Consider the following 72,089-nt stretch of genomic DNA (forward strand, 5'->3'; position numbering starts at 1 on the left):
GTGGCAAGCGAGGTTGACGTGAGTGTCTCCGCTCATTGCCGTGGTCTCAGACAGCCCTTTCCTGGTAGGCATGGCCGTAATTTCTGTTTCTTCCTCAGAGGGAAATGGTTGGAGGTTTGGTCGCTGATCTGCTGGGATAGGACAGCGGCTGGGGTGAATCGGAAGTGGACGGGAGGTAACCATCGTTTGTAAGGTAAGTTCATCTGTGTGCGTCTGTCCTGTTCCCCGCAGGCGTTACATGTGCACTACTGTTAGGTGCAGGCAGCTCTGCCTTCACACGCAGTACAGCGTGAAGTGGGACATACCTCCCAACTGTCCTTGTAGTCGGACCAAATCTCACTAAACGAGACAGTCACCAAAATTCGGGACTTCCCCACCAGATTCAAGACAGTTGGCAGACAGTCATGCTCTCTCCTACCTGTTCTTGTCCCTATCACCACCTGTGGCTGCTGGTGTCTTTAGTTGCTGCTTGTCTGGATCCTCGAATGCTGGAGGCCCTATTTGGAAAAAAATGGGTACATGTAATTTAGAAAACTCCAACTAGCCCTGGTGTTTAATCAATGCAACCCATGTTTTATAATTAGGCCTCCCTCCAGCCTCAACATTAAAATACTAGGATTCACTTTTAATAAATAAACCTATTTACCTCCCTCCAAACATCCCCAGCAATAAATTAAATAGTATTTACATTTAAGAAATATACTTATTTTCCGCAACCATCACTGTCTTTAAATAATTACTATTTACATTTAATAAATAAACCTTATTTTTTTACCAAACAGCCCCACTTTCAATTAATAGCCCCTTAATCATATTATGCCACAATAGTGCCCCAGTTTATATAATAGTGCCCCCAAATGATATTATACAACAATACTGCCCCCAGTTGATATTATGCCCCAACAGGGCCCCCAAATCATATGCCACAGAGTGAACCCCCCCTGTGTTGCATCCTCTCTTTGCCCCCCCCCCCCCCCCCCCCCTGTGTGGCATCCTGTCTCTTCTCCCCCCGTTTTCTGTGTGGCAACCTTTCCCGTTTTCTGTGTGGCACCCTTCCCCCTTTCCCCGTTTTCTGTGTGGTGTCCAATACCCCCCCCCCCTGTTTTAGTGTACTTACCTTTTCATCTTCTTTTCTCTTCTTGCTGTCTTCTGTTTCTTCTTCTGTTGTCTGCTCCTCGATTTGACAGTGCAGGCTGGCAGTCCAATTTTGTATATATATTAATATATACAAAATTGGAGAATATTAATTAATACATAAAACACACCTCATTCTGCTCTTCATCTCCTACCTGATCTTGCAGTGTAGACTACCTGATGTTCTATTTTACTTGTTCTTGGAGCATTGTCAGCTGGCTGGCTTCTGGAAACTTGGAGTCCTGTATTTAAAATGTGCAATTGTACTATAGCGCAAAATTTTAACAAACCCTGAATGATTCCAACACATCATTCCATTATGACCATATAAAACAACCCCCTAGTACAGACATAGACAATAATATATATGAAAATTATTTACAATCATATACTAACATCTACCAGCCCTGACTGTCTAGTATTTAGCATTCTAGTCACTGCCACACAATACAGAGATCACAAGCTATTTCCCCCTGCCAGCCACTACATCCCCCTGCCAGCCACTACATCCCCTTGGTCATTTTTATCAACCCCCACCAGAAGGTTTATGACCCCAACAATCTATTTCATCAACCACCCACTCATTTGCTCACCCCCCCAGTCAATTCATTAACACCCCACTCAGTCACTTTATTAATCCCTCCCAGTCAATTCATTAACCCCCTTCAGTCACTTCATTAACCCCCCCCCCGTTCACTTTATTAACCCCGCCTCAGTCACTTCATTAACCCCTCCCAGTCACATCATTAGACCCCCTCAGTCACTTCATTAACCCTCCCCTCAGTCACTTCATTAACACCCCCTGTCACTTTATTAAGCCCCCCAGTCACTTCATTAAACCAACCAAGTCAAATCATTAACCCCCCCAGTCACTTCATTAATGCCCCTAGTCACTTCATTAACCCCCCAATCACTTCATTAACCTGCCCCACCAGTCACTTCATTAACCCCCCCAGTCACTTCATTAACGCCCCGAGTCAAATCATTAACCCCCCCTCCCAATCACTTCATTAACCGTCCCAGTCACTTCATTAACCCCCCTCCCCCCAACCATCAAGCAGCTTCCTGTTAATCACCCCCCCAGTCATCTCACTCTTCCTCCCCCCTGATATTTAACAGATAGAACTTACCTTGAAGTCTTCTGCTCCTCTTCCCTCCAGCACTTCTGTCTTCTTGACCGGCAGCTTACAGCACATACCATGCTGTTAGCTGCCCTATCAGTGCAGCAAGTGTGGTCATGTGATCATCTCACATGACCACACTAAGCTTAGCACCGCAGCTGCACTGACAGGGCAGCTAACAGCATTAGATTTGCTGTTACTGGCTTTATCAGTGTAACTGAATACACTGACAGCGGGGACAGCCCCCTTGAGATCAGGAACAGACGATTACGGAGGAGGCTGAGCCGGACATTTTAGGTACTAAATTTTTTTTAATTTATTTTTAAATGCTTGCTAATTTTGAAGGCGCTGCGCGCCCTAGAGACCCAGTGCCCCTGACTGCAGGCTGATCAGCCTAATGGTTGATCAGGCCGTGAATTTAAGTGAGTTTTAACCTCCCCATTCATCCTTTGTATTCCAGTGCCGCTCTGATAATTCGCAGGACTAGAGGTAGTGAGGAATGGGAGACCACACGAGTACCCAGAGGGAGACTGTGGGACATAACTGTGATGAGATACGTAAGTTTTAGTGATGATGAGCCTGAGTTCTGTGAGAGAGGCTCCAGAAGCCAGCAGGAGGCAAAGATAGGTCAGTGATACTGCCAGGGCCGGATTTACCGCTAGGCAAACTAGGCACCTGCCTAGGGCCTAGCGGATCTCGGGGGGCCCAGCTGGGGGGGACAGGAGCAATTTAAAAAAATAAAATAAAATAATAATTTGGCCCCTCCCCCGACTCGGTGCTGCAAGTCGGGGGAGGGGGGTCTGGTGCTCCACGATCAAAAGCATTGGTGGTCAGTAATTAGCAACAGGCAGCCAATCGCTAGGCTGCCTGTTGCTGTGCAGCAGACAGGAAGCAGGACGTCTTCACTTTCTGTCTGCTGATCTGAGGAGCGAGGAGCAACGCTGGCCCAACTACAGGTAAGTGAAGGGGGGAAACTGCCCTGCATATCTATAGGGAGGGGGGGGGGGGAAACTACCCTGCATAATTATAGAGAGGGGGGGAAAACTGCCCTGCATATCTATAGGGAGGGGGGGGGGGACTGCCCTGCATATCTATAGGGAGGAGGGGAAAACTGCCCTGCATATCTATAGGGAGGGGGGAAACTGCCCTGCATATCTATAGGGAGGGAGGAGGGGGAAACTGCCCTGCATATCTATAGGGAGGGGGGAAACTGCCCTGCAAATCTATAGGGAGGGGGGAAACTGCCCTGCATATCTATAGGGAGGGGAGAAACTGCGCTGCATATCTATAGGGAGGGGGGGGGGGAACTGCCCTGCATATCTATAGGGAGGGGGGAGGGAAACTGCCCCGCATATCTATAGGGAGGGGGGGAAACTGCCCTGCATATCTATAGGGAGGGGGGAGGGAAACTGCCCCGCATATCTATAGGGAGGGAGAGGGGGGACTGTCTTGCATATCTATAGGGAGGGAGAGGGGGGACTGTCATACAAATCTATAGAGTAGGAGAGGGGGGGGGACTGCCATGAAAATCTATAGGGAGGGAGAGAGGTTGATCTGTGTGAAGGAGGGCAGAGGAGGGGGGCTGATATATGTGACTGGGGGAGTTTTGATGTGACGGGGGGATAGCTACTGTCTGTGTGCATTGTGTGTGTATATCTGTGGCCACTGTCTGTGTGTATTATGTGTGTCTGTAAGGGGCCACTGTGTGCGTGTACTATTTGTGTGTGTGTGTGAGGGGCCACTGCGTGCGTGTATTATGTGTGTGTGAGGGGCCACTGTGTGTGTGAAGGGGGGGGGGGGGCCCAAACCGATATCTTGCCTAGGGCCCCATGAGGTGTAAATCCAGCTCAGGATGCTGCTATGAATAGTGATGAGAGTTTGGAGGTGGAACCAAGCCATATGGTGTCAACCTGATTTGTCAAGGAGAGAGGAGAACAGGAGCTAGCACTGAGGTTGAAAGATTGTTAGACAGAGTGACAATTCAAAGTCGGGAGACTGTCAGCTCTGGGGCCATACTATGATGTAACATAACTGACTCATGCAACCAAGTACTGTGCAGGAGGTACAAATGGAATACAAGTGATTATTTGATTTAATTCATTCTTTGAATTAAATAATTGCACTACACTACCATACCTATGGCTCCACATTCAACTTCCCATTGTTACGAAACCTACATGTGTAGGAGCACCTGTCCGGTCACCTACCTCACCTGTCTGGTTACCAACCCACTGTATCTAGGGAGAAGTGGAGAGTGCTAGACTGAGTGGCGTATGAACATCTCCAAACAGAGGTTTCAACTTGGCTGAATCATCTATTAGGCAACCTAGGCTTCTGTCTAAGGTCCAGTGGGCACTGAGTGTCCAGGATTATTGTAACCTGTTTTATGTGTTCATTTTAGAGAAACAGTGGGTTGGAAAGGGGTCCCAACCTGTATGATGACTAGGTGCTTCATCAGGTTCTGGGTGCCCAAGCGTATGCAAGAACTCCCACCGCAAAGATGGACAGGAGGTTACATGCATAAAAGTGTCACGTGGAAAGAATTATTTCAGTACTTCATTATGGTTTTATTAATGTAAACAATTGTTTGAAAATGACATATATATTTACTGTGCAAGGGACAATACGCACATAGTTAGCAGAGTAACAAAGTCTGCCTGGTGCTTACAAATGCTGAATAGAGTTTTAACTTGAGAACATTTGGATGATTTGATGATTTAAGGTATTAATGTTTTTTCTATCCTGGGTTTTCTTATGCTATTCTCTTATTTATATTTTGTATTATTGTAGGGTTAGGTATTGCTCTTAAAGAGTTTTGTGTGAATCTTGTTTCAATAAAAAACGAGCTGAAATATTATGAAAAAAATCATTTGTAATCATCTGCTATTTTGAGATCATCACATTTCATCATCATCAACATTTATTTATATAGCGCCAGCAGATTCCGTAGAGCTTTCATTTATTAAAAGGCCTAAATAAGACAATTCCTGTTTAGTTGTGATTAAATATCAATGGACCAGCAGAATCACCCTGAAATAGATCACATGATACAGTAAGTTCATACATTTTAAATGCTGAACAACAAATTAGATATGGGCAGCAGGCGCGGGCTGGGAGAGTGATGGCCGGGGGGCACACAGACGGCCGCATCCCATGAAACTGGATGCGGACGCGTCATTGATGACGCGGCCGCATCCCCTGTCATGTGATGTGGTGAAAATTTTCTATATTGCACCCGGGGGCCGGCCGGCCGGCCTGCCCCCCTGGCCCTAATAGCGGTCTGACCGAGCGGCCCGGCCGCTGTCCCCCTGCCCCCAGGGCCAGCCCGCCCCTAATGGCCAGGCATGGCTGCAATAAACATATGTATTGAAAGAAGAACTTGGTCATGTTCGGAACAGCAGGTGACTGCTGTTTTATTTTGGCTGCTGTTGTGTTGTTGTCAGCCTGGGTGTGAACACATGATCTCCAGTCACCCGCAGCTCAATCTGACACCTGCCCAGATTGGCTAGTGCTGCTTTAAATACTTGTCAGTTTCACTAAGCCTTTGCCGGTTATAGCGCTCACACGCTTGCTTCTCTGTGCTCCTGTTCCACTTCCTGAGATTATTCCGCTCTAGTTTGATACTCGGTTTTGACCTCTGCCTGTGACCTGACCACCCCTGATTGCTGCCTGAATAGACGTTTTGCTTGTGACCCCAAGTACGTTTATTGCTGCCTAGACCGACCCTTTGCCTGTTGATAGACTCTGCCTTCCATCTGTGAGACCATCTCCCAGCTACAGGATTGTGATGCCCGCTATCTTTCCATCTGATGCACTTGTGTCAGCAGTGTTTCACCATCCAGATTGACAGCTGGATCTTGCTCCTGCTCCTTCCCTTGCACTGTGTTGTTCCCCAGCTCCATTCTCTACTCTACACTGCCAAATTGTTATACAGGTGGAGCTGGGTACTACAGCCTATGCAAATATTCTGGTCCAGGTGCATCCTGCATCCCTGTTGCCGTAGAGAGCTGCTCAGCATCCCGCTGCCAAGTCCTCTGTGGTGCCTACCTACCTGAGTTAAGTAATCACCACTCGAGTTTAAGTCCTGGGGACAATCGAGTACTGACGAACATATCTGGTTCCATGGGAAAGGGGATTGCTATAGGTGAAGCTCTCATCAACAACAGGTTCTACGAGATAACTCGTAGGGTGATTCACGACTAGTCAATACACTTTCAAGAACATCACATGTGGAATAAAGCATTTTTTTCATTCCGGAATACTTTTTAAATAAATATTTTTGATTTATTTTCACTATTTTGTTTTATTTATTTATTTTTTGACAAAGTGAAACTGGACTTTCAAGACCACTGTGCATGTTTAGGGAAGGATAGTTTAGGGTGTCATCAGCATAGAGGTGGTACTGGAGGTAAAAATAGTGGATGATGTCGCCAATGGAGGAGGTGTAGAGCAGGGGGCCAAGAACGGATCCTCTTGGGAGGAGTCAGGTGAAGAGACTAAAAAGCAGCAGTTGGTTCAGCCCATGAGTTATTGCTAGGCTGAGTAGGTACTCTCCCGCCCGCTCCGAATCCAAATCGAGGCCGAACGTCATTGTGACGTCGTCGAATCTCGGGGCTCGGTTCTCGCAATACTTCAAGATTATAAATACACGCCTCCACAGCAATCCATCGCCATTTGACAGAGGGAGAGAGCAGGGTGTAGTCACAGGCTGATTAGAGCAGGGACAGAGAATCCAATATTCTTATTCCAATTGTTGTAACAAAAAACGCTAGAGAAGAGAGGAGGATAGAGGTTTTTTTTCTTTTCAATATTTGGCACTCCCCAGTGCTTTTGGGGTGTCCCCCATAATTGTGCATAAATATTTCTGGCTGTCAAAATTACTATCTGTCAGCAGTATCTAGCAACTAATTTTTAGCACTCCCCAGTGCTTTTGGGGTGTCCCCCATAATTGTGCATAAATATTTCTGGCTGTCAAAACTACTATCTGTCAGCTGTATCTACCAACTAATTTTTAGCACTCCCCAGTGCTTTTGGGGTGTCCCCCATAATTGTGCATAAATATTTCTGTCTGTCAAAATTACTATCTGTCAGCAGTATCTTACCAAATAATTTTTAGCACTACAAGTGCTTTGAGCTGAGAATGGATTCAAAGCAGTCCACATATGAGCAGAATGAGCAACAAGGTTCTGCCACCAGTGCTTATGTTAGTGTTCCCAGTACGTCATCTGGGCAAGGCGATGTCAAACTACAGAGTGTTTCGAAATCAGTCCAAAAAACAAAAACAAATTTTTTTTTTACTGTGTTAAAGCGAAAAAGAAGTGTTACTGAGCAAAAGTTAAGTGCCGATAAAAAAAAATTGCCAACATGTAATTCTACACACGCAGTGGCAAAGAGAGAATGAGGCCTTCACCTTTGGCTATTAGTGGCAGATCCCAAAAAGTTACCAAGCCTACAATTGGTGCACAACTACTGTTACGCGTCAAAGCCGAGCTGCAAGATAACAGTAAGGCATTAGAGAATAATGTTTGCTCTGATTCACAAATGACACCAATCCCTGTGGAGAGTCCATCCAACAGTGGGATGTCTAATCGTGAGCATTCTGCAGATGTGTGCCTTAATAGCCCAAGTGTAGCCGGTGATACACAAATTGAGGATGCCACTTTGGAATTAGAAGAGGATGAGGGGGAGATTTGTGTAGGCGACGAGGGCGCTAATGAGGATGTTGATGACGATGAGGTTGTTTGTGTAAGTCCTGCACCAGTGGCAGCAGTTCTGACAAGTGACAAGAAAAAGGCCATTGTCATGTCTGAGCATAAAACAAAAAAATCCACTTCTTATGTGTGGAATTATTTCTACCCAAATCCAGACAACAATTGTATAGCCATTTGTAGTGTATGTCAAGCCACAGTCAGAGTCGAGGGAGGGACCTTTACCATCTTGGAACCTCGTCTATGTTACGCCATTTAACGAGAGTTCATGGCAAAGTGTTGGGAAAAGCTGAAAGTTCTTCCGAAAAAATTACAAGCACTCCATCATCAGCTAAGACCCTCCGCTCACCGACATCCCGACGGCTACAAAATACACCCACCACACCATCCTCATCAATATCCTCAGTAGCGCTCGGAGTTAACCCGGCATCCCACTTAAGGCTGGATAACTCCTGCACTATTATTGATTCCTCTGAAGAAAGCGTTAGTCCCACTGCTGCTGCTGGGGGTGAATCGTCATCCCAGAGGCAGGTCAAGAAAATGAGCAGTCCTACATTTCAGCAATTAACTGTGAAACAATTATTTGCGAGGGGAAGCAAATATGACAGCAGTCACCCAGTCGCCAAGCGAATCACAGACGCCATGGCTGCAATGTTAGTGTTAGAACTGTGTCCAATCTCCACAATAAACGCAGCTGGTTTTTCACAGTTAATTGAGGTTTTGTGTCCGCGTTACAGAATTCCATAGCGACACCATTTCTCCCGTAAAGCAATTCCACAACTATACCAAAAAGTGTGTAAAAATGTAGAGATTGCGCTGAAAAATGCCATTCTGCCCACTGTCCACTTAACCACAGATATGTGGACAAGTGGAAGTGGCCAAACCAAAGACTATATGACTGTGACAGCCCACTGGGTTGGTCATTCACCTTCACCAGCAGGAACAGCAGCAGCATATACACCACTACGTAACATTTGTCACAGGCAGGCCACTCTTTGTATCACCGGCTTCACTAACAGGCATACAGCTGACAATTTGTTACGCAAACTGAGAGATGTGATTGATGCATGCTTATACCACTTGGACTCTCCCCAGGGTATGTCATTTCTGATAATGCCAACAATATAGTGCGAGCATTACAGCTGGTTGATTTCCAACACATTCCCTGTTTTGCTCACATCATCAACTTGGTGGTGCAGAGCTTCCTACGAAATAACCGTGAGGTGCAGGAGATGCTTTCGGTGGCCCGTAAAATTTCAGGCCATTTCAGGAATTCAGCCACAGCATGTAGGAGATTACAGCAGCTCCAAGAGCAGTTTAACTTGCCCTGCCACCAACTTAAGCAAGAGGTGGTAAGGAGGTGGAATTCCACCTTGTACATGCGTCAGAGGATGGAGGAACAGCGCAAAGCCATCCAAGCATATTGCACAAGCCATGACATTGGGAAAGGAGGGGGATGTATTTCACTCTTGCACAGTGGGGAATCCTTTCAGTGCTGTGCAAGGTGCTGAAACTATTTGAAGTTGTGACGTGTGAGGTGAGTGCAGACTCTGCTAGTTTGAGCCAAGTCATTACTTTAATTAGACTATTGGAAAAGCAGCTTGAGAAAATGAAGGAGGAGCTGAAAGCAAGCAATTCAGCAAAGTATGTTGGCCTTGTCGATCAAGTACTTAATTCGCTTCACAATGACCTCGAGTTATTAAGATCTTGAACTCAGATCAGTACGTTTTGGGCACTGTGCTTGATCCAAGGTTTAAGACCCATATTGAGCCTTTACTTGTAAATGAGCAAGATGTGAACTTTTGCAAGGAGCTTTTGCTCAGCAAGTTGGCCGCTGAACTGGGCCTCGGCTTGACGACGTGTCCTCCTTCACTTTCTCAAGCTGCTGCTGCTCGTAAAAAATTAAATTTCCCAAAAAGAAGCAGGGAAGACGCAGGGGGCAGACCAGAACAATTTAACATCTGGGCTGGTTTGAAGAATTTTTCCAAAAAATGTGTCACTTTGCCCATAACTCCATCCAATACGAGTATAAACATGCAAAGGATGGTGGAGGATTACGTTCATGAGGTAGTTGATATGGAAATGTCAGACACTCCCTTTCCTTACTGGGAAGATAAGCAGGCCATTTGGAAACCCATGAACAAACTTGCTTTGCAATACTTAAGCTGCCCACCCTCCAGTGTGTACTCTGAACGAGTGTTCAGCACAGCAGGGAACTTAGTCAGTGATCGCCGTAGAAAGTTACTTCCCAAAAATGTGGAGAAAATGATGTTTATAAAAATTACCTACATCTTCCACGAGGAAGGCCTTCACTATCCAAGACATCCAAGCACTGACTGTTCTCTAATGGCGGATTCAAGCGGCGATGAATTGATAGTCTGTGATGATGACGTACACACTGATGAGGGTGAGGATGAAGTTGAAGATGATGACGATAACATCTTTTAAAACTTTCTATGTAAGTGTAGGGTGCAATCTACCCCCAAAGAGGACAGGAAAGGCTGCTGTTTGGGCAATTTATCCTTAAGGGTAGGGTGTCATAGACAGAGTGACCCCAAACTGGCTTTGTCCATTTCTCTTAATATTGTACAGTCTATAACGGCTGAATTTTTCTGTATTTTCGACAAGTGGAGGGGGGCCTAGAGAGCCAGAAACCAAACTGGCTTTGTCCATTTCAATTAATATTGTACAGTCTATAACGGCTGAATTTTTTTGTATTTTCGACAAGTGGAGCGGGACCTATAAAGACAGATAGCAAACAGCCTTTTTCCATTTCTTTACATATTGAACTATAAGTGTAGGGTGTAATATACATCCAAAGACGATGGCTGCATTGCCAATATGCATAGATGGAGAGGAAGACAATCTGTTTTGTGTGTAGAATAAATAAAGGCCTACCTACCAGGAATTAAACTGTTTTTTGGATGATTTATTACCTCTACAATTAGATTACTTATCTATGAAACAGTTTGAGCACTAAATTGGGTTATTTTAGGCCCAAAAACATTGATTTTCCAACAAAATAGCAAAACAAAACCAACCAAAACCAAAACGAAAACCAAAACACGCAATGGCGGTTTTGCAAAACCAAAACCAAAACCAAAACACTACGGTAATCCAGATCCAAAACCGAATCCAAAACCAAAATGCAGGGGTCAGTGACCATCTCTATTAAAAACTATACACACACAAATTGCTTTCAGCAATTGTTAGGTCTGTCTGATCACGTAACCTGAGAGGCGGGGAATTAACTTCTCCACTATTTGTTAGGTCTTTCTGATCATGTGAGCTGAGAGGCGGGGAATTCAAACTTCCCCACTATTTAGTCTTCACTCTGACACTCTCCTGTGTCAGAGCAACAAGTGTACTTAGTGTCTGCTCCTGACCCTGCATCTGCTGAATCCCTGGCAACACGCACTGGCTGACTTTCTGTGTACCAACACGGCTACAGTTCCTGACTCCTCTCGTGTTTGTCTCCTCGTGCATCTCTACTAGACAGCAAGGTACGTCTGGCTTCCTACTTCTTACAATTAAGCTGTTTAATATCCAGCTAGACGAGGCCTTTTACTGTCTTCCCCTTTTACTGTTCACCCTAATACCTCTCTACCATGCTGGTGGGCTAACCTGGGGGCAGCGACCTGCGGGCCTCCGGCAGCTAAAACCATCCTGCCTTGCGGCGGTTCTTGGAGAAGACCGGGTGGTCCGTGTCAGGTGCCGTCTCCGCGCTCTCCACAGGCGCCGGAGATGGACACCTTCTCTCCACAATCCACGTCCTGTTGCCTAGCAGCAGAACTCTATCTCTACTCACCTGTCTGCAGCCAGCATGTCTAAACCGCCTATATCTCCCTAACCCAATCAGGAGGCACCTTAGAGTACTTAAAGCAGCCTCTGGCACATGTTTAGTGCCAGAGTATTGGTTCTAACCAGCTCCAGCATTTAGTTTATATTCCTGTTCCTGACCTCCTGTGTATTTGACTCCTTGGCTGGTTTGACCTCTCTTCCGGATATCCCTTGTACTTCGCTGTCTGCACTGGTATTGACCTTTGGACCGTTCCTGACTACTCTTGCCTACTCTCCGTGGTACCTCGCTTCCTTGGTTTCGACTCGGCCTGTCTGACTACCCTCTAATCGCTGCACTGGTGACTTCCTGGGAGAACCGCAACCTGCACATCGCACGCAGCAAAGCCCAAACCTCCTTGCGGGGGTCCCTGGTGAACACCGGTGGTGTGTTAGACTCCGTGCCTCTCAGGTTAGTAGCGCTAATACCAGTCAGTGATATTTCTTTTGTAAAAGTGTGACAGTCCGTTAGACTCCGCGCCCTGGGAAGGCCAGTGCCAATACTGGTTGGTAGTTGTCTCCATTGAGACGTAACTGCAATTTACTGGTGAAACACCACTACTGGTGTATTTAGGAGCTCGGACATCACACAAAATATCCTCTGATCAGTGGGTCTACTTATTATGTTGTGAAAAGCACTAACTCTGACGAAAACTGGGGTTTCCAAAAGAGATTGGGTTTCCTCCTATCTACCAAGAGCTACTGCAAAGCCTGGGGAAGACTGTTTAATAAAGATCACACTGGCACATGTACCACAACAATCCTGTTCTCACTATCACCATCTCAGGATCTTTTAGCCAGAGGACTAGGTAGAGCAATACCTTTTTTACTTACAGTCGAAGTTGTGCAGATTGTGATAAGTGACTATAACTGTGGTGATTCTTAAACTGTTTATTATCCCTCGCAGTGGTCGAAGAGGAAATTTAGAAGTAGCGGTATGAAAATTTAGAAGTGGTGGAATGGAAAATGTAAGTGAACGTAATGTGATAGTTTTACAATGGGGCCAGTAGGAAAAGTGGAGGTATGGCATTCCACCGTACACTAGCCCACCTCCACCACTGATCCTTACTCATCATCATCACCATTTATTTATATAGCGCCACTGATTCTGCAGCGCTGTACAGAGAACTCATTCACATCAGTTCCTGCCCCATTGGAGCTTACATTCTAAATTCCCTAACATGCACACAGACAGATACAGACAGAAAGACTAGGGTCAATTTTGATAGCAGCCAATTAACTTACCAGTATGTTTTTGGACTGTGGGAAGAAACCGGAGCACCTGGAGGAAACCCACACAAACACGGGGAGAACATACAAACTCCTCACACATAAGGCCATGGTTGGGAATTGAACTCATGACCCCAGTGCTGTAAGGCAGAAGTGCTAACCACTTAGCCACCGTGTTGCCCCCGTTCCCTCCTGAGATTAAACTAGCACATTGTATTTACAGTATTGTGACTAAAAGTGTGTCTAGCCATTCTACTGCATTCTGAGTTGGTGACTGAAATGATGATCTCAATTCGGGTTAAATAAATCCCATAGGCAAATAGTGGCTGAAAGACACACCCTTATCCATAGTTGCCTGCTCTCCAAAATGTCCAGGAGACTCCTGAATTTTTGCGAGTTCTCCCGGAATCTCCCAGATCCAGCTATCTCCGTTGGTGAAGTGCTTGCATTTGGTTGAAAATGACAAAGATTGACAGGGGCGCGGCCAAACAACGCTATTCGAGGGGCCACACCCCTCAACTGACCCTTTCCCCGACAGCTTATTTGAAAAGTCGGGAAGTATGCCCTTATCACAAAATCTATGCAGACACAAATTTTGTGATATGTGCATATATGAAAAGCTTTTTTCACCGAAGATATTACGTCAGTGCAATCAATATCACTATTGGCTTAAGTTATTTTCATCACAGAACTTCACTATATTTGTATAATTTATTTTTTGGGTTTGGAACACTCATATTCATCCTTGGGAGTTGGATCCACAGAAGAATGAACTTTTTTTTCTTTTCTTTCAACTTATGTATGGAGTGATTTATTTGGCATTTAATGGATACTTTGATTTTTATTTTTTCACTGAAATGATTGTGTGAACTATAACAGTAACGTCTGTTATTGAGACTTGACCGGTAATGAGAACCGTGACAGGACAAAGTCATTATGGCTTCGATAAGAGGATTTTTAACACTTTCAAGGGCAGATGATGATTACAGAATAATTATAAATGAGTAGCGACCCTTAGCTTTAGCAGTCAAAAGATCATTAGAAACTTTAGTGCAAGCTGTTCCAGTGGACAACAGTGCACGGAAACCACATTGGCAGAAGACCAACAGAGAGCTTCAGGGAAGTTCAAGAGATTGCTTCTCTAGGATGTGCATAGTCAAACCGAGAGGGGTTTCCTAGTGCCTTGAAACCCCCCTCCAAGCCTGGGGCACTGTATGATTGAGGTGACTGGACCCTGCCCCTGCTTCACACGGCTCTGCTTGAAAAGTGAGAGCTGCGTGCACCTAACAGTACTGCACGCATCATTGCCCATGTATATTATGGGGATAGAAAATGTTGGAGATCAGCCAAGCACTGTCTAAAATTATAGCCACGCCCCATGCATGCTGGTCATGCCCACTGGCGGCATGGTGTGGAAACCCCCCCTCTAGAAATCCTGCGTTTGCCCCTGATGGGAGTAATCAAATCATGTTTCAAGGAAAAGAGAAATGCCATATGAGAAGGAGAGAAGTAAAATTAAGCTATATTTTCACTATGCTACCACACTTTGGAGTGGTTTATAAGTGATTCCTAGTGAACTGTTGCATGTCAAAGTAATTTAGGTCACAGTGGGTGTATTTGGAGTAGGGGAAGGTAAGCAAAATTTGGGTCAAGCAAAGGGTAAAAAAAATTGGCAACCCTGAGTTGTGTAAAGATGAAATAAAATTAGCGATTTGCTTCATATAATTAAGACATTATGTCCTGTATGGCTTTCCTTGCTAAGTTATTTTCCATGGTAATGACGTATTTATGGTGAATTACAAGGCAATAAAATCACCCCCTCCTCTGCAAAGGATGATTGTCTTAAAGAAACTATGCAGTTATTTTTATTTTTGTAAAAGAATTATTCATTAACACATGGTACAGTAAAGTGTTTTGCAAGCTTTAATAGGGCACGTGTCGAAGTCAGCAAATTGGATAAAGTAATTTCAATTAAAGTCGAGCAAACTTGGTTGTCTTTGTCTGAAAAGATGCGTACAAGGGCACGCTACGGCGTGGAAGGGCGTACGCAGCTACTACACGTGGCAGCAACAGTATTTGGTCTTTTACCATACATTCGCACAAACACGCATACTTGTAAAATAGTACACATTAATGGTAGTTGCAACACATAGTCATTTATGTCGAAATATAGTAGTATTTATGTTATATATTATAAGTTATATGCACATTAGTGAAATATATGGAATAGGTTAAAGGAATCATATCATATGTGGTATCATAATAAACCCCTTAACATTTGCTACTGTTTGGTTCACTCTGCGAAGGAATCGCAGAGTGCATACACAAGTTATGAATGATAGGGAATTATGAACTACTTAAGACTAAGGAATCTTGGCGGGAAGAGCAGAGCATACCCCTTGGAGAGATGACCCCCTCCTTTGGATTCTTTAGTATGAACTAGCCAATGATGACAACTTCTTGGACCTTCCTGAAACCTGGACCAATAGAAGCAAGCTATATCATCTCCATTATATTACTGTATTTCTGTGTGCATATAAGCAGCAGCTTCTCATCTAGTGTTCAGACATCTTGTCCCCAGACTTCAGGATTGAATGACTGCACACTGGATCCAGAGCGCCTGCGATAAGTAACGGCTGTATTTATTATCACTTCGCTTGAACATATTATACTACTTTTTGCGAATAAATCTTTGTGCGTTGGAAACACAAATCGAGGTTCGACAATCGTTATTGGTTAGCGACAATACGCACTTAACACACGTTTCATATATACCTATATATGTGCACATATTTTATGTATGATATAATTATTATACAGTAGCTATGAAATTATATATGTTATATGCCTTTTGGCTGAAATTAAAGTGGAATGGTGCATATGAAAAAATCTGATGTTATACACCCCAGCTACAAAAATTTGAGCTTGACCCTATAATGTGGCCGCCACTGGTCTCCTTAACACTGTGATTTCAACATGAACATAGACCATTTATTTTATATACAGTATATAGGATTAAAGTGGTGTGGTTTAATTTCTAAGAAAAGTATTCTTTTCATGTTGTGGTTTATCGGTCAGTTCAGGTGGTTAGACCTGCCTGTCTCATCGTGCTTCAAGGGGAAATTATACTAACATGATGCACTTCCAGGATTAAACGTTTACATTTCCTTAGTAAATGACCAAGATATGGAAACCTAGGCAGTGGAGGATTATTTAAATTTTAGTATTTGTGGTTTTAGTTAGGTTTTTCTGGGAGCTCATAGCAAAAAGATATATGTAATCATAAGCTAGTTGTTTAATTGACATACTATTAAGATCTCAATAATGTTCTTTGCAGCTCTCAAGAATTCCACAACTACATACTGTACAGTGTGTATGTGATCGACATTCAGAAAATTGAGAACATTATTTCGACCATTCGAATGTAGACAGTATTATTAGGTCAACAAATGAAATGTATACACTATTGTTAGGTCAGCAATTGAAATGTGCACAGTATTGTTAGTTCGACAAATTGAATGTAGACAGTATTATTCAGTCAACAATTCAAATGTAGACAGTTTTATATGGGTAGGGTTATGGATAGACTTAGGTATAGGGATATTATTGTCGACCTAATAACACTGTCTACATTTCAATTGTTGATTTAATAATACTTTCAATGTCATTATTGTCGACTTTCCAACCCTGTCAATTTTATGCTGTCAACCATATAGATTTCATCATTAACTGTCGAACATATGTATCACATACAGATTATATAAAAACCGAGAGCACTGATATGCAAAATATAACAATATTTATAAAAAAAAAATATAAAACATAATTAAAATATTAAAAACAACATTTACATATAAACATACTTCCTAGTATAAATATTGGCATAAAAATAGACAACTTTTTTTTATCAGAGGTTCAATTCTTAGAAACACAACAAATATTCAGTACTTAGGAATCCATAGTGGCTTGTAAGATGGAAAATCATCCATAGCTTCTTACAGTATCCTGATAATTATGCTAAAGCTGTTTGTTATATCATCTTTTCTTGGAGAAACAAACTTAGTATTTGCTATCAGAGAAATGGGGTTACTTAGGATGGGAAAATGCAACATGGTACAAAAGCTTTATGTACACCAGATTGCAGGGGCGCACGCAGGATTGTCAGGGGTTTCCCCCCTGACCCCCCCCCAAAAAAAAAAAACACACGAGAAAGCTGCTGCACATGCGCCCGCGCATGCGCAGCAGCTCCGTTTCGGCAGCGCTGTCCTATATAGCAGCTGCGGCGCTGTCAAAGTAGCGTCCGCGGCGGTGCTGTATACAATTCGGCACCGCCGCGGATGCATCTTTGACAGCGTTGCGGCTGCTGTATAGGACAGTGCCACTATGGTGGGCACTTATTTAGCGGAGCGGGGGTGGTTTCTGGAGACCAAGAAACCCCCCAGCGTGCGCCACTGGATCGGATGCTAAGATGTAGACATTGCATGCAGAGAACTTCACAGGATCACAGGTGGATTAAGATTAATATGTGTTAGACTTGGACATGGCTCCATCATCATCATTCATTATGAGTCCATAAATAGAAATAGTGTTACGTCAATGACTGAACTTAGTTTCTGTGACCATTTGGGACAGGGGCTTTATCATCATCAGCAGCTATTTATATAGCACCACTAATTCTGCAGCACTGTACAGAGAACTCACTCACATCAGTCCATGACCCATTGCGGCTTACAGTTTAAATTCTCTAACATACACACAGGCCGAGAGAGACTAGGGTCAATTTTAATACCAGCCAATTAACCTACAGTCATGGCCAAAAATTTTGAGAATGACACAAATATTATTTTTCACAATGTCTGCAGCCTCAGTTTTTATGATGGCAATTTGCATACACTCCAGAATGTTATGAAGAGTAATCAGATGAATTGTAATTCATTTCAAAGTCCCTCTTTGCAATGACAATGAACTTTATCCCAAAAACAGTATTTCCACTGCATTTCAGCCCTGCCACAAAAGGACCAGCTGACATCAGGTCAGTGATTCTCTCATTAACACAGGTAAGAGTGCTGATGAGGACAAGGCTGGAGATCACTCTGTCATGCTGATTGAATTAGAATAACTGGAAGCTTTAAAAGGAGGGCAGTGCTTGAAATCATTGTTCTTCCTCTGTTAACTATAGTTACCTACAAGGAAACACATGCAGTCATCATTGCTTTTCACAAAAGGGCTTCACAGGCAAGGATATTGCTGCTAGTAAGAGTGTACCCAAATTTACCATTTATCGAATCATCAAGAACTTCAAGGAGAGAGTTTCAATAGTTGTGATGAAGGTTTCAGGGCACCCAAGAACATCCAGCAAGCGCCAGGACCGTTTTCTACAGTTGATTCAGCTGCGGCATCGGGGGACCTCCAGTGCAGAGCTTGCTCAGGAATTGCAGCAGGCAGGTGTGAGTGCATCTGCACCTTTAGTGAAGCGAAGACTTTTGGAGGATGGCCTGGTGTCAAGAAGGCCAGCAAAAAAGTCACTTCTCTCCAGGAAAACATCAGGGACAGACTGATATTCAGCAAAAGCTACAGGGATTGGACTGCTGAGGACTGGGGTAAAGGCATTTTCTCTGATGAATCCCCTTTCAGATTGTTTGGGGCATCTGGAAAAATGCTTGTCCGGAGAAGAAAAGGTGAGTGCTACCATCAGTCCTGTGTCATGCCAACAGTAAAGCATCCTGAGACCATTCATGTATGGGGTTGCTTCTCAGCCAAGGGAGTGGGCTCACTCACAATTTTGCCTAAGAACACAACCATGAATAAAGAATGGTACCAAAACATCCTCCAAGAGCAACTTCTCTCAACCATCCAAGAACAGTTTGGTGACAAACAATGCCTTTTTCAGCATTATGGAGCACCTTGCCATAAGGCTAAAGTGATAAGTAAGCGGCTCGGGGATAAAAACATCGTAATTTTAGGTCCATGTTCAGGAAACTCCCCAGACCTTAATCCCATTGAGAACTTGTGGTTAGTCCTCAAGAGGGGGATGGAGAAACAAAAACCCACAAATTCTGTCAAATTCCAAGCATTGATTAGGCAAGAATGGGCGGTCATCAGTCAGTATGTGGCCCAGAAGTTGATTGACAGCATGCCAGGGCGAATTGCAGAGGTCTTCAAAAAGTAGGGTCAACACTGCAAATATAGACTTAATGCAATTGTAAATAAAAGCCTTTGACACTTATGAAATGCTTGTAATTTTACTTCAGTAAACCTGTCACTCACCGGACCGTGAGTGCCTCTTCCCGGACATTTAGGAACCGTGGCCGTCCACCATCCTGAGGGTCTGCGCATGCGCAGCCCTTTTCTATACTTCAGTGTATACTCCTTTAACTTAATTGGCAGATCAGGCAACCTCCCTATATTAAGCACCTGTGGTCACCACCACGTTGCCTGATCTTGGAGTCTCATTCCTCATGAGTCTCTGAAGGTGTTCCTGTATTACTCGTGTATTCAGCGCTGCTGATTCCTGTGGTTTCCAAACCACTTCTACTACTGTGGTTCCATACCACTTCTACCATCAACTGTATCATCATGACTGTTTGCTGATTCCTATCCGCTGCCTCCGTGCACTACAGTCTTCTATACCACTTCATCGCTATTGCATATCTTTGGGTCTGTTGCTCATTGCTATCCGCTGCCTCCGTGCACTCCAGCTTTTACCTCACTCACCTGCTTCTCATCAAGTCTGTTTGCTGATTTCTATCCGCTGCCTCCGTGCACTACAGTCTCCTGCTTGCAACTCGCCTGTGTTCAACATCGTGACTGCCAGCTGACTACTATCAGCTGCCTCTGTGCACTACAGTCTCCTGCTTGCAACTCGCCTGTGTTCAACATCGTGACTGCCAGCTGATTACTATCCGCTGCCTCCGTGCACTATAGTCTCATCTCATCTTTGCTGTGACTTCCTCGAGACTGCCGCTTTCATTACCATCTGTTACACTTCATGATCAACAGCTCCGGTCCTGCGCTGCACTCCTGTTTCCCATCGCTGTTGGTTCCTGTGGTTGCTACTGGTTACCTCCGTGTGCCGCTGAGTCCTGCTGCGGTGGTCAACGCTATCGTCCATCTCCTGCTGATCCACTCTCCACGCCTTCACGTGTTCCACTGGTCTCTACCCTTCTGTCAGCATTGGATTTGTATCTTATCTACTACCCTCTGCTGGATCATCTCCATTCTCCTGGGTCCCCTATGAGTCCAGTTCCACGTGTTGCTGACTCCTGTGGATTCGTGTCCCTGTTGGGCTACTCATCTGTGCGCTGCACCTGCTAGACCGCTGCTTCACCTATCCAGGGACTTCCTATCCAGTCGGCCTCCAGCCGCTCAGGTACCGCTGCAATCCCATCTGACTGCTACTGCTGAACCACGGTATGCATACTTCTCATTGACTGTGCTGTGTATTGCATATCTTGCTGGACTGTGTTTGGTTCTCTCTGGAGTCTGCTATCCGCTGAGTCTATTGCCATCATTGACTGTGTTATCATTGTGCTGGACTACTTCAAGAGACTTTCTAGATTGCAGACCTGATCAGTCATTTACATATATATATATCTATATTGTGCATATTACTGTGGATCGTGTATAAGGTGCCTGTGTATATCCTGTGTTGCAGTCTTCCCCCGTGCACCTCCTCACATATATATTCAGTGGTACAACTTGCTGATGTCAGACCACTGATCCCTGTTTCCGGTATCACCTGTTCCATTATCCTCTCACATAGCAGTGGTACAACTTGCTACCGCAGACCACTGACTACCTGGATACCTCCACTTGGATTCCATTCCTTCACTCAGACAGCGGTACAACTTGCTACCCGCAGACCGCTGACTCTCATCACCTCCTTGTTTCTGTTGGACATTCCTCCTCACTATAGCAGTGGTACAACTTGCTATCGCAGACCACTGACTACCTTCACGTGTCCTTGTCCATACAGTTCCTTGTGTATCATTACCTCATTATTACCAGTGTTGCTAGTCATAGACTTTCCTGAGCATCTCATCGGCCATCATTTCATGTTCCGTGATCACCCAGCTACCAGAGTACCCTATTACCATCTACATTGCTCTGGTAAGCCTACCATCTGGTGATCCCTGGGTAAAGACTCCTAGTGCCCGTGACAGTAAGATCAGGCCATGACAGACCCAGATGTGGAACCTACCGCCAAAGAGATGCTGCAACATCTGGTTAGCCGTGTGGAGCAACAGGATGCCCGTCAACAGCTGTTACTTCAGTGTTATCAGTCATTAACCTCCCAAGGAACATCTGGACAGACTGTGACAGCTACTACTGAAGCTCCTGTGCTTTCCTCCGTTTCCCCATTGCCATCCCAGGTGTCTATAGCTTCCACGCTTCACCTGCCTACTCCGTCAAAGTACGATGGAGACCCCAAAACTTGTAGGGGTTTCCTTAACCAATGTTCAGTCCATTTTGAGCTCCAACCTCAAAATTTTTCTACCCATCGTTCCAGAGTGGCCTATCTTATCTCTTTGTTTTCAGGACAAGCCCTGGCTTGGGCCTCCCCTCTGTGGGAGAGGAACGATCCAATATTACAAGATAGTGCCAAATTCATTTCTACATTCCGAAGTGTGTTCGATGAACCAGGTCGTGTGACCTCCGCTGCTTCCAGCATCCTCCGTCTGCGACAAGGATCTCATACTGTAGGCCAGTACGTCATTCAATTTAGGATCTTAGCCTCTGAACTTCAGTGGAACACTGAAGCCCTAGTTGCCGCCTTCTGGCAGGGGCTTTCCGATAAAATTAAAGATGCACTGACTACCCAAGAGCTTCCTTCGTCACTTGAAGATTTGATCTCTCTATGCCATCGTGTTGATATGAGATTTCGTGAAAGAGAGGCTGAGAAAACGACTTCTGCTAAAGCACCTTTTCGCTCTAACCCTCAATTTCGTCCAGTGTCACCCGCTGTGATTCCCATGGAGATAGGACGTTCCAAGTTATCTTCTGAGGAGAGGAAACGAAGAGTCAAGAATAGACTCTGTATCTATTGTGCTGATTCCACTCATGTCCTCAGCTCCTGCCCTAAGAGATCGGGAAATGCCAGGCCCTAACTAGTTCTGGAGAGGTGAAGTTAGGGTCCCTGGAGTCCTCTCCATCGTCTATGAAATCTAAAGTCTGCGCTTTTGATGTGACTATTTCCTTTGCTACCAAGACCTTTGAGTCACAGGCATTGATTGATTCCGGAGCAGCAGGAAATTTTATTTCCAAATCGTTAGTTAATCAATGGTCTCTACCAATGATTACCTTAAAAACTCCCATTACTGTGACGGCTATCGATGGATCACGTCTCATCAACGGTCTCATCACCCAGAGTACGTCTCCAGTAACCCTTCAGATTGGTGCTCTGCATCATGAAGAGATATCGTTTTTAATTCTTCCTGTTACGACAAGTCTGATTGTCCTAGGCCTTCCATGGCTTCAGTGTCACTCTCCCCAGATTGACTGGCGCACCCCTCAAGTCACGTCTTGGGGGCCTGAATGTCACCATCATTGCCTTTCCCAAGTCATCCCTCTCAAGGTACAGCAAGCTTCCATCTCAGCTATTTCACCGGGACTCCCTCCTCAATATGCTTCATTTACCGATGTTTTTGATAAAGCTCAGTCTGAACGTCTTCCTCCTCATCGTTCTTGGGATTGTCCGATTGATCTTCTTCCTGGCAAGACTCCTCCCAGGGGCCGGGTCTATCCACTCTCGTTACCTGAAACTCAAGCTACATCTGAATATATACGGGAGAACCTCCAGCGTGGGTTTATTCGACCTTCCACCTCGCCCGCTGGAGCTGGGTTCTTCTTTGTCAAAAAGAAGGATGGATCATTACGCCCTTGTATAGATTTTCGTGGACTCAATGCCATTACTATCAAGAATCGGTATCCCATTCCGTTGATCACTGAGCTATTTGACCGCATCAAGGGAGCCCGTATTTTTATTAAGTTGGATCTTCGTGGTGCCTACAATTTAATCAGAATCCGTTCCGGTGACGAATGGAAGACGGCGTTTAACACCAGAGACGGGCATTACGAATATCTGGTAATGCCTTTCGGGCTATGTAATGCCCCCGCTGTTTTTCAGGGCTTCATCAATGAGATTTTTCGGGACTTATTATATGTATGTGTCGTCGTCTACCTGGACGACATATTGATTTTTTCACAGGACCTGCCTTCTCACCACCAACATGTGGCAGAAGTCCTCTCCAGGCTACGGAAAAATTCATTGTTCTGTAAATTAGAAAAATGTTCATTCGAATTACCCCAGATTCCATTCTTGGGGTATATTGTTTCCGGAGTTGGTCTGAAGATGGATCCTGACAAAGTAAATGCTGTACTACATTGGCCCCAGCCAACTACTCTTCGTGCCATCCAGCGTTTTTTAGGTTTTGCCAATTACTATAGACGCTTCATTCAAGACTTTTCTTCCATTGCATCTCCTATTGTGGCCCTGACTCGAAAAGGGGCTAATCCTAAGCAATGGTCTACTGAGGCTATTCAAGCCTTTCAAACATTAAAAGAGTCCTTCTCTTCGGCTCCAATCCTTCGTCAGCCTGATGTGACACTCCCCTTTTTTCTAGAAGTAGATGCCTCTAATGTGGGCTTAGGAGCTATTCTCTCCCAACGCTCGGAACAGCAAAAATTCCACCCTTGTGCCTTCTATTCTCGGGGTCTCCTACCCGCAGAGAAGAATTATACCATCGGAGACAAGGAATTACTGGCTATCAAAGCCGCATTAGAGGAATGGAGATACTTGTTGGAGGGAGCTCGCCATCCGGTGACGATCTTCACGGATCATAAGAACTTGTCATATCTCCAGTCTGCCCAATGCTTGAACCCTCGTCAAGCAAGATGGTCTCTTTTCTTTTCCCGTTTTGAATTAATAATTACCTTCAAACCAGCTGCCAAGAACAAAAAAGCTGATGCCTTATCTAGAGCCTTTGTTACGTCCTCTGATATAGAAGAGGTTTCCAACCATACCATTCTAGACCCCAAATGTATCTCACTGGCTGCTTCATCCACCAAAACGCTACCATTTGGGAAGACCCTCGTGCCTCCTACTCTAAGGAGGAAAATCCTTTCGTGGTTCCATGCCTCTCGTTTTTCTGGACACGCCGGTGAACACAAGACTTTTGAGATCCTCTCTCGAAGTTACTGGTGGCCTTCAATGAGGAGAGACGTCAAAGAGTTCATTGCTTCCTGTGAATTATGTTCGCAATTCAAATCCTCCCGCAGAACCCCAGCAGGGTTGCTGCGACCACTACCCATTCCGTCCAAACCATGGACCCATATTAGTATGGATTTCGTTACTGACTTACCACCTAGTAAGAACCATAACACTATTTGGGTGGTAGTGGACAGATTTTCGAAGATGGCTCATTTCATCCCTCTGTCTGGTTTGCCTTCCTCGTCTATCCTGGCTGAACATTTCATTAAAGAGATCTTCCGTATCCATGGATGTCCATCTGAGATTGTGTCTGATAGAGGAGTACAATTCGTGTCCAGATTCTGGCGAGCCCTTTGTAAAACCTTGGGCATACGATTAGCACTCTCATCTTCTTACCATCCACAATCCAATGGACAAACCGAACGTGTCAATCAAGATCTTGAGACTTTTATAAGGATATTTTCATCAGCCAATCAAGACAACTGGGTAGAGTTACTCCCTTGGGCTGAGTTCGCCCATAACAACATGTACCATGAGTCATCATCCAAAACTCCATTCTTTGTGGTCTACGGTCACCATCCGTCTTTTCCGGAATTTCCTGCCCTCCCGCCCACCCAAGTTCCTGCGGTGGAAACGGTTTGTCAGACCTTTAAAAATATCTGGTCTCAGGTCAGAACCTGTTTAAAGAAGACATCTGTCAAATATAAATCTTTCGCTGATAAGAAGAGGCGGGCTATTCCACCACTAAAAATTGGAGATCGTGTCTGGTTATCCACAAAAAATATTCGTTTGAAGGTTCCATCCATGAAATTCGCCCCTCGTTTTATTGGTCCATATAGGATCATTCAAGTTATCAATCCAGTATGTGTGAAACTCCTTCTTCCTAAGAGTCTTCGGATTTCTAATGCCTTCCATGTATCTTTGCTCAAACCTCTTATTATCAACCGTTTTTCAACTCCTCCCTCAGCTCCGCAGCCAGTTCAAGTTCATCAGGAGGAGGATTTTGAGATTACCGAGGTACTAGATGCAAAAATTTCGCGAGGAGTCCTCCACTTCCTCGTTCATTGGAAGGGCTTTGGTCCTGAGGAGCGCTCTTGGATCAAAGCTGAAGATCTTAATGCTCCTGCCCTTTTGAAGAAGTTTTACTCCAAAAATCCGGACAAGCCCGGTTCCAGGCGTTCTGTGCCCACCTTTAAAAGGGGGGGTACTGTCACTCACCGGACCGTGAGTGCCTCTTCCCGGACATTTAGGAACCGTGGCCGTCCACCATCCTGAGGGTCTGCGCATGCGCAGCCCTTTTCTATACTTCAGTGTATACTCCTTTAACTTAATTGGCAGATCAGGCAACCTCCCTATATTAAGCACCTGTGGTCACCACCACGTTGCCTGATCTTGGAGTCTCATTCCTCATGAGTCTCTGAAGGTGTTCCTGTATTACTCGTGTATTCAGCGCTGCTGATTCCTGTGGTTTCCAAACCACTTCTACTACTGTGGTTCCATACCACTTCTACCATCAACTGTATCATCATGACTGTTTGCTGATTCCTATCCGCTGCCTCCGTGCACTACAGTCTTCTATACCACTTCATCGCTATTGCATATCTTTGGGTCTGTTGCTCATTGCTATCCGCTGCCTCCGTGCACTCCAGCTTTTACCTCACTCACCTGCTTCTCATCAAGTCTGTTTGCTGATTTCTATCCGCTGCCTCCGTGCACTACAGTCTCCTGCTTGCAACTCGCCTGTGTTCAACATCGTGACTGCCAGCTGACTACTATCAGCTGCCTCTGTGCACTACAGTCTCCTGCTTGCAACTCGCCTGTGTTCAACATCGTGACTGCCAGCTGATTACTATCCGCTGCCTCCGTGCACTATAGTCTCATCTCATCTTTGCTGTGACTTCCTCGAGACTGCCGCTTTCATTACCATCTGTTACACTTCGTGATCAACAGCTCCGGTCCTGCGCTGCACTCCTGTTTCCCATCGCTGTTGGTTCCTGTGGTTGCTACTGGTTACCTCCGTGTGCCGCTGAGTCCTGCTGCGGTGGTCAACGCTATCGTCCATCTCCTGCTGATCCACTCTCCACGCCTTCACGTGTTCCACTGGTCTCTACCCTTCTGTCAGCATTGGATTTGTATCTTATCTACTACCCTCTGCTGGATCATCTCCATTCTCCTGGGTCCCCTATGAGTCCAGTTCCACGTGTTGCTGACTCCTGTGGATTCGTGTCCCTGTTGGGCTACTCATCTGTGCGCTGCACCTGCTAGACCGCTGCTTCACCTATCCAGGGACTTCCTATCCAGTCGGCCTCCAGCCGCTCAGGTACCGCTGCAATCCCATCTGACTGCTACTGCTGAACCACGGTATGCATACTTCTCATTGACTGTGCTGTGTATTGCATATCTTGCTGGACTGTGTTTGGTTCTCTCTGGAGTCTGCTATCCGCTGAGTCTATTGCCATCATTGACTGTGTTATCATTGTGCTGGACTACTTCAAGAGACTTTCTAGATTGCAGACCTGATCAGTCATTTACATATATATATATCTATATTGTGCATATTACTGTGGATCGTGTATAAGGTGCCTGTGTATATCCTGTGTTGCAGTCTTCCCCCGTGCACCTCCTCACATATATATTCAGTGGTACAACTTGCTGATGTCAGACCACTGATCCCTGTTTCCGGTATCACCTGTTCCATTATCCTCTCACATAGCAGTGGTACAACTTGCTACCGCAGACCACTGACTACCTGGATACCTCCACTTGGATTCCATTCCTTCACTCAGACAGCGGTACAACTTGCTACCCGCAGACCGCTGACTCTCATCACCTCCTTGTTTCTGTTGGACATTCCTCCTCACTATAGCAGTGGTACAACTTGCTATCGCAGACCACTGACTACCTTCACGTGTCCTTGTCCATACAGTTCCTTGTGTATCATTACCTCATTATTACCAGTGTTGCTAGTCATAGACTTTCCTGAGCATCTCATCGGCCATCATTTCATGTTCCGTGATCACCCAGCTACCAGAGTACCCTATTACCATCTACATTGCTCTGGTAAGCCTACCATCTGGTGATCCCTGGGTAAAGACTCCTAGTGCCCGTGACAAAACCATAGCAACATCTGAAAAAAAGGTCCCAAAACACTGAGGCAGCAAACTTTGTGAAAACCAATACTTGTGTCATTCTCAAAACTTTTGGCCATGACTGTAATAGTATGTTTTTGGCGTTTGGTAGGAAACCCACGCATATATGGGTGAACATAAAAACTCTACACAGATAAGGCCATGGTCCGGAATAAAACTCATGACCCCAGTGCTGTGAGGTAGAAGTGCTAACCACTAGGCCACGGTGATGACCTTGTGCATTGGGTTCCTGTGGCAAAGTTGAGGTACAGACTCCATAACAAAAATCAAGACCACTTGGCCTCCTGGCTCCTGTCATGATTTGCAGGAAGCAAATTGTGATAGGAGCCAGGAGCTATGTTGGATATATATAGCCTGCAGTGCCACCATGCCACAAAAGGGGCCACTGTGGCGCTTGAACTGTTTCCCTTCCTGCTGAGCTAAGCTTGTTTCCTCTGCATGATTCACATTACTCCTTAAAAGACAGCCTCCCCCAGAAGTCTGAGCCAGATCATCAGGTCACTCTACCTGATAGGAAGCAATCATTTGACTCCTGTTCCTGGTGATTCTTACCTGTGTACCTGACTTGTGATTTTGCTGTTCATTCCAGTGCCGCAGACACAGCTTATCATTCATCCAGCTCCTGAGTTATACACCTGTGTGGATCTCTGTGCTTCTGCTCTCTGCTCATTGCTTCTCAGTGTAACCTGTTCAACTTACTTCCACCTTTACCAGCTTTCTGCTCTCAAGTGTTTTAACATTATCAGCTACTCATCTCTCCACCTTTCCAGAGGTATCCAACCCTGCAATCCCCAAGCTACTCATCTCACCACCTTCCACAGGTATCCAACCCTGCAACCCGCAGGCTACTCATCTCACCACCTTTCCAGAGGTATCCAACCCTGCAACCCGCAGGCTACTCATCTCGCCACCTTTCCAGAGGTATCCAACCCTGCAACCCGCAGGCTACTCATCTCACCACCTTTCCAGAGGTATCCAACCCTGCAACCCACAGGCTACTCATCTCACCACCTTTCCAGAGGTATCCAACCCTGCAACCCACAGGCTACCCATCTCACCAGGTTTACAGAGGTATCAAACCCTGCAACCCGCAGGCTACTCATCTCACCACCTTTCCTCAGGTATCCAACCCTGCAACCCACAGGCTACTCATCTCACCACCTTTCCAGAGGTATCCAACCCTGCAACCCACAGGCTACTCATCTCACCACCTTCCAGAGGTATCCAACCCTGCAACCCCTGCAAGCTACTCATCTCACCACCTATCCAGAGGTATCCAACCCTGCAACCCACAGGCTACTCATCTCCCCACCTTTCCAGAGGTATCCAACCCTGCAACCCACAGGCTACTCATCTCACCACCTTTTCAGAGGTATCCAACCCTGCAACCCACAGGCTACTCATCTCACCACATTTACAGAGGTATCAAACCCTGGAACCCGCAGGCTACTCATCTCACCACCTTTCCACAGGTATCCAACCCTGCAACCCACAGGCTACTCATCTCACCACCTTTCCAGAGGTATCCAGCCCTGCAACCCACAGGCTACTCATCTCACCACCTTTCCAGAGGTATCCAACCCTGCAACCCGCAAGCTACTCATCTCACCACCTTTCCAGAAGTATCCAATCCTGCAACCCGCAGGCTACTCATCTCACCACCTTATCCAACCCTGCAATCCCCAGGCCACTCATCTCACCACCTTTCCAGAGGTATCCAACCCTGCAACCCGCAGGCTACTCATCTCACCACCTTTCCAGAGGTATCCAACCCTGCAACCCACAGGCTACTCATCTCACCACCTTTCCAGAGATATCCAACCCTGCAACCCACAGGCTACTCATCTCACCACCTTATCCATCCCTGCAATCCGCAGGCTACTCATCTCACCACCTTATCCATCCCTGCAATCCGCAGGCTACTCATCTCACCAACTTATCCATCCCTGCAATCCGCAGGCTACTCATCTCACCACCTTATCCAACCCTGCAATCCGCAGGCTACCCATCTCTCCACCTTTCCAGAGGTATCTAACCCTGCAATCTTCAGGCTACTTATCTCTCCTCCTCTACCAGAGGTATCCACCCTGCAACCCGCTGGCTACTGCATCTCACCACCTTTCCAGAGGTATCCAGCCCTGCAACCTGCAGGCTACTCATCTCACCACCTCTCCAGAGGTATCCAACCCTGCAACCCGCAGGCTACTCATCTCACCACCGTATCCAACCCTGCAATCCGCAGGCTACTCATCTCACCACCGTATCCAACCCTGCAATCCGCAGGCTACTCATCTCACCACCTTATCCAACCCTACAATCCTCAGGCTAGTCATCTCTCCACTTTTCCAGAGGTATCCAACCCTGCAACCCGCAGGCTACTCATCTCACCACCGTATCCAACCCGGCAATCCGCAGGCTACTCATCTCACCACCGTATCCAACCCGGCAATCCGCAGGCTACTCATCTCACCACCGTATCCAACCCTGCAATCCGCAGGCTACTCATCTCACCACCTTATCCAACCCTACAATCCTCAGGCTACTCATCTCTCCACTTTTCCAGAGGTATCTAACCCTGCAATCCGCAGGATACTTATTTCTCCTCCTCTACCAGAGATATCCACCCTGCAACCCGCTGGCTACTGCATCTCACCATCACTTTACAGCAGTGGTTCCCAAACGTTCTCAGTTCGAGGCACCCTTAGGGTCTCCATAAATTTTTCAAGGCACCCCTAAGTCCAAATAATTACATGGTAGTCCCGATTTTTAAGTATTTGGGTCAAAATAACGTAATAAGTATTTTGGTCAGGACAGAAATACTTATTAAGTTGTTTGCAAAACTAATACACATAAATCCAATGAAAATTGTGAAAAAAAAATGTATATTTATTTTAAAAGAACAATTTACAGCACTCATTAACACTCAAACAAAATAAAACAACAATATGTACAAATATGTGTTTGGTTATTAAAGAATGTTATAAAAATACCAAACTTATTATTATTTATTAATGGGATGTGTGCGCCTGTTGTGCACTACACAACTTTTCAAACCTTGGAATCAGCTTGGACACTGCCACCCTCATTTACTGTTCAATATTAATTTTTGAACAGTATTTTCTTTTTATTACAGCAACAGCCGAAAACCCAGTTTTTCAATTATTTTTATAGCCTTTGCTTTATCTTCATGTGTTCCGGGGGGCCTGTAGATTATCGTCAGGTTAGAGATCACTGTTACATGATTTGGATATAATTGAAAGAGGTTAACGCCTTTCCATCACTGTCTCGTCCACCTTTCACACAAGTTACAGAATTGAGTGACAACATACCCCACCCACCCTAAAACCATGCTTCCACCAACTAATAATAGTTCATCTCTGTGTTTTTGGTGCAATATACAAGCTTTACAGCACACATACAATCTAGCATATCGCTATCCAGGAGGAAAAGTTAACACACTGCCAGTCAAAGGGTCTAATTACTTTAGATCAAAGACACAATTTATTAAAGAATTTAGATTTAAAATAAAAAGTACAGTACTTATACATATACTGTATAATAAAAATATATTAAAATGACACACTTATAAATATACAAACAGTTGCAAAATAAAAAGGAAGTATGACAGAACAGTAGTACTACACTGTACATTTAATTTGTTAGATACCATAAGCACATAAGCAGCATTTATAAATGTGGAATACACTTTTAACTTGATAATGTTTTTAAACTTGAATGATTTTATGATTTATTGTATTAATGAATTGTATATCCTTGTTTTTATGATGCTGGTCTCATAATTATATTTTTGATTATTGCATTGTTTATGTATTGCTCTTAAGCAATTTATTTCAATGTAAATCTCGTTTCAATAAAATTTTGTTTAAACAATATGGAGACAATCATTTTCAAAGCTGGGCTCTGCCTTCTCTCCAGTATTTCCTCCTATTTTGCCTCTGTCATTCACATTATCTATCAGTGGGGGCTGGTCTGTGGGCTAATGCCAAGTCAGTGTAATCTCATGAGGTCATTCAGAGCTAATTAGTAGCTATTGCTCTAAACATGATGACTTCCTACAGCATGCGGATGTCAAAACAAAATGTAAATCAAATTAAAGGTAGAGGGCCTGAGTCATTAAGGAAACTAAAGCAATAAAAGGAGTAAATGTTCTCCGGGACAAACCATGTTACAATGCAAGGGGTGCACATTAATTTATTATTTTGCACATATGTTAAATACTGGCTGCTTTTTCATGTAGCACATAAATACTTGATAGCTTTATTTTTACACTGAAATTTAAATTTGATCTAGGACACGCCCTATCCCAACTATAAATCTGTCCCAACATTTTAAATTTGCCTCCCCCTCCAATGCAAGATGGTTTTGCCCAGGTGCAAAGTTACTCCTTTTATATGCTTTACTCTGCTTAATGACTCAGGTTTACAGTGAATATGCTCTTATTAGTACATTTGTTCACATGAATATATTTCAATATTTCATTGCTCACAAGATGATGTCACATGCATCTATTTATATGCTGTTTATTATAGATAATGTGTATGTAATGCATTGGTGGTAATATCACTCTAAAAGTCAAAATACATCCCGCCCGTTGTATCGATTATCCACTTCAGATAGCTCGTTGTTAGCCGAGTGTAGACTCCTGGTATTTTGGGATCACCGCATTTATTATGAGGCCCAAATGAGATGATTCCTGCGTATTTATTATTACATATCAACGGACCACCGGAATCCCCCTGAAAGAGATCACATAACACAGTAAGTTCACACATGATGAGCAGAAATCAGGTATGGCTCCAATAAGCAAATGTATTGAAAGAGGAACTTGGTCAATACACCGTCATAAATAATCGCCTATCATATGCTTGTCAATGCCGATTGCATTTTCTGTTCAACAATGCTGAGCTGTCCAATTGGCTGGTCGGTAATACACTGTCTAATATACTGGCCGTTGCTGGATACAATTTGGACATTGGCCTATTGTACAGTCAGCTCGGCAATGGCCCACTTTTTGTACAGCCGATAAGTTATTGTTAGGCTATACAACATGTTATATTGTGCTGTCCATTGCATACATCCTTCTTTGTATGTACATCTCTTTAGAATGTTAGAAAGCTTTTATCCTTCAGTGCTTATAACACAAACACAAGCCGCACTCGCTTACAGTAGCAACCAGATACGTCTGATCCAGTCATACAAAGAGCTGCTGAATCACACATACACCACATACCTACATTAAAATAAAACAGGCAATATGAAGCCTTGTACACTGCTAAAACCACAGACTTATTCTCTGCAGAATCCCTTCATTGCTGGGCCTACGTACTGTAACCATGCACATAATTATGTTTCCACTTGTGATATCGTTTACACTGATTATGTGCAATCTGGAGATTTCTTTCTGGTTCTAATGTAACAGGGAAACGAAACTTACCTTTACGTTCTGTAAAACAGAGGAAGCATAGAAAGACAGATTGTAATAAGATAAGATTATAGAATACCTAGCATTTAGGGTAGAGTGCAAAATCAGAGAGGCTTTAATAATAAGGATAGAAAAAGGAGGACCGTAGTGTAAAATAATATGGGGTCACCAATATGCAATTTGAAAGAGTAAGTCAATTCACTAGCAACTTTATAACTAAATATCTTGCAAGACATTCATCATGTTTACTAATCCCTTTCTGCCACAGACGTATCTATTAAATCTGTATACTACTGCTTCCATATAGGTTCAGACACAAGAGAAGCTCCATGCATTGGTCTGTCTCCTAATCACTCATAGAACAACTGCTATTACTGGTCAGGATGAATGAACTATGAGCACCTTCCAGAAGTGAGAGGATGACCTTCATTAATCATCTGTTCACTTTCAGTAGTGAACTTGTAAGTCCAATACAGACATTTGTTCACGCTCAGGGACGCTGTTCCTGGTCCTGAATGTTTCAGCTCCAGGATGAACTTTGTAATGGGAAAATCACAACTTCTTATCATCCAATCACTCTCTCGGCCAGTAGAGGCCACTTCCTTGTCTCCCAAATGGGATAGTGGGCATATTGTGTACTACGGTGACACAAAGGTAGTCCGGGAGAAATTTAGTTCATCCTTTTGTGTGTTACACAGTGTTGGAATGTGATTTGTGTCGCCAAAAAATGTTTTTCTGTTGTTTTTATTAAAACAATATATCGTTTTTCTGCAATATATGAAGGAGCATAGTGGGAAATACAAAACCATACATTCTAATGATTAATACTTCCCAAAAATGTATGGACTGGGGAGGGGTTGGTGCAATTAATTTTAGAATCTCTAATGCTTTTATACATTTTCTTGATGTTTGGTAAACTGTGAAAATTGGCTCAATCAAATAAGGTGTAAAAAGTCAGCAGGCCTCTGACTAAGTAGCCAGGTTGTAGGTACCTAGTACATTGCTTCGGGCTCCAGTGGTGCTTACAGCCACGGGTGTTCCTATCAGGAGGTAATATGAGACAGCAGGTTTTGTGGGGCAATAAAGTAAAGGGAATTAATTAAATATACAAAATATTTTGATGCAAAATTTCAAACATTGGCTTTGACCTCTGTGGTCTCCTCGGCAATGATGAAGAGAAATTATTTGTGTTGTAAAGTGTACATTACACAAGTATAAAAGTTTAAGCTCTCTTGTGTCAGGGGCGAGAGAGGTAAGTGGCACCCCAGGTATGAGTAGAGTCTAATCTACCACATGCACACAATTACACACTAACCAGGGCTATCGTAGACCGAACCCACTTAGCTTACAGATATATCTTTGTACAGAGGCAAGATACCGAGCCACCGTGTTTTTATATACACGGTATAGTTCCGGTGCCATTGGACATGTTTTGACGTCACCGACTTGTTAAGCTATTAATGGTGGATGACCTTTAATATGAGTACTGTTATTCAGGTGGATAGGTCAAAGGAGTTGTAAACTTTGGATAACTCCTTCTTAATCAATCCTTCCCCCCGTATATAGCAAATAGGGCAGTTGTGAAATCTCCATAGGTCTCATTCTGTAAATAGTGCTTCAGTAGAGTTCTATTCACGTGCTATAGGCAGATGACTCTCCGATACATGTAACAGGCGAGTTATCGGGGGTTTAGAATAAGGGGCTATCAAAAAGTTGACCCCGTTAAGTGCATATGGACAGACAAATGGATAAGATAAGTGTAATGTACTGTATTCTAACATTGCATCTAAACATGTATATAAACATTAAACAGGCTATACTTCCTGTAAGAGATATTGGTCCTCTTTTACTATATGTCATATGACAAGTTCTGTTCCTAGTTTTAATAGTTCTGCACAATATACTAGATATCACTTTGTGGAAAATCAATAACACTTACCTGGCATGCGTCATCGTTACGTTTCTTAAGGGGTCCGGCGCACATCATGCTACTGGTTATTTGGTTTTTGTTTTTTTGTTTACTATATATTTTTTTGCATGTGCCATTGTCTACAACTGTCAGATTAGCTTCCCGAAGAACATCTGACACCGTCTGCTTTTTAAAATTAGTCACCCCCCATCCGGCGGTGCTGCACATTGTTTTAGCTTTGAAGTTTTCTTCATGTTTTGGGAGAGGAAGAACTGACACAAACTTGTTCAACTTTGCAGATTTGTCAAGCTGCAACATAAAAACACACATGTGAGCTCACTGGGAGTAAACCCTTATCAAACCTCTCAGCATTAAAGGGAACGCCGTACAAAATTCATATTTTTAAAAATCTTAATATTTATAAGTTAATTTCTGCAAAAATAAACACATACCAAAGTATATAACCTATTTACTTCTGAGCTGGAGATATCAGCTGAGATGTGTCAATAAATAGATAGCTGTCTGAGCATCTACATTCCCATGACAACATCTATTGTCAAGCTGTCAAAGCTACTGTTAGTTTATTTCACAGTGTCTCAACATTCTTGTTAACCCTTTTCAGGAAGTAAAGTTCTAAGAAGATATGGTTTAAAAGTTGCTTTTCAAGCAGCAAAATCAATACCATTCTTTGCAAAGCATATTTTTATTAATTGATGAATTAATTAAACAATACGTTCTGGGTGGACATCTCCTTTTTGGATGTACTGATATCATCCTCTGCCCGAGGCGGGAATTGAAATGACAACTCTCTCAATATTTACTTAAACTAATAATTTTTGTTAGTGATGTATACACTATAAACTATAGTTTCCACAAGCATTATTGCATCTACCAGCAGGGTGGAAACAGTCAATTCAGATTTTTGCAAACAGAAGATTAACATTTTATATATGAATATTCTACATTCGCTCGCTCTACAAAGCCACCTGCTTAAGACCCCTGGCTATCATCCACCCAGGTAAGACCTCTAATCTGCCCAGCCACATCCTAAATTTTTACCTATCACACTCCAAGGTGTTAGGCCAAGTGCCTCTTGATAATAAAAAAAATAGGGACTTTTCTGTTAAAAAAAACTGTGCAGCAAATAACATGAGAGAAAAAGCTTCTAGTAACTGTTATAAGCAGGGTATTTTTCCATGTGAGATAACAGAGCGTGATCTTATTACAGGCGTATGCTGATCACATGACCCATTCATAGACATGTTTAATGTAAAAAAATACTTGTATAATTTATGGGAGAAATTCTGTTTGGTAAGCAGTTTGGTGTTATATCTTCCTTCTATATATAATCGGACCCCTGAGCTGCACACAGTGGAGTCACCCTTGTGAGTTGGACCAATATTCTTGAGAATACAGCCTATACATTTACTAGGAAACACTGAGGTATGAGGCACTTCTTACCTCGTGCCTCAGTAATTTAAAAAGTAAATAATGAATTAATGGGTTAAACATTAGTACAGCCCAAAGATTGCTACCTTCACAGTGTGCAGGTAATGGGAGCACTCTAGCATTGGCATATCAGATATTTCTGCTCAGCGCTGTTAACACTTATATGGGAGACCACTTCATAAATGCAAAAATAAACAGAACAAGAGGTTAGTAATTTATTATAACAGTTAATTATGTCATTGTTCTTACCTGTATAAGTTGAATGTCATGGACTTTTGTGTACTTGTCAAAGCAAGGGTGCGGAATAGCACGTTTAATGCTAAATTTCTGCTGCTGCTGTTCGTTTTTTGTCAGCGAGTGTGCACCTAGTATAACCTTCGTGCCATTCCCGCTGAAAAGCCAAATAATGCAAATCAGTTCAGTTTAAACATTGTTAAATTCACAACTGGACATGAATAGGTTTTAAAGTATTTACACTTACATACAAGTCAACCTGACTCCTCAGCCCATGCTATTGTAATTGAAAACTGGTAGTACTGTGTGTGACAAGGCATCATACTGGGGGGTATGTCAAGGATGTATTTAAGAAAACCTATCCATTTAATATCTGTTTGGTCTCTAGGCTTACATATGTCATCTTTAAAAAGCTGCTTTGGAGGACTGAATGCTTTGTCCAGTTCCGTATAAGCCTTTGGCCTGAACACTACTCAATTTTTAATTGAAAGGCCTGAGAAGGGAGCTTCTAAGTATAGATATAACCTGCACAATTACAGCATACTGGCCCACTCTCCCGGAATGTCCAGGAGACTCCCGAATTCCGGGTAGGTCTCCCGAACTCCTGGGAGAGTAGGCAATTCTCCAGCATCCTGTCCATTTCCTAGTGAAGTGGGCAGGATGGGGCCCTCCATGACGGGATTCGCGGTGAAACGCGTCATTTTGGCCCTGCTGTCCGCTACAAAACAAAGTTTTTTGTGTGGGGGTGGGGCCAAAAATGATTGGCGCCGCACCCCCTTCCACCCTTCACCACACTCCCTCCTTCGGGATCTCCCGGAGCTCGAATATTTACAGTTGCCAAGAATGACTTACAGTCCAGATTCTGCAGGTTGTGATGAGTGACTCTATGTTACTCTTATTCAAAACTAGTTTTAGCCTGGCTTTCAGCTCACAGCTCAGGGAGCTGCGAGCAAAAACAGTTAAAATGGCGACATGTAAAATGTAGATAGGGTTGTAAAGTTGACATAAAGAACTATATTTACAACAGCAATACATGTAAAGCAGCTAAAAAATTGAAGAAAAAAAAACCCTGCTGTGTCCCCAGCCCCACAACAGCTTATCCAACCCTAGTGCTGCCAACCTAGGCTTGTAGTAGCAAAACTGTGGGGACAAAAATCATGGGAAATCCTCATGTTGTAAAGATGAGCAATGCCGCTAATACATGCTTGGAAAAGAATGTGTACCACACTTACAATTTACAATGAGCTGCAGTTAGCAACCAGTTTTCTTTAATTAGCGCTCCTCCACATGATGATGTTTTTCTATCCTTTGTCTCTTTAAGATAAGCCATGTACGGTCTGGAGTGTGGAGCAGCCTCATTTCCTCCAATAATATCCATACAGGCATCTGTAGATTAAAGCATACTGACAATATTATATTATAATGTAGTATAGATCACAATGAGCAACCTGAGACCTTCCAACTGCTAGGGTACATCTTATCGAGCAAAATTGTGTTAGATGAGCATCAGGAGAAAGTGTCTGTCCCAGATCATTAATCATGCTGCTAGGTTTCATGAGTTTAGGTATAACAAATAAGTAACAAAAAGGTCTGATGCAGTTTTAGGACACAGAAATGAAGTTATATCTCCAGAGCACAGGGATGCAAAGTATCTGTGTGTACAGGTCCTAAGGATGGGAGTAAGTGTGTATAAGACCAGGGGTTAAATGTATGAACCTCCGATTTCTGCAAGTCGCCGGAAATCGGTAACTTTGCAGTGAATATTTAAAGCGGCGATGGCTTTTAAAGGCAAACTTGCCTTTACAAGCCATCACCGCTTTAAATTTTCCCTGCAAAGTCGCCAATCTCCGGCGAGTTGCAGAAATCGGAGGTTCATACATTTACCCCCTGGAGTGGGTGGACCAAAATTGGGGTGTTGTTGCTTTTTTTGCAGGGGCTTACAGTCTAAATTCCCTAACACACACACAGACAGAGACAGACTAGGGTCAATTTTGTTAGCAGCCAATTAACCTACTAGTATGTTTTTGGAGTGTGGGAGGAAACTGGAGCACCCAGAGGAAACCCATGCAAACATTGGGAGAACATACAAACTCCACACATATAAGGCCATGGTCGGGAATTGAACTCATGACCCCAGTGCTGAAGGCAGAAGTGCTAACCACTTAGTCACCGTGTACTATGTCCACATACAGTATATTGCATGTATATTGCACAAACCTTCAGGACTAAACATCTATTTTACTGTATATTGCATGGTATGTGCATAGCAGAAGTGTCCCCAGAAAGTGTATTCATATGTTGGCAATCATGGTGTTGTCGTCAAATGCAGCATTCAAAGTATAACCACATTAGGAGTGTCTTGGTTTTCTTATGAGTAGCACATTTGGCAGTATGGTATAGGGAGTTCTGGTTATAGACATAATCTTCTCCATAGGAAACAGTTAAAGCCGATGCATAGAAAGAATAACTTATTGTACAACAACAACAATACAGGGACATACAATGACACAGCATCTTAGAGACCCTGACTGTCATATAGGACAGAACAGAATTAAAAATAATTCTATGCAATGGTCTTGTGTTGAGGGAGTGATGATGAAGTTGGTTACACTGAGAGAGATTTTAGGCGATGGAAGGGCAAGTACACAAGGAGCTCAGTCTTAGATTAATTATCAGGTAGAGGCTTCATGAGGAACGGATTTAGCCATTAAAAGGGTCAGAAGAATTAAAAGTGAGTAACGACCCTTGGCTTTAGCAACCAAAAGATCATTAGAAACTTTAGTGCTGTTTCAGTGGACAACAGTGCAGGGAACAAATATTAAAGGAAGTCCAACAGAGAGATGGTGGAGAGATATTGGATGGGGAAGGTATATATCAGGTGTACAAGTTATTTTGTTGTGATGGGGAAATTAAAATTGGTAGGTTGAGGGAAGTTAAAGAGATGGCTTCTCCAGGATGGGCAAAATTAATCCATGTTTTGAAGAATAAGGGAAACGTTAGATGAGAAGAAGAAGTTGCCCTTATTGCAAATAAAGCTATCTTGTCATGCTAATTCATGTTCCTTCCCATAAAAACAGGCAAAACTGCAAAATACATGGGCTAGACATCACCAAGAAAAATATGAAACTGCCTCTTTAAAATCATTCATGATCAGATGGCAATTCAGAGCTTTTCCATTAACAAATGGAAAAGTTAAGTATTTTATAAACTTTAATGGGGCAAGATCAATATATACCAAGTTGTCTGAATATATTCTGTATGGTATACTTATAAGGCAGTAGTCATGAATTGATATTTGTATTGTGGCATTTGGTAGAAATTATAGATGGAATGGTGCCTATGACAAACTTATGTTACACACCCCAGCTCCAAACACTTGAGCTTGACCATGGTGGCCGCCAGTGGTCCTCTTTGTGCATTATGACACCTCCCACCCCCATTAATAAATGCAAATAATAGTCTCTGTGCAGAATGGCATGTGCATATATTCTGATAAACATCCTAACAATTCAACATGACATTTAATCTACGTGTTAACTTACATCCACTGATGAGACAGAGGAGGGATAAGGTGGAAGGGATGAAGAGATGCTCCATTCTCAATGATCTCTCGGTGCTGTGTGAACAGACTATTACTTTATATATATATATATATATATATAGGGTTGACGTGGTGTGGTTTCACTTCTGAGAAATGTTATCTTCTTGTTTTGTGGTTTGTCAACTTCAGGTGGTTAGACCTGTGTGTGTCAACCCACTTCAAGGGAAATTCATACTAACATGATGCACTTCCAGGATTAAACGATTACATTTCCTTATTAAATTACTGTGCTATGGAAAGCAGCCCTCGGCAGCGGAGGATTATTTTCATTTTAGAATTTGTGTTTTTAGTCAGGTTTATCTGGCAGAAATTAGTATATGTGATTTTCTGTCTTTCTTCCCCCGTGTCCTTTGTTCGTTTAGTTTTCTTTTTGTTGCATGTGTCATTTTATGTTGTCTTGATGTTGAAAGAAAATGTATGCTGATTATCCAATAAAAACCACAATAAGGAGCGCCAGTCATCTTGGTTATATCAAATAAAAATTAAAAAGTAAACAGAATTGGTAGAATACATTTAGGTTCCTGATAATGATTAAAAAATATTTATTTAGCATAAAATCAATAAAATAGAGTATGTATTTAACTATATCGTTATTATCTATAAACTTATTTCACATTCAAATCACATATAAAATATGTACATCTATGTATATGATGATCGGCTTGTCCAAGATGGTAAGAACAATAATTACCTGGGGTCTGATTCATTAAGGATCTTAACTTAAAAAACTTCTTATTTCAGTCTCCTGGACAAAACCATGTTACAATGCAAGGGGTGCAAATTGGTATCCTGTTTTGCACATAAGGTAAATACTGACTGTTTTTTCATGTAGCACACAAATATCAACTTTAAATTTCAGTGTACAAATAAGCTATCAAGTATTTGTGTGCCCCAGATGATCAAATCTAATGTAAAAATCACATATATATTATATACATATTAATATCAAGTCCTATCTGTATATTTTTAGTAACTCAAACAGTACTTGGAGGGGTCGAGTGGCCAGCTCGCCCCCCCTCTAACTAAATCTCTCATTATGTGATAGACTGTCTGATATTCACGTGTCTGTAAATTCTAATATGCAGGTTCAAGTTAATTATAACTCCTTAAAACAATCCAATAGGTGTAAATAAAATGACATACAGTACTTGCCAGGACCAATCACGGTCACCTGTGTATTGCTGCACATTAGGACGCTGATGGTTTATGAAGAGCTGACTTCAGGACTGAGCGTCCCTCCGTGCAAAATAGTAGCCGGATAAAATAGATGCCTCTCACACCAGATCTCTCATTTAGCTCGTCCTTTCCAAATGCAGTAATCAATCAGGTAGGTAAAGGCTATGTAATCACTTCTCTGTATGTGAGTATATCACTCCATGAAAATGTCCACATCAATCAAGGGTTAAATATAAAAGACCACCTCAGTCTGCATTTCCCCACAATCATACATCAGTAGTACCCTCAGCCACACAGACACACTATTAGCCACACAGCCACACTATTAGCTACACTATTAGCCACATACACTATTAGCCACACAGACACACTATTAGCCACACAGACACACTATTAGCAACACAGACACACTATTTGCCACACAATAGCCACACTCACTATTTGATACACAGCCAGACTCATAGCCCCACACACACTATTTGCCACACAGACACACAGACATATTACACACACACACAAGCACAGACACTTACCTTACATCCAGCAGCAGCACTCTGCGTGCAGCCCGGCAGAAGGAGAATCAGTGACAGCCGCCTATGCGAGCAATCACATGGGACAGCACCACGTGACAGGTGCCGTCCTATGTGATTGCTCGCATAGGCGGCTGTCACTGATTCTCCGTCCGCCGAGCAGCGCACAGAGTGTTGCTGCTTGGCGAACATGCGGACCGGCCCATCTGGCCATTGGCCCTTCTGGCATTTGCCAGAAGTGCCAAATGGCCAGTCCGGCCCTGACTCCAATCTTAATTAAGAGCAGCTGGTAAGCTCATGAACCCAGCAGCAAGAATACTATATAAAATGCAACAAACATTTATATTATTAAACAACTGATTCAAAAATACATTCAATTATATCAGGAATCTGCAAGTATTAACTAAATTGAAATCTATGTGTATTACAAAAAGAAAAAAAATGAAAAAAAACCCCATAGCCTGTAGTAATCGCTGCTTCTGAAAGCACAGGGCAATAATACTAGAGGCAAGTTCTATAATATAACCATGCCATCTCCTATGCATTATAAGGTTTAGGTTGAACAATATTGGAAGTAGTTGGTACCTCCATCCATAAGGAGCTGACTCTCGCAGTTTTTTTTCTTTTTAAACCAAGCGCCTAGGAGATTTGTTTTTTTTGTTTTTTGATTATCGAGTAGGCTGATTAGGCTGAAGCCTAGGGAGCAAGGCATTTGGGGGATATGGGGGTGCAACATTTTTGGGAATACAAAATTGTGGCAGGGAGAAGTATGAACTGAAATGTATTTTAAAATATAAGAACATAGGTGTTCTCTAGAGTTAAAGTAAACCATAAAAGAAAAATGTAGTAAGGTATATATTGTTTTCTGCTTTTTATCATGCATTTCCAAAGGCTGAAGACATAGAGTCATCCTTGGGTGGGATAAGGATAAGCGTGTAGGAGAGACAAGGATGGCAAGAGGCGCAGGTATGACATCCCCCCTTAGTAGTGCTCGTTTATCTCCCTATACAGTTCTGATTGTAATGAAAATTAGAGATGTTCACTAACCCCCGTGTTCTGGTTTTGGTTTTGGTTTTGGATCTGGATTAATTTCGTGTTTTGGTTTTGGCTAAACCGCCCTTGCATTTTTGGGTTTTGGATCCCTATTTTTTCCTAAAATCTTTATTTTTTTTTCTAAAATCACATAACTTAGCTTTTTTCCCCCTACATTATTTTTAACCTCAATAACACTAATTTAAAGTCATTTGCTGTCAATTTTGACCACCTCACAGGTTACAATATTATTTTCATACAGTTTCAAACAAAGACTGCAGCGACCTTGCTGGATGCTAAGTGACAGAGCAATGACACAAACACACGGCAGTCTCTAGCACATCTAGGACACATTGCCACACAGCAGTGTCAGTAAAGAAAAGTGGTGCAAGATGTAATTGTCCTTGGCTCATGAAATCAGTTATGGTTCATTTGATCGCTCCCCCCGTTCCTTAGATAACTGTGGTAATTCTACAGCTAATACATGGCGACGAGCGCTGACCCCCCCGGAATGCGTGCTTTTAACAGACCCAGACCAATCCATGGTGCCAGTTTTAGAGAGCTGCGGTGGCCACAGGCACCGCCGCGACTCACCGCCCCCTCTCTCTGGCGTCCCGGCAGTCGCTATGACGACCGGGACTTCACTTCCGGAAGTTCAGGAGGGCTGTTGTCAGGGCAACGGCCGGACGCCGAATTAGGTTCTATGCGCCACGGCAAGTCTAGCAGCCGGGCGCATGTGCAGATCTTCAGCCTGTGGGCTGATTAACAGGGCACATTATCTATTAGCCTGCACCTGAGTTTAGGTTCAGGGCAAGCCCTGATTGGTGGATTCTAGTATTTAAGGCAGGGATGGCTTAGTCTCCCTGCCAGTTATAGCGCTTCTGACCCAGTTTGCTGACCTGATGTCTGTTGTTGGAACCTGTCCTGTGGATGCTCTGCCTGTCGGATTTTCTGTGTATGACCCCTGCCTGGACTTTGGACTCTGCCTGTTTGCCTGTGACCCTGACCCTTTGGCCTGTACCTTGGACTCCGCTACTTTGCCTGTGACCCTGACCTTTGGCGTGTTTATTGACTATTCTTGCTTGCCTGTGACCCTTGACTTCGGCTACCATCTGACTATCCACTGCCTTCTGTCCAGCCTCCTGACCTGCCGCTACGGGGCTGTATTACCAATTCACACTACGCCTGGAGGTAAGTCTTTGGGGCATCTGAGAACCGTTGAGCATATATGGGAAAGGCGGCTGCTATAGGTGTAGACCTCCGCCATCTTGTTCTGTGAGTTGGTAATCAGACCATCAGCCTAACAGCCAGACAATGCACTAAAAAGAGCCATTGTAAATCACAGCAAAAAGCAAGTTCATCACTGAGCTTCGAATCAGCCCCAATTCCCAAAAAAATCTAATATAATTAGGTACCTTTGACGTAGCGTGCATATTACAAACACTTTGTGCACTACTGATGAAATAGCAGCAAAGTGGAAGGTAATACATATACACGTCTATTTAGACATCCATTCTTATATTACTTGTGCAAGCAATGCTTTTCTTTGTTAATAAAATCTGTTGTCTTTACACTGTTCAAAAATTTTTAAATTAATCCTCCACCATTCTTTGGATGTTGATAGATGATAGTAGGATCAGGTGGAGTTACAGCAGAGGTGTCACTAATTTTGGTCAAGTCTTCTACAGTAAACAAGACCAAATGTCAAAATGTTGTGCTGAGTCATCTGCATCATCAATGGGTGTCTAAGATTTTTGCAAAGCACACAACAGTATATAGCACATGTAGATAACAGTGGCACACAGCGGTAGCTGAAAGGAAAAGTGGTGCAAGATGGAATTGTCCTTGGGTCCTTCCACCCACCCTTATGTTGGATCTTAAAAATGATATGCACACTTTAACAAACCAAGCACTTCAGCGAAAAAGGAGTGCCACTATTGAGGCTGATGTGCTTGGTTTGTTTGGGCCTCCACAAAACAAGCTAACCATGGCCTGAAGGCACCTAAGGTAACAGTGCTGTTAATGAACTCTACTGTGGCAAGATGTTGTTGTCATCATCCTCAACCTCATCCTCACCCTCATCAGTTTGTACATCAACCTCACACATTATTAATTCATCACCGTTGGAATCTACCATTACAGAAGTCACAGTATTTTGATGTAATTGGAGGGAAAGACCTTCCTCGTGGAAATTGAAGTTTATTTTTATGAACATCAACTTTTCCACATTTTGAGGAAGTAGCCTCCTATGCCGATCACTGACAAGGTTCCCGGCTTTGCTGAAATCTCTTTCCGAGTACACACTGGAGGGTGGGCAGCTTAGGAAGTGCAAAGCGAGTTGGTACATGGGTATCCAAATTCCCTTTTTTTCCTCCCAGTATGTAAAGGGACTGTCTGATGTGTCTATTTCTATGCTGTTGTCAAAATAATCCGCCACCATCCTTTGGATGTTGATCGTACGATCAGGTGGAGTTATGGCAGAGGTGTCACATTTTTTGGTCAATTCTTTTAGACCAGACCAGATGTCAAGATGTTGTGCTGAGTCATCTGCATCATCCCTGGGTCTCTTGGGAGAGCTAAGTTTTTTCCTAGCAGCAGTTGACTGAGAAACTGAAGGAGGAGAGGCCGTCCTGTCACGTAACACTTGAGCTGTTATCTTGCTCACCAGGAGTTCCTTGCATCTGTTTAGATCTAGGTCAGTTGGAAACAAAGAGAAGACCTAGCTCTTAAACCTAGGATCAAGCACAGTCGCCAAAATGTAGTGATCCAATTTCAAGATTTTGATAACTTTTGGATCCTGGCGAAGCAAATAAAGTACTTGATATACAAGTCTGACATGCTTAACGTAATTGCTTTGTTTAATCTCGTCCTTCAGTTTCTCAAGCTGCTTTTCCAAAAGTCTAATTAAGGGAATCACTTGACTCAAGCTGGCAGTGTGTGAACTCACTTCACAAGTGACTACTTTGTATGATTTCAGCACCATGCACAACACGGAAAGTATTCTCCAGTGTGCTTGACTAAAATACATCCCCCCTCCTTTCCCAATGTGGAGTAAGCATGGATGGCTTTTCACTGTTCCTTCATATACAGGGTGGAATTCCAGCTTGTCACCACCTCTTGCGTCAGTTGGTGGCAGGGCAAATTAAATTGCTCTCCTACATGCTGTTGTAGAATGCCGGAAATGTCCAGATATTTGACGGGCCACAGACAGCATCTCCTGCACGTCCCTGTCATTTTTTAAATAGCTCTGCACCACCAAGTGATTGTGTGAGCAAAACAGGGAATGTGATGGAATTCACCTAGCTGTAATCCTCTCACAATATTGTTGGCGTTATCAGAAATGATATATCCTGAGGAGAGTCCAAGCAGGATAAGCCGTGTTGGAATGACATCCCTTAGTTTTTAACATATTGTCAGCTGTATGCCTTAGTGAAGCCGGTGATACACAGAGAATCCTGCCTCTGAAAAACGTGACGTACTTGGGTACAAGTTGCTGCTTTTCCTGCTGGAGAAGGCGAATCGCCAACCCAGTGGGCTGTCACAGTCATATAATCTTTAGTTTGTCAAGTTCTGCTTGCCCATATATCTATGGTTAAGTGTATAGTGGGTAGAATGACATTTTGTAGCCCAATAATTAAATTTTTACGAACCTTCTGGCAGAGGTGAGGAATAGCTTTTCTAGTAAAATGGTGTTGTGATGGAATTTGGTAACAGGGACACAAGATCTCAAGTAACTGTCTAAAACCAGCTGCAGTAATAGTGGATATTGGACGCAATCCTAGCATAGTAGCATAGCCTAATACTAGCATAGTCGCCATGGTGTCTGTCATCCACTTGGCGACTGGGTGACAGCTTTTATACTTGCTTCCTCTTGCAAAGAATTGTTTAACAGTCAATTGTTGTAGTAGTCTTCTCCTTGGTCTGCTTCTAAGATGAAGATCCACCCGAGCAGCAGCAGCAGCAGCAGCAGTGGGACTAATGCTCAAGAATTCTTCTGAGGAATCCAGGATAGTGGAGGAGTCATCTAGCCTTACCAACTTGGATGCAGGACCAACTCCGATCGCTACTGAGGATATTGATGAGGACGGTGTTGTGGGTGTAAATAGCAGGTATTGCGATCTAGCTGAGAGAAGGGACCTAACTGATGGACTACTTGTTGTTATTTTTTTAGCATAAGTTTCTAATTTTCCCAACAGCTTGCCATGAACTCGCTTCAAATGGCGTAACATGGATGAGGTTCCTAAATGGATAAGGTCCCTACCTCTACTAACTGTGGCTTCATAAACCCTACAAATTGCTAAACAACTGTTGTCAGGATTGGGGTAAAAATAATTCCACACATAAGAGGTGGATTTTTTGGTCTTATGCCCAGGCATGACAATGGCCTTCTTCTTATCACGTCCAAGAACTACTTCCACTGGTGTAGGTCTTACACAAACAACATGATCCTCATCAACATCCTCATTAGCACGGTGGCTAAGTGGTTACAGCACTGGGGTCATGAGTTCAATTCTTGACCATGGCCTTATCTGTGAGGATTTTGTACGTTCTACCCGTGTTTGTGTGGGTTTCCTCCGGGTGCTCCGGTTTCCTCCCACACTCCAAAAACATACTGGTAGGTTAATTGGCTGCTATCAAATTGACCCTAGTCTCTCTCTCTGTGTGTGTTAGGGAATTTAGACTGTAAGCCCCAATGGGGCAGGGACTGATGTGAGTGAGTTCTCTGTACAGTGCTGCGGAATTAGTAGCGCTATATAAATAAATGATGATGATGATGATTAACACCCTCGTCAGCTACACAAATATCCCCCTCATCCTGTTGCAATTCCAAAGTGGCATTCTCAATTTGTGTATCACCGACTGCAATTTGTGTATCACCGACTGCACTTGGGCTGTTCATGCACACATCTGCAGAAATGCTGAAAAAGGCATTCTTAATGGGTACAGTATCAGAAAGGTCAGGATTACACATAGCACTCATGGATAGACTCTCCTCTGGGATTTGTGTCATTTCTGAACATACTTTTCCTCTAATGCCTTACTGTTTTCTTCCAGCTTGGCTTTTACACGTAAAAGTATTTGGACACCACTTTTGGAGTCCGAAAGATAATATCTTGCTTGGTCATGACTGGCCTTACAAGAAAATGCCTCAGTGACAGTTGCAGAATTAGCACTCATAGAGAAAGGCATAGGCCTCATTCTTTCCTTGCCACTGCGTGTGTAGAATGGCATGTTGGCAATTTTTATTTTTTTTGTAGATAACTTTGCCTGGATTACAGGTCTTTTTTTCTTGACCAAGGTAAAAGGTGTTTTTTTTACATTTTTGTTTCCCTGACTTAAAAACACTATGCACTTTAGCATTGGCTTTAGCAGATGACAGAGAGGGATTACTATCATTATGACTGGTGTCATCAGCTGCTTGATGCTCCTGGTCTTCTGTGTACTGCTGTGAATCCATTTTGATAACACAGTACAATGTGACTGCAGATTAAGAACAACACTGCCAGTCCTATTATTTGTATTTCAGCAATGACAATTAGCAATCTAGCAATGGAGCTCTCCTTTCTGTGTGTTACCTATATAACACAGTACAATGTGACTGTACATTTAGAAGACCAAGCCTGCCAGCCCTATTATTTCTATTTCAGCAATGACAATTAGCAATGGAGCTCTCCTCTCTGTGTGTTACATATATAACACAGTACAATGTGACTGCAGATTTAGAAGACCAAGCCTGCCAGCCCTATTATTTCTTTTTCAGCAATGACAATTAGCAATTGAGCTCTCCTGAATGAATTTGAAGAACACTGCTACCCCTCCTCTTTCTTTTCTACCTATGACGCAGCCCAACTGCACTAGAGACTGCCAAGGAGGGCGGTACTTATAGAATCCAAAACTCAAGAGATCCGACAACATAACAATGACGTTTTGTTTTTCAATTCCGTGGGCACATAAAAGTACCGAGCTGGCTGGGCTCGATACTCGGATCTGCAAATTTCGGATGTGTTCAGTTCTCGGGGAACTGAGCCTGAGCATCTCTAATGAAAATGAAATGAGTGACAAAGTGGAGCTGGGTTTTGAAAACATGAGAACATAAACATTAGGGGTGGGGAGTGATGGAAGCCAGAATTTAAATTAAGGACCTGTTAATCTTTACCTGCCATGTGAAAGGCAAGGGGGGTGGGGGGGGGGGGGTGCTACAGGTGTATTAGCTTAGGGCAGCCTGAACCTTTACTCAAGCTGTGTCCTAATCAAAATTAATTTGACCAGAGTGTGAATAGCGATGACTTTATTGTACTAGTTTACTGTATGATATATATTTGCTTTTATGTTTGCTCTTCTGAGTACATGTCGGACCTGCACCTGCTCAGAGGAGCCCTCGTTATGCTCTTTTGGAAGCAGTGTGGGGGCCTTGGAGACTACAGCAGCATTGCTGCACCCTTTCCCAAATGTTGCTATGGAGCCCAGCAATGCAATGTTATGCCCATAAATGTGGCTATTTGAAAACATACTCTATGTCCTAAGGTAAATCTCATTGACGTCTTTCACATAATTCAATGCTATGTAACAAATATACCCAATTCTAGAGTTATGTCAAAAATATTGTGTGTCACTCAAATGTGTGTTAGGTCCTGTTACTTACCACCCCGCTGTCTTTCTCAGTTGTCCCTGCGGTCCATAGGCTCTGCTGCTCTCAGAGCTCTCTACAGGATGCTGCCCAGTCTGTCTCTACTACAGAGATCCCTCCAAAACCAGTGCATGGGCACTGCCATCTTTGATTCGGTCACATGCTCCCTCTCAGCCAGTCAGAGTGCTACTTCAGCTCAGCAGACCGCAGCCTCCAATCAGGGGATAACAGTCTCCATTCCAGAGTTCCCTCCAAAACCAGCGCATGGGCGCTGCCATCTTGGATCCAGTCACCTGATCCCTCTCAGCCAATCAGAGTACTGCTTCAGCTCAGCTGATCGCAGCCTCCAATCAGGGGATAGCAGTCACTATAAAAGGACTTCCTGAAGCCCTAACTTGTTGCCATTGCAACGTTGATTTCTCAGACGTCAAACTGATTTCTAGCAGTCTGCAGTCTACTCTGCTGTTTCTGCCCAGCCAGTCCGGTCCATCACTTTGGATCCAGTCTGGTCCAGCACTCTGGATCCAGTCCGGTCCTGCTAAATCTGATCTCCGTCTTGCTACTCTTGACTTCTTGCCAGTCTCCTGTGCCATTCATATTTAGTAAGCTCCTGAACTCTCAGCAACCACCACCTGTACCTGTTCTTTCCCTTACATACGAAGGAACATAATCAGGCCATTCAGCTTTGTGTATGTATCCACTAATTCAGCCCCAGAGACACAACCATGTCCGGGTACAGACAAATCCCCAGGTCTGACATTGTGTACTCGTTCATGCCAGCATTTTTTATTACTAACAGACCCTGGATTCTCCTGCAGCTTCATAAGTCATTACATAATTGCATGATGATATTCAGTGCAGCATGAAGGAAGGACTCAAGCTGTACTATACTGTCACGCTGCGCCACTGCAGGTGCAGCTGATCGCTGACAGCGTTCCAGGCAGCTGGTGCTCCTGTTCAACTGAGCGATCATGCATGTTTGCAATGGTAAATCCTGGCATATTGGGGCTCGCCAACAAGAGTGCTCTTCGTAAACTTACAAGAGCAAATGTATGATGATTATTGAGTGAATGACCCAACCACCGGAGGCTTCTTCTTGTCAGAGTATGAGGAGCACAACTGTGAGGATAGGTATAGTGGTGCTGAAGAAAAGGAGAATTCAATCCCCTTCCTGTCCTGTACCTCCTTTGCTGCATGTATCTGTGTGCTGTCATACACAGGAGCAGATTAACAGTGCGGGTGAAGCACCACGCATTCCCTCCTGTCATGAGAGGCTGGAATATGCAGAAGGAGAATGAATTAGGGAGGATGCCAACGTGTGTCACATGGGCACAACTATACAAAAACATTCAGTAAACATTTGTTATTATTATTTGTTATTGCTGGTACTGGTGCATAAGGCAACAAGATACTCAATTACGATTTCACATGATTTCTTTTTTATATAGCACTTTTTTATTTAAGCATTTTAAACATATTGGGCCTGATTCATTAAGGATCTTAATTTAAGAAACTTCTTATTTCAGTCTCCTGGACAAAACCATGTTACAATGCAAGGGGTGCAAATTAGTATTCTGTGTTTTTTGCACATAAGTTAAATACTGACTGTTTTTTCATGTAGCACACAAATACTTGATAGCTTATTTGTACACTGAAATTTAAAGTTGATATTTGTGTGCTTAATGAAAAAACAGTCAGTATTTAACTTGTGTGCAAAACAGAATACTAATTTGCACCCCTTGCATTGTAACATGGTTTTGTCCAGGAGACTGAAATAAGAAGTTTCTTCAGTTAAGATCCATAATGAATCAGGCCCATTTATTCTAAATAATGTAATATATATATGCAGTTATTTTAAAGATGAACAAAGTTGTGGCGGAATTTAGTGTAAATTGAGTTTTGCGGCAGAACAAGATCATAGATCTGCAGAGTTCCGGTGATACAGTCATCATGAATTGCTTTTGCACTGAGAAACTCAGGCTAAGAACAATTTGTACCTGATATATATTAATACAACTTTTGTGATAAATATAAGCTTTTCTGATCTGCATGTAGCCCACCTCCCAACACAATCCACACTTAGATCATCAGCGCACTCTTACAAATATATTCTATTGCCTTCATGTGTTATTGGTTTTACTGACTCAATATGACTAGTCAGACTGAAGTTACAAACAACCACGTGTCTGGTTTCAACCTGCGCTGCTCATCTTGAGTGAGCAGACTTGGTGGTCTTCGCAGCAGTGTGGTTTAACAGCACAATGGAACACTAAGATATTATTAAAACCACTCCTTATGTACTTAAAAAAAGTCATTGTGTTTGTGTCATTTATAGGAAGTAACATCTGTATGTGTTATTCTTCATGTGGGTCTTTCTTATGGTTAAATCTATACTTACCATGTTAAACTAGAATGTAAACTAATGTTTTTTGCAGTCCAGTGTGCTATAAATAGTTACCAGTGTTTCTACACTATATTAAGTTATCAGCACTATGCAACTAGAATTACTTGAACTTACAAATGATTGACATCACTGAGGGCTCGAACACACAGACACTGAAGAACAACATTAAAATCCTTGTATATTAATCCATGTATATTTTCCTGCTTTAACAGATCGTTAGAAGCGTGTTTATGTTTCTCAACACTTCCCTACAGCATAGTGTACTATGGACTTAACACATACATGCCAATTCTCCCGGAATCTCCGGGAGACTCCCGAATTCCAGGTAGGTTCTCCCGCATATGCCCACTTCACTATATTAGAGAAGGCATGTACAGGCGGATGGGGCGGGGCTTCACAGTTTGCAACATTTTGGCCCCGCCCCTAGTGACGTAATGTCTGTTTTGGGTCTTTTTACAGTGCTGTAAAAATATACAAAACAGTCATTACGTCACTGGGGATGGGGCCAAAATGACATGACTCTGAAGCCCCGCCTCCTCCCCCCATACACCCCTAGTGCCCTCCAGGAACTCCTGGACCCGGCCAACATAAGGTTGGCAAGTATGACTTAACAAGCATTCCCATAAAATTCCATTGCATTTTGCAGTGTGAGGGCCTGAGTCATTAAGGCAAGCAAAGGAGTAAATGTTCTCTGGGACAAACCATGTTACAATGCAAGGGGTGCAAATCAGTTTATTATTTTGTACATAAGTTAAATACTGGCTGTTTTTTCATCTAGCACACAAATACTTGCTAGCTTTATTATTACATTGAAATATAAAGATGATCTAGGACATGCCCTACCCAAACTATAAATCTGCCTCACATTTTAAATTTACCTCCCTCTCCAATACAACATGGTTTTGCCCAGGTGCAAATGTTACTCCTTTTTTATGCTTTACTCTCCTTAATGACTCAGGCCCTGAGAGCTCATTTAATAGACTTTGAGAACAGTTAATTCCCATATTCATTTTGTAACCAATTATTATATATTTTTGTTTATTCAAATTCTGCCAGTCATATTACGCAGTACTGTACAGAGAACATTAAATCATTCACATCAGTACCTGCCCCATTTGAGCTTACAATCTAAATTCCCTACCCCACATATATATACTAGGGTCCATTTATTTTCAGAAGCCAATTAACCTACTGGTATGTTTTTGGACTGTCGGAGGAAACCTGAGCACACACAGGAAACTCATGCAAGCACTTATTATATTACAGTATTAATTTTCAGGTTACTTCTAGATGGTGGTGATTAAGATCAGTACTATCATTTGGTCCGTGGGAAACAATGTCTACTTACTAGCTACTTACTAGCTGTAAACCGAAAATTACATTCCAAGCACAAAAAAATAAAACAAATAATTGTTTGCTGTATTTAACAACACCAAACCAATGCATAAAAAAGCTTAATGTAATCTAGGTAGAGACACTGAAACCATAGAATAACCAACATTTTCTTTTTATGTGGCATTTTTTAGTGGTTATTATTTGCACTTTGTACCTTACTTGTTGTGACATTTAAAATATTAAATTTTTATGACATCTGTTTTCCATTACTAGACAATGAGGTTTTAAAGCCCTTCTTTATTGCGTACCTACCAAAAGGACACAATTCATATGTACACCATGGTCTGATAAGATTCCTTCTGTTGTCCAATTGCAGTAATCTTTGAATCAATATTAAAACATAATTTTAAATTAATTATTCAGCACAGGTTTTTGCTATTGGAAAACCTATAGGAATAATGAGAAAAGGCTTCTTGACCTGTGTAAAATGGGTCAGGATTTAAGTATATTTTTATAGTGTATACAGCATGTAATGATGTCTTTGGACCTGATTCATTAAGGATCTTAACTTGAGAAATGTCTTATTTCAGTCTCCTGGACAAAACCATGTTACAATTAGAGATGGTCACTGACCCCCGTGTTTTGGTTTTGTATTCGGTTTTGGATCTGGATTACCTTCGTGTTTTGGTTTTGGTTTTGGTTTTGCAAAACCGCCCTTGCGTGTTTTGGTTTTGGTTTGGGTTTTGTTTGGTTTTGTTTTGCTATTTTTGAAAAAAAATACAATTTTTTGGGTCTAAAATAACCTAATTTAGTGCTCCACCAGTTTCTTAGATAAGTGAGGTAATTCTAAAGCTAATAAATTATGAAAAAACAGTTGAATCCCTGGTAGGCTGTCCTCAATGCGAACACTTGTCTGCAAATTATACAGTCAAACCTGGTTGTCTACCTCCTCCATCTTTGATTATTGGCAATGTAGCCATCATCTTTGGGTGTATATTAGACCCTACACTTGTAGTTGAATATAAAAAAAGCAGCCTGCACAGACTGTGGAGCTAGAAAGTAAAATTAAATGGACCACGGTACTTTGGTGGCTATCTAAGCCACCCCGCCCTCCACTTGTAGTTGAATATAAAAAAAGCAGCCTGCACAGACTGTGGAGCTAGAAAGTAAAATTAAATGGACCACGGTACTTTGGTGGCTATCTAAGCCCCCCCCCTCGCCCTCCACTTGTAGTTGAATATAAAAAAAGCAGCCTGAATAGATTGTAGAACTAGAAATTCGAATATACAAAGAAATGGACAAAGGCAGTTTGGTATCTGTCTGCATCAGATCCCCTCTCCACTAGGAATAAAATAGAAAACTATTCAGCCGTTGTATAATCTAGAATATAAATAGAAATTGAGAAAGGCAATTTGGTATCTGTCTGCATCATAATCATCAACATCCTCATTAGCGCCCTCGTCACCTCCATAAATCTCCCCCTCATCCTCTTCTATTTCCAAAGTGGCATCCTCAATTTGTGTATCAGTGGCTACAATCGGGCTGTTCAGGTACACATCAGCAGAACTGCTGAAAGGGCCTTTCTTTATGGGTACACTAACAGAATGCTCACAATTAGACATACCACTGTTGGATGGACTCTCCACAGGGATCGGTGTCATTTCTGATTCAGAGCAAACATTATTCTCCAATGCCTTACTGTTATCTTGCAGCTCGGCTTTGACGCGTAACAGTAGTTGTGCACCACTTGTAGGGTCGGTAACATTTTTGGATCTGCCACTAATAGCCAAAGGTGAAGCACTCATTCTCTCTTTGCCACTGCGTGTGTAGAATGGCATGTTGGCAATTTTTTTTTTATCGCCACTTAACTTTTGCTCAGTAACACTTATTTTTCGCTTCAACACAGTAAATTTTTTGGGGGGTTTTGTTTTTTGCACTGATTTGGAAACACTCTGTTATTTGACATTGCCTTGGCCAGATGACGTACTGGGAACACTAACATCAGGACTGGTGACAGAACCTGGTTGCTCATTCTGATCATATGTGGACTGCTTTGAATCCATTCTGAGCGCAAAGCACTTGTAGTGGTAAAAATTATTTGGTAGATACTGCTGACAGATATGACTTTTGACAGCCAGAAATATTTATGCACAATTAGGGAGGACACCCCAAAAGCACTGAGGAGTGCTAAAAATTATTTGGTAGATACTGCTGACAGATATGACTTTTGACAGCCAGAAATATTTATGCACAATTATGAGGGCCACCCCAAAAGCACTGAGGAGTGCTAAAAATTATTTGGTAGATACTGCTGACAGATATGACTTTTGACAGCCAGAAATATTTATGCACAATTATGGGGGACACCCCAAAAGCACTGGGGAGTGCCAAATATTAACAAAAAATAATAAACCTCTATCCTCTTCTCTTCTCTAGCGATTTTGGTTAGAGCAATTGCAAGAACAATATTGTATTCTCTGTCCCTGCTCTAATCAGCCTGTGGCTACACCCTGCTCTCTCCCACTTTCAAATGGCGATGGATTGCTGTGGAGGCGTGTATTTATAAAGTTGAAGTATCGCGAGAACCGAGCCCCGAGATCCGACGATGTCACGATGACATTCAGCCTCGATTTGGATTCGGAACGGGCGGGAGAGTACTCGGATACCCAAAGTTCGGGTGGGTTCGGTTCTCGGGGAACCGGACCCGCCCATCTCTAGTTACAATGCAAGGGGTGCAAATTAGCATTCTGTTTTGCACAAAAGTTAAATACTGATAGCTTATTTGTACACTGAGATTTAAAGTTGATATTTGTGTGCTACATGAAAAAACAGTCAGTATTTAACTTATGTGCAAAACAGAATACTAATTTGCACCCCTTGCATTGTAACATGGTTTTGTCCAGGAGAATTAAATAAGAAGTTTCTTAAGTTAAAATCCTTAATGAATCAGGCCCTCTGTTACTACATCCTTCATCTGTAGCTATACTTGAATGAATCAGATTTCATGGCACTAAACACCTCGGGCCTGATTCATAGTGGGACACAAGTATAAGCACAATCGAAAAAGTTGCACACAAGTGAATGTAGGCCGTATTCAGCGTTGAAGATGCGTCCAGGTCTGAATGAGATGCAGCCACATAACAAACACACCTCTCGACACTTATGTCGAACTGTCCATTTATATGTTACCAACGCAATTGCTCTGAAGCAACATTTAAATTTGAATAACCTAGCTGATACACCAGGATCAACTTCCCAACATGTGTACAAAAAATACATACATCTTTGCTACAATTTGCTCAAAAAATACTAAGCAATGGCTGAGCAACTACTAATTAAGGGTCTGTGAATCAATCGCAAACCAATAATTATAAGCAGTTCGCTAGATTTGGTATTCATCATCATCATCATCATCATCTACTTATACCAACCCCTGACTACCTGCAAAAAAAACGCTATTTCAGCTGTATCTGCTACTAGGTCCCAGTCTGAATCCATATACAATTACTCGAACACACCCTTACTGTACATTGCCTACATTCCAAAACACCTTCTCTGCCCCATCATGCCTCTTCGAATGTAAAGAGTCATAAGTGAAAAAACGTTGCTGGTCTGAATAGACACAGTTGTGTGCAAAAAATGCAAAGATACACTACACAAAAGGGCGTACACAGAGCCGTAACGAGGGTGGTGCGGGCGGTGCCGTCGGCCAGGGCGCAAGCCCAAGGGGGCGCAGCAGCTACCCGCTACCTGCCCCAGAGCATTGCACCTTTAACCTTTCCGCTGCTGGACAAACTATCTTGAGACAATCATATAGATTACCTGGATGCAGCAGCCACGCGCAGTAATAAAAGGCTGGATTCTTCAGTCATTTAGTTTCACAGTGGAACGCATGTGCGTTCCACTGACAGGAAGTTCGGCATTTGGAACGCACATGCGTTCCACTGTGAAACTAAATGACTGAAGAATCCAGCCTTTTATTACTGCGCGTGGCTGCTGCATCCAGGTAATCTGTATGATTGTCTCAAGATAGATTTGCTAAATCTACAGCGGTCGGTGTCAGGGCATCAATTCCCACAAACAATAAAATAATATAAAGAAAATAAAATGAAAATAAAATATAAATGATAAATACTTCAGTGTAAGTACTGAGAAATTTGTGATGTGCAATAAAGTTTTGTGAAACTGACGATATTTTCTGGCCTCGTTTTGGGTGTATCACATGACCAGAGCGAACACGCCAGGAAACTACACTGCGAGGCAGGCACAGAGCGGGTGGAACATCAACATCCTTAGGAGAAACAACTCTCCATTTATTACCTGGGATATAGCCTGACCTCAAGCGCGCCGGAGTACAGTCTCTAGATCTGCAGCATTGGGTGACATCGCAGCGATTTGGTTAAGAACTCATCCCACGGTACTATCAGTTACTTTCATCGGATAAGATATTGTGCTAGAATCGGACTCTATACAAAGGAACCCAGGAATATAAACATTTATCATTATTCAATACATTTATAATGTATTATCGTTATGGGATATGACAGTTTACCTTCAATTACACTCCAAAATCACTGACATATGATCAGATTTCATGATTTCATGTAAAATCATCTATATACACAACTTGGTGTGAGAGTGTTTATATATCTACATTTTCATAATCAATTCCTTTATCTATTATTTCAAATATTTTTAACTTATTTATTTATTTATCATTTATATTTTATTTTCATTTTATTTTATTTTATATTATTTTATTGTTTGTGGGAATTGATGCCCTGACACTGAGCACTGTAGATTTAGCAAATATGTGGTATTGAGATTTGGGGAGAATCTTACTACATGCTGCTTGTGACAGGGAAGGTAGACTGATTGAATTGGAGCGCTTATTCCAACATCTATTTTTGTATTTAATTTTTTCTCAAGATAGCTTGTCCAGCAGTGGAGAGGTTAAAGGTGCAATGCTCTGGGGCAGTCGGCTTCTGATACCATGCTGCCTCTTCACCTTGAGGAGCATGCCACCGTGTCCTGTGAATGTCACCCTCTTTCATATGTATATGGAATGATACATATTCCTTTTTAGTATTTTTGTATTGAAAAGCGCATTTTGATCTTTTGTTTTGGACTTATATCTAACTCTAGCTAAGGACCAATGTATTTATCTATATGTATTATATGTATACTCTACAGTTCACACTCAGGTGATAATTGTTTGTTCTATACATGCAAGGCTGTTTATATTATAATATAATTCAGTAACATAATCAGGCTAGGCTGTACACTGTCAACCTGCTTGTATTTAACAACTAAATGTAAACATTGACATACTTCCTTACAGGGAAACAATGAACTTCATTGTATGTGTAACAGAATTCTTTCAGTAAAGTGCTAGCCACACCCCCACATTAGGTTGGCCACACCCACTTGGCAAATGTCACTCCCACTTAGATGGGGGGCACCGGTGCCCTGTCTCGCCCAGGGCACTAAATTGTCTAGTTACGGCATTGGGCGTACATCTAACTCTGAATCAGGCCACTTATATCTTAGTTATCTTTATGAAACCTATTTTTTGCAGGTTTTTTATATTTGTATGCATTATGGACTTGTATTTTTCCTTTGCATCTTTCCATTGGCTTGTACATGTGGAGAACTAACAGATGTCATCACAGGTCTGACCTGGAGACAGGGGGGGCATTGCTGGGGGGCTGGGAGACATATGCCCCCAGGGCTGGAAAATTAAATTGTATTTTGGGCCGCCTGGTGGTCCAGTGGTAATGGGGTGCAGGCAGCCTGTGCGATCCATGCATGGGCTATCACATTGCATACTATTCAATATTGCCACGTCATCCAATTATATAATATTGTACTACAGGCTATAATAAAATATTCTGTGAATGCCGCATAGTGAGCACTGTGCGATGTGACAGCCCAGCACAGACCGCGTGGCTGCCTGTACCGCATCTCTTGTAAGGCAGTAGCTAGATCCCGGTCAGAGTGTGACATCATCAGGTCATGTGGCTGCAGCAGTCACATGGTACACAGTGCAAGAGCTACTGGAAATCTTCCTGTTCCTGTACAGCTGGAAGACAGTGGTGGAGCAAATGGTAAGAAGAAGGAGTAATGTGATGGGAGAGGGGGCACGTGTGAGTAATGCACGTGAGCTGAGGGGGCATGTGTGTGTGTGTGTGTGTGTGTGTAAAGCATGTGGGCAGAGGGGGGCATGTCTGTGTAAAGCATGTGGGCATATGGGGGCATGTCTGTGTAAAGCATGTGGGCAGAGGGGCCATGTGTAAGTAAAGCATTTGGGCAGAGGGGGGCAGTGTTATGAGGAACGCACAGTAATGAGGGGAACAGTGTGATAGGGGGTCAGAGTGCAATGAGGGATCACAGTGTGATGGGTGCAGCAGTGTGATGGGGCACCAGTGTGATAATGGGACAGACATATCTGTTATTTGTGGCTCTCATTGTTGTGATCTTATAACTAAATAGTGTTTTATATATATATATATATATATATATATATATATATATATATATATATATATATATATATATTTACCCCATTATAATCAGCCAGTATTATAATATAAAAAAAGGTGCTGTAGGGAGAAGATTTAAAAAAATAAAATGCAATTTAAAGTGAGGTTTTTTTTTAGTTGCTTAATGTATTTTCATTATTTAAGATTTATCATTTATAATATTAACGTATTGCTGGGTTAAGCAACACTAAAATAGCCTATTTTTTATACTGATGAATATATATTATATATATTGTACTGAAAATCTTTAAGGATGGGCCGCTACTTATGGGCCAGTGCTGTGTGCTTGCCCCACAGGCTAAAGTCTGTCAGCCAGCCCCTGCCTGGAGACCATTTCCTGCTCTGCACATCCTGTAGCATGTTTTAAACTATTTTTTAAAAATAACTTTCAAAGTCATTAAGGTACGAGTGATTTTTCGGTGGAGTAAAATTACTCTTTTAACATTGTTAGGTGTTTTTCAATCCAGTATGGTATTATATATGAAGGATGGGTGGAAGCTTATTTCCCAATGCCACAGGAGACTGAGGGTCCATTTTGTTGAAGCCATAATTGAGCTCCTTATATATTATTATTTGGTGAACTTATAGCTATAAATAAGACTATAAAAGAGCTGTAATGATAACGGCAGCTCATTCTGCTCTGCAGTGAGATTTGGGTATATAATAAGTTCAGGCAGAACACTTAAGGCCAAATACTGCAGCCAAATGAGTGAATGAATGAGATGAATATTTGGCAGCATGGAGACACAGTGTTTAGCATAGTTGCCTCACAGCTCTGGAATCATGAGTTTGATTCGTGACCAGCACCCTTTCTGTGTGGAGTTTGTACGTTCTCCCCGTGTTTGCACAGATTTCCTCCTGGTAATACGGTCAGGGCTGCCAAGAGGAATTCAGGGCCCGGGTACAACAAATTCATGGGGCCCCCCCTCATAGTCGAGTAAGCCCCAAAAAAAAATTGCGCCGCCGCCAATTTTTTTAGTGTGTAGTCATACATTCAGGGGCGTGGCAATGCGCCGTTGGGGCTTAGCTAGCCTAACGGCGGCGGAAAATTTTCCGGAGGTGTGGTCATGCATTTGGGGGCGTGGCAAATGCGCCATTGGGGAGTGGCTAGCATTAAAATCACTAGACTCTCAATTCGCCGGAGCGTCACATATGTTCAAGCACTCCTGACTTTCAGGACATCTACCACCACAGGGTAGTATACAAAGAATGCAGTGTGTACACAAACAGTTCAGTCTTGGCCTATACCTTACATTGGGCACAACATTCACCAAAAATTGCCATTGTCCCTACTAGAATCACAACATTTCACACACTGTGCTGCTCTCTCCTACCTGTTCTTCTCACTTTCTCCACCTGTGGCTGCTGGTTTCTTTAGTTGTGGCTTGTCCGGATCCAGGAATGTTGAAGGACCTATTTTGAAAAAAAATGGCTACATTTAGAAAATTACAGCCAGCCCCGGCGTTAAATCAATAGCACTCACGATTAATAATTAGGCCTTCCTCCAGCCCCAACATTAAAATAATACTATTTACATTTAATAAATAAACCTATTTCTCTTCCTGCAAACAGCCCCAGCAGTACCTATTTCTTGCAACCATCACTGCCATTAAATAATTCATAGTCACATTTAATAAATAGACCTTATTCTCCCTAAACTCACCCCAACATTCAATAGCCCCCAAACCACCCCATCTTAAATTAATAGTCCCCACCATGACCCTACAAACAAAATAGCACCCATTAATTAGCCACCACCTACCTCACACTCACTACATTGCAACAAGCCCCCTGTGCCATCACACACACAGTACTGTGCCCCTACTTCACAACTACGCTGTGCCCGCTTATGCTCACACTGCGCCCTCCATGCTGCCTTCCCTCCTTTTTCCCTTTGTGCCTCTCTCCCACTTTTTTTTCTCCTCTGTTCCTCTTTCCCACTTTTTTTTTATTCCCCTGTGGCTCTCTGCTTTTTTTCCTCCTCTGTTTCTCTCTCCCCTTTCTTTATAGCACTGTCCCTCTCTGTTTTCCTCCCCTTGTCTCTCAGTTTCTTTACTTACCTTTTGTCAACTTCTTTTCTTCTCTTCTGTCTCCTCTTCTGTCTTCTTTCTTCATCCTGGCTGTGCCGCTCCTCACTGACTGACGGGCGTGACTTGATGACGTCACGCCCGGCAGTCAGTGTGAATGGAGGAGAGGAGGGACACGGCGCTGCACGATCACGTGAGTATCGGGGGTTTTTTTTCGTTTTTTTTTCTTCCAGCTCCCCCCAGCAGCCAGCATCACCCCCCACATTACAGCAACCAGCATCACCCCCCACATTACAGCATCCAGCATCACCCCCACATTACAGCAACCAGCATCACCCCCCACATTACAGCATCCAGCATTACCCCCACATTACAGCATCCAGCATCACCCCCCACATTACAGCATCCAGCATCACCCCCCACATTACAGCATCCAGCATCACCCCCCACATTACAGCAACCAGCATCACCCCCCACATTACAGCATCCAGCATCACCCCCCACATTACAGCAACCAGCATCACCCCCCACATTACAGCATCCAGCATCACCCCCCACATTACAGCAACCAGCATCACCCCCCACATTACAGCATCCAGCATCACCCCCCACATTCCAGCATCCAGCATCACCCCCCACATTACAGCATCCAGCATCACCCCCCACATTCCAGCAACCAGCATCACCCCCCACATTACAGCAACCAGCATCACCCCCCACATTCCAGCATCACCCCCCACATTACAGCATCCAGCATCACCCCCCACATTACAGCAACCAGCATCACCCCCCACATTACAGCATCCAGCATCACTCCCCACATTACAGCAACCAGCATCACCCCCACATTACAGCAACCAGCATTACCCCCACATTACAGCATCCAGCATCACCCCCCACATTACAGCATCCAGCATCACCCCCCACATTACAGCAACCAGCATCACCCCCACATTACAGCATCCAGCATCACCCCCCACATTACAGCAACCAGCATCACCCCCCACATTACAGCAACCAGCATCACCCCCCACATTACAGCAACCAGCATCACCCCCCACATTACAGCATCCGGCATCACTCCCCACATTACAGCAACTGCCATCACCCCCCACATTACAGCAACCAGCATCACCCCCCACATTACAGCGTCCAGCATCACCCCCACATTACAGCAACCAGCATCACTCCCCACATTACAGCAACCAGCATCACTCCCCACATTACAGCATCCAGCATCACCCCCCACATTACAGCAACCGGCATCACTCCCCACATTACAGCATCCAGCATCACCCCCCACATTACAGCGTCCAGCATCACCCTCACATTACAGTGTCCAGCATCACCTCCCACATTACAGCAACCAGCATCACTCCCCACATTACAGCAACCAGCATCACCTCCCACATTACAGCAACCAGCATCACTCCCCACATTACAGCAACCAGCATCACTCCCCACATTACAGCATCCAGCATCACCCCCCACATTACAGCAACCAGCATCACCCCCAACATTACAGCATCCAGCATCACTCCCCACATTACAGCGTCCAGCATCACCTCCCACATTACAGCAACCAGCATCACCCCCCACATTACAGCATCCAGCATCACCCCCCACATTACAGCAACCAGCATCACCCCCCACATTACAGCGTCCAGCATCACTCCCAGATTACAACAACCAGCATCACCCCCCACATTACAGCGTCCAGCATCACCCCCCCACATTACAGCATCCAGCATCACCCCCCACATTACAGCAACCAGCATCACCCCCCACATTACAGCAACCAGCATCACCCCCCACATTACAGCATCCAGCATCACCCCCCACATTACAGCGTCCAGCATCACCCCCCACATTACAGCAACCAGCATCACCCCCCACATTACAGCAACCAGCATCACTCCCCACATTACAGCATCCAGCATTACCCCCACATTACAGCAACCAGCATCACTCCCCACATTACAGCATCCAGCATTACCCCCACATTACAGCAACCAGCATCACCCCCCACATTACAGCAACCAGCATCACCCCCCACATTACAGCAACCAGCATCACCCCCCACATTACAGCAACCAGCATCACCCCCCACATTACAGCAACCAGCATCACCCCCCACATTACAGCAACCAGCATCACCCCCCACATTACAGCAACCAGCATCACCCCCCACATTACAGCATCCAGCATCACCTCCCACATTACAGCATCCAGCATCACCCCCACATTACCGCAACCAGCATCACCCCCCACATTACAGCAACCAGCATCACCCCCACATTACAGCATCCAGCATCACCCCCCACATTACAGCAACCAGCATCACCCCCCACATTACAGCAACCAGCATCACCCCCCACATTACAGCGTCCAGCATCACCCCCCACATTACAGCAACCAGCATCACCCCCCACATTACAGCAACCAGCATCACCCCCCACATTACAGCAACCAGCATCACCCCCCACATTACAGCATCCAGCATCACCCCCCACATTACAGCATCCAGCATCACCCCCCACATTACAGCATCCAGCATCACCCCCCACATTACAACAACCAGCGTCACCCCCCCCCCCACACACACATTACAGCAATACCCTCTCCTACTTATTAGTAATACTAAGCCCCAAACACACTACAACATTGCCACCACCACGCCACCCCATACTACAGCAATATCACCAATTATACAGGCGCCACTGTAGGAAACCAATGTTTTGCTTTTTTCAAATCTCCCACAAAATAGCAACAACAGAATGTTTACACACATATAGGTAACAGGTACCCTTTTCCCTCAATTAAATAGTAATGGCAGAATTTTCATGAATCATTCCACATGAAATAACAAATATATCAGAAAAAACATAACTATTGAATGATCATTTGAACCCACACGGCCACATTGAAAGTATTTTCATCTACAGCAAAATGTCAGAAATTCTTTTTTTTTTTTTACTACAGTAACTGGATATGCGTCTTTTCTATTCATTTTAAATAACACAGTATATAAATGAAGGGGGGTAGAGGAGGTGGGTGATAGATAATTGGATATGATTCATCAGTTTGATTAGATAGGAAACATTTAGATTATTTACCTGGAGACGTCTACCCCCTTGACTCACAGGCAGGGGCGATATGAGGAATTTTGCGCCCCGGTACAGAAACTTCTTTGGGCTCCCGTCATATTCAACAATGAGAGACTTGCCTTTGGCAGAAGTTCATATTATGCCACACCGTAGTGCGCCCAGTTCATATTATGTCACATCGTAGTGCCCCCAGGTCATATTATGTCACATCGTAGTGCCCCAAGGTCATATTATGCCACATAGCAGGGGCGCACGCAGGATTGTTAGGGAGCGAGAGCTGCTGCGTATGTGCCCGCGCATGCAGTGATTTAACCTGTAAGAAATTATTTATGAAAAGTATAACAATTGTTTCTCAAAATGTAGTTTATCTTCTAAATCCTACCACAAATTTACACTTAGGCCCTTTCCTTTGACACCTTGCTCACAAAAGCACTTGTGTCACCAAAAGCCTCAAAGCCTTTTTGAGGGTCTTCTTCACATGACCTATTCTGGGATGGTGACTCATAGCTTCTTTAAACATGACTACTTGCTTACATGGAATAAGAGGTCAGACTTGAAACCTTACAATGATCACACCCTCAGAGATGACACCTCTACTGGCAAACAGAACGGAAATCAGAGGACACCGGCAGAAACAGTCTTTAAAACTATAAAGAGCTGTAATTCTCCAGGCAGAACCATCCTCTTCCTAGCATAAGTCATGAAGATAAACTCAGTTTACATTGTAATATTCTCAACCACGTGACCCAGTCTAGTAGGTTATTTCTTCTAGTAGTGAAGATCAGTTATGTCTTAAAAGGAACCTCAAACTGCAACAAAGCACCATATATAATATACGGTAGTTCCTGAAGGGATTGGCCAACCACCCGGCCATTCCAACCACCAGGTACCTGGTGGTTGGAATGGCCAACCACCAGGTATGTTACATGAGATACAAGAGACCTTGGTGGTGTATACAATTCACATTGCCTATCTCCTCTCAGTCTTCTAATACCAATTGTCACATTTGTACCCGTAATTCTGTCCTTGGCCCAATAGTTCAGGCAGCCAGCACGAATCTCACTGCCCATGTTCTTGCCTGAGACTTCAAGACAAGGACAGACAGGACTATCAAAACCCAGCAGCAGCATCGCTTCTCAGTGTTTCCCTACTCCCCATCTCAACAAGTCACTGAGAATGAAGTCTCTGCACTTTGTCTGCTTGGCTCCTGCTACGGCCCTCTGGAGCCTATTTCCTCACACTTTGTTCACTTATTCTTTCCAGCTTTAAGTCTTCACCAAACAGAATTCTTCCATCTCTTCATTTAATTTTGTTCATCTCCATTCAAGTGATCACAGCCAATCTAAAGAAGCCACCCCTTCCTTGTAAGCTCTTCCAAGCAGGTGTTGTAGTTGTATGTTAAAATTCACTCCTTGCTTGTACAGCGCTACAGAATATGTTGTCTCTTTATAAACAAGGAATACTAAAAACAATACCCAGAAAACTATTCTTTTGGAATATATGATCTACGTTGTGCTGTAGCCTCAAGCTCATCTTTGTTTTCCTTCAAATCAAGTCTGACTGTGATACATAAGGCATTATTTAGTAAGCAAATAAAGAAATAGAAGTTGCTCAATCAATTTATAGGCTATAGCAGGTGCTTGAAAGGGTGGGGTTATCCTGAGAGGAACAAAAACACAGAGAGATCGCCTAGCACACTTTATCATTTATTAAGCACAAGACACACTTGATCACCATCCCCTGCTTGTCTGCAACATCCATAAGTATGTTTTATGGAAACCTTGAGTCTGGTAGGCTGCACAATGCTCCGAACTCTGAATGGGAGCAGCTCTGCTGAGTTTCAGAATATTCATACACAGAGAGGTCCTTCACATCTTTTGAAGTGCACAGACCAAAAAGTAATCTATAAAAAATCAATTGCATTCTTCATGCATTTTTGAAGTGGTGATCAGGAACCCTTTCAATTTAATGGCTGATGATAGAGAATGTGCCACACTGAAAGGGTAAAAGGACTATGCAGCTCACCATGCTGTTGATGCGAAGATGTGAACTGTGACATGGGAATTATGAGGTGCCATTTGTCAATCATTTTATTTACATAATTAAGCATAAACAGGCACATGTATATATTAGTAGCATAGGTAGGACTTTTATGAGTAACTTATTTCTATGATGCCGTTGTCTGAACATTATAGACCAAATATGGTTTTAATAACTTTTCTTCTACTTCCTTCTTCCTCCTTACTTCATCTTTCTTCATTTTCTCTGTTGCTTAATTTTCACAATCCATGATGTGTATATTAGTTTTTGCATGTGGGTTCGAAGCTACTGTAGGTGCATGTGGGTTTAATGGTCTTTGTCGTTTTGTGTTGTAATCGGTTGCACCATTTACAACAATACATTACCATTGTCTACTGGAAGAGGTGACAGTTGGTAATATACCTGTGCACCTGCTGGTTGCTCTGGAAACTGTGACAGTTAGTGAACTTGAGAACCTGCTGGGTGACCTGGAACATCTGACCTGCTGGGTGGTATGGAAACTGTTACAGTTATTTGCAGCCCTGCTGGGTGACCTAGAACATGTGACCTGCTAGGTGGTCTGGAAACTGTAACAGTTATTTGTAGCCATATATATCAGCACATCTTGCGGGGTCCATGCTTAGCAATATAACTTCTATGGAAGAACTTATACATATAGGGCCTGATTCATTAAGGAGAGTAAGGCAAAAAAAGGAGAAAATGTTCTCCAGGACAAACCATGTTACAATTCTAGGGGTGCAAATTAGTTTATTATTTTACACTTAAGAAACATAATGGCTGTTTTTTCATGTAGCACACAAATTTTTATACTGAAATTTGAAGTTAATCTAGGACATGCCCTAATCAAACTATAAATATGTCCCCACATTTTAAATTTCTCCCCCTCCAATGCAACATGGTTTTGTTACTCATTTGTTATGCTTTGCTTTTCTTAATGATTCATGCTCATATTGTATTGTATAAAGAAATTCTTTAGTTCCTTTAATATAGTGATTGATAATATAGCTATTTATTCATTATACTCTGTTGTTAAAATTTCTACATGTACATATCACTTTAATTTTACCACCAGATTTACCCTTGTATTCAGTTATTGTGGCACAAAAATGACTCCAAATGCTTTTTCATTCACTATTTTTTTTTTTTTATAATGGGCCATGAAATGTTACTGAATAAACAATATGCAATTACAAGATTTCGGTCAAACAGGTTTTGTTTGCTTTGATCCTGCATTAAGTGAGTGCTGCAGTATTTGTGTGGCTGACCGTGGTGAGAGATGTTAGCACCTAAATATATAGCACGAGTGCAGCCCAGAGTTCAGCTGATCTGACCTCCCATCCTCTTTGCGATCAATGATAAGACCACATACGTGTGAACTGACTAACTTGATTATCTTGAATAACAAACTGAGACCAAGCCAAACGCATCATATTTGAATTAGCCAGGATGAGGCTGCACCTGTTACAATAGTAAAAAATAATTAAACTGGGCCTCCAATTCTGCACAAGTGCATAATATAAAGATGCATCAAGTGGACTTAATGGGGCTCATCTAGTGTTGGACGTATCTGTTTTATTTGCATAAAATATACTACGCATGTGCACCGTAAATGCAGCATATGTCCGTATTCAGATTCTGTTGCATCTTACACTTGTGATTCCTTGCAAGTAAAGAGGCAAACAGGGGAGAGAAAGAACAAGCAACCGCAGGCTGAGTACAGTAAAGGCGTGGTCACATAACTGCGACTAAGGTAGACTTGGACACAGGTGCAGGATGAATGTCTCTCGTGAGTGCTGGATGACTGGTGCCACCAAGGCCAGCGAAACACAGTAAGCACAGTAAACACAACACTTACTGGGGCAGCCCTCCCTGCTCTGAACAGAGGAGGCATCGTAACAAGGTCTGGGTGCAACAAGACGCAGTGCTGATTAGGATGATCAGCAGCACTAACTAGCAGCTTGTGATTAGATAATACATAGTACAACCAAGAGATATTGAGTAGCATAGCCTACAGCTGTTTTGTGGCATATAACTATATTGCCAAGCTTAGAGTGCTTTGTCAAGGCTTATACTAGAGTACAATGTTCTTTGAATTATATATAAAAGGTATTGCATTGATTCTGAAGTGAGAAGTTCAATTCTTCTTTGGGTTTCATCTTCCTCTGTGTAAGTTGAGCTCATTTTGTACTACTATAAATTAACATACTACATTGATTTATATGATTTATGGTAACATCAGCTGTGCACTGTGTCTCTTCTTAACACATTTCCCCTTTTCCTAGCTGTTTGGGTCATTAAGGGTCATTTCTAAAAATATGAAAAGTGAATGTACCTACAGTAGCTTCGAACCCACATGCAAAAACTAATATACACATCAGGTTTTGAAAATTTAGCAACAGAGAAAAAAGAAAGAAGTAAGGAGGAAGAAGAAGACGAAGAGTTATTGAAACAATGTTTAATTAAATATAGAGAAAAACATGGTATACCCCCACCTAGTGTTCTTTTATGGCAGTACAGGGAGGTGAAGAATGTTCTTGTGTGATACAGCAATTTACAGAACAGTTGATGACATTTGAGAATTGCAAAAATCAACAGTTTTAACATAAAATAAGTATTTTACACATTGAAGTCAAACAGGGAACAAGAAATTTTACAGCTCCATGGGCATCCTGGAAGTGTTGTTTCCAGTTACAGAGAAAACATTGGAATATCCTCAAACAGCGCCTCCTACTCTCCTGTCTCTACACCCCATGGACTCAGCCTCCCAGGACAGTGCTATATCTCCTTTACTGCCAATACTTGTTCAATAACGCAGGCAGTTTAATTAGTATTGCCTTAATAAGCTATTCGGTAAAGGATCTAAACGTTTAGTCAGGTAAGTATATCTATATAGATGATCAAGTAAAAGGAGCCCATTATAAGCTTTGCACGTCAAAAGAGAGTGTCTTTATAGGACACTCATTACACTGTACTTCAGTGAACAGTAATCACCCAGCATAATAGAATATAGAGTCCTGTTAGTCACTCTAACCCTGCTTCTATACCTCATCACGGACTACCCTTTGTATGGTGGTCCTACGATTATTGACGTGAACAGGCTCATTTGATTTTTGCAGGCTTCACCGTACTTAAATGTCATAACTTCTAGGATTGATATAAAGTATTCTTATTAGGGCAATACTAATTAAACTGCCTGGGTTATTGAACAAGTATGGGCGGTAAAGGAGATAGTTAGGGTCTCAATTCATAGGAAAGTGTTTTTGATAGATAATAGGCGTTCACAATACTAAAGCAGTGGCAGCATGCCATAGCAGTATGAAACTGATTTTTTAACAGTTATTAATATCTTCATCATACAATCATCATACTCTTGTTTTAATTATTTTGCTAATAAACTCAGATCTAATTTACACAAAAAATATTTTTAATGCATATCAATAAAGCTTGTAAACATATTTTATTAAGTTCAAACTTTTTGAGTGCCCCATTGTACATATTTTCTGTTTCTTATACTCTTTTTCTAGTCAATCAATTTATATTCTCGGTTGCACCTTCCCCTCAATATTTATGAGGATTGTGATTAATATCAATAAATAAGAATGATAAATTAAAGACCAACCATTAAGGGGGGATATATTTTACCTGGTGCGAAATATATTGGTTTGATAGTTTTTATACTTGGAGTAAGCATCTCCGTCAGATGTATCACCTTGATCAGCATGGCCTTCAACAGTATGCAAAGCCTTCAGGTTTCGGACGTTGGGAAACCTCCCCCATGCCTGGCTCTTGCCTCTTTTATAGCATACTTGCCAACTCTCCCGGAATGTCCGGGAGACTCCCGCATTTTGCGTGAGTCTCACGGACTCCCGGGAGAGTGTGGCAATCTCCCGGATCTGCCCACTTCCTAGTGAAGTTTGGCCCCGCTGTAAAATGACGCGTTTTGCGTTATTACGTCATGGGAGCGGGGGCAAAAATTACGCGATTTTCGGAGCCCCGCCCCCTGCACGCCTACCTTCCCCGGTAGGCTCCCGGATCATACTTGCCATAAGTTGGCAAGTATGTTTTATAGGCCCTCCTTGATCAGTAGACTCCAGCCTTTGTTGGGCCCACCTTATGCAGGAATTTCTGCCAACTTTTTGACACATATTTTAAGGTGAGAAGTTCAGTTTATATTTAGGTTCCATCTTCCATGTGTAATTCAAGCTCCCTTTGTACTAGTATTTATCATCATCATCAGCTGCTATTAATATAGCGCCACTAATTCCGCAGAACTGTACAGAGAACTCACTCACATCAGTCCCTGCCCCATTGAAGCTTACAGTCTAAATTCCCTAACATACGCACACAGACTAGGTTCAATTTGATAGCAGCTAATTAACCTACTAGTATGTTTTTGGCATGTGGGAGAAAACCGGAGCACTGGGGGGAAACCCACGCAAACACGGGGAGAACATGCAAACTCCACACAGATAAGGCCATTTTTTGTAGGGATGAGCGCGCTCGGATTTCTGAAATCCGAGCCCACCCGAACGTTGCGGATCCGAGTCGGATCCGAGACAGATCCGGGTATTGGCGCCAAATTCAAAAGTGAAACTGAGGCTCTGACTCATAATCCCGTTGTCGGATCTCGCGATACTCGGATCCTATAAATTCCCCGCTAGTCGCCGCCATCTTCACTCGGGCATTGATCAGGGTAGAGGGAGGGTGTGTTAGGTGGTCCTCTGTGCTGTTTAGTTCTGTGCTGTTTAGTTCTGTGCTGTTTAGTTCTGTGCTGTTTAGTTCTGTGCTGTGCTGTGCTGTGCTGTGCTGTGCTGTGCTGTGCTGTGCTGTGTTCTGCAGTATCAGTCCAGTGGTGCTGTGTGCTGTGCTCTGTCCTTCTGAGGTCAGTGGTGCTGCTGGGTCCTGTGCTGTGTCCTGTTCAGTCCAGTGGTGCTGTGTCCTGTGCTCTGTGCTTCTAAGGGCATAGTTATTTCCCCATTATTCCCAAGTTTGTAAAAAATAAAAAAAAAGTAAAAAAAAAAAAAAAATTAAAAAAAAAAATAAAAAATATAATAATTATAACCAAATTTGCAAAACCAATCCAGCATTATAAGTCCATTGGTACTGCAATATTACCAAGTTCACACATTCTGCAGTATCTTGTGCTACATATAATGGAGAGCAAAAATTTGGAGGATAAAGTAGGGAAAGATCAAGACCCACTTCCTCCTAATGCTGAAGCTGCTGCCACTAGTCATGACATAG

At 43.0% G+C, this 72,089-nt stretch overlaps 1 protein-coding gene across 1 annotated transcript; it reads right to left on the reverse strand.

The window, feature by feature from the left end:
• Positions 1 to 30,298: 30,298 nt before the first annotated feature.
• Positions 30,299 to 40,033, reverse strand: LOC142100027 (granzyme A-like). The gene is made up of 5 exons (XM_075184025.1): positions 39,966 to 40,033; positions 37,656 to 37,809; positions 36,439 to 36,580; positions 34,771 to 35,049; positions 30,299 to 32,145 (listed from the first exon to the last, which is right to left on the reverse strand). Exons 1-5 carry the CDS (start codon positions 40,018 to 40,020, stop codon positions 31,975 to 31,977), a joined length of 801 nt encoding a protein of 266 aa, XP_075040126.1. The 5' UTR covers positions 40,021 to 40,033; the 3' UTR covers positions 30,299 to 31,974.
• Between the last annotated feature and the right edge of the window lie 32,056 nt (positions 40,034 to 72,089).

The sequence above is a fragment of the Mixophyes fleayi genome, chromosome 1, assembly GCF_038048845.1.
Source record: "Mixophyes fleayi isolate aMixFle1 chromosome 1, aMixFle1.hap1, whole genome shotgun sequence".
Taxonomy (NCBI): domain Eukaryota; kingdom Metazoa; phylum Chordata; class Amphibia; order Anura; family Limnodynastidae; genus Mixophyes; species Mixophyes fleayi.

Bases quoted from the DNA above. Each gene is read 5' to 3' on its own strand.
- LOC142100027 (XM_075184025.1), bottom strand. From the start codon at position 40,020: ATGGAGCATCTCTTCATCCCTTCCACCTTATCCCTCCTCTGTCTCATC. The intron at 35,050-36,438 runs GTAAGAACAATG...TTTATGTTGCAG, and splicing joins ATGACATTCAACTTATACAG to CTTGACAAATCTGCAAAGTT. The intron at 32,146-34,770 runs GTAAGTGTTATT...GATCTCTTTCAG, and splicing joins GTAACGATGACGCATGCCAG to GGGGATTCCGGTGGTCCGTT.